General features: G+C 39.6%; 2 pseudogenes; one reads left to right on the top strand and one right to left on the bottom strand.

Moving 5' to 3' along the window:
- Positions 1-23509: 23509 nt before the first annotated feature.
- LOC149121443 (vomeronasal type-2 receptor 116-like) lies at positions 23510-29294 on the bottom strand (annotated as a pseudogene).
- Positions 29295-35188: 5894 nt separating this feature from the next.
- Positions 35189-61395, top strand: LOC138847793 (vomeronasal type-2 receptor 116-like; annotated as a pseudogene).
- Positions 61396-72089: the final 10694 nt, after the last annotated feature.

Below are 72089 nucleotides of genomic sequence, written 5' to 3'. Positions count from 1 at the left end.
ACTAGAACAAAAAATGCTAAAATAGATAAAGTATTACATTGTACATCAACCGTCAGGACAAGAGCTGATCAGGTCACTGTTTCTCATAGTGTCCATTTCACTTCAACAAGTTTCCCCTTTGGTGCTCAGTTGTCATCGATCAGGGAGAACATATGATATTTGTCCCTTTGGCACTGGCTTAACTCACTCAGCATGATGTTTTCCAAATTCTTCCTTCTTGTTCCAAGTGACTGGGTTTCATTTTTTTGATGGCTGTATAGTATTCTATAGAGTACATGTCCCATAATTTCTTTATCCAGTCTGCTGTTGATGGGCATTTGGGTTGGTTCCAGGTCTTGGCTATTGTTAATTGTGCTGCAATAAACATTAGGGTGCAGACCGCTTTTTTGTTTGCCAATTATATTCCTTTGGGTAAATTCCAAGGAGTGGGTTGGCTGTGTTGAATGGTAGGGTTATCTTCAGGTTTCTGAGGAATCTCCAGACTGACTTCCATAGTGGCTTAACCAATTTGCATTCCCACCAACAGTGGGTTAGTGTCCCTTTTTCTCCACATCCTCTCCAGCATCTATTGTTGGTAGATTTCTGAATGTGAGCCATTCTAACCTGGATGTTTCTAATGAACGTCTCAAGTTTTAAAGTGATCATAGGCAAGATTAAGTGTTAGAGTGGTCATGTAAATGGGATTAAGTGTTTATTACTACTAATAATAAAGTTAAAGAGGAATAAATGCTCCAACATGGGAAGAAGTCTGTACGGCGGACTCATAGAGTGGCGATGGCTTTGAGTAGAATTCAGTGACCTCAAGATCAGCCCTAAAGGCACTCTTGTCTGGCTGGAAAGCCCAGAAGAGCATTTCAGGCATGGAAAGCCAGGACACTTGTACAGAAGGTCTCTACGTGGAGAACCTCCCTGGGTGAGATCCCAGTGGAGAAGAGTGGCCATCGAAGGATGGACTTTTCTCCGGAGGGAGGAGAAAATTTCCATTTGCTTATGGCCTTGTCTGAATACTAATGGAGTTTGTGGAACTCAGAAGGCTTCCATGGCCTAGAAAGCTCATGTCAAGAGCTTCAGGTGATCAATGACCTCACACGTAAGAGTGTTAATTGTAAAATTAACAACAGGAGTCACTGTGTACTAATGTCCCATGTAGGATCTCTGTTCTCAAAGAGCTACAATAGTAACTTTAATGGAAAAACTTAATCCCAAAGATTTGCTTTGCTCTATTGTGTGATAGTACGCATCCTAAGTTGTAGTTATGTCTAAGTGTCAGACTCCATTGCCTGTGTTTTTAGATATTTATTTAAGGTTTAGTAAGTGCCTCAAATGTGAAATCTTGCATACATGTCTCTCTGTGAAATTCCTATCTAGTATGTTTTTACATAGGGTCAGATATTTAAAGGCAGCCCAGGAGATTTCTGAGAATGGCAAAGTTCTATGGACTTTGGATTCCAAGATTTGGATTCCAGGCTTTTGTGTATAGCTTTAAAGATGCCCTGACACAGTCTCCGTACTGAAAATGGTAGCTGCAAAAGTTGTTCCAGAGAACTAAGGAGCTTCTAAATAAAAGCTCCAGTATTGGGAATTGCTGATGACAGGATTCTATGGAACTTGGATTCCAGGATTGGATTCTGAACTTTTGTATGTAGCTTTAAAGAGACCCTGATGCACTCTGTGCTGAAAAGGGTAGCTACAAGAGTTATGGATTCCAAGATCTGGATTCTAAGCCTTGTGTTTGCTTAAAAGCCTCTGAAACAGACACTGTGCTGGACAAGGGAGCAGCAAAGGTGTTCCAAGGAATCAAGGAGTTTTTAACAAACACTCCAACATTAGAAATTCCTGAGCAAGCCATTCATAAGAAGATCCTCTTCAGATCAGTTTCAGCTTAAATAAAAGGGAGCTGACCAGGTGCTAGTGAACATGGCTACTTCTGTGAAATTAGGACTAAAATTCTACCTCTTAAGTCTTCACAGGTGAATGCAAAAGACATTCCTGACTTTTCCTATAAGCCAATCAGAAACCTTAGAACTCGACTTCTGGGAGTAACTGACTATGCAGGGACACAGACCTTGGGAATGATCAGGACTGCTCCAACCCACAAAGCAAATTTGTTAGACAGGATAGACAGAGACTTACAGACACTGCATATGCAGGACCTGCACTACACCCCTCATGAGCAGGAAGCAGTTACAGAAGAGATGATTCGATGGCCATCAACTCCCCTTAGGATTAAGGGGATGGAGTCTCTGAGGGGGGACTGAATTAGGCACGTGTGCTCTAGTAGGCCAGACCTATGAGATGAGACCCTGAAAAATCCAGATGCTGAATGGTTTACTGATGGCAGCAGCTATCTGAAGGAAGCAGTTAGAAAGGCAGATGATAGAAGCCCAAGCACTACCACACAATACTTTAGCCCAAAAGGCAGAGCTTATCGCATTGACTAGGGCTTTACAACTGAGAAAAGTTTAGCGAGTTAATATATATACAGATTACAAATATGCTTTCCTTGTGTTACATGCACACACAGCAATCTGGAAAGAGAGGGGCTTACTGACCAATGTTAAATATAAAAAACAGATACTGGCTCTACTTCAGGCAGTACTGGAGCCTTTAGAAGTGGCCGTCATCCACTGCAAGGGATATCAGAAGGGAGATAATTATATTAACCAGGGAAATGCATTATCAGATAGAGAAGCTACACACAAAAGTTTGAAAATGGCCCTTATACGTCAATCTGTGGAAGTAGCTAAGGAATCTCACTATATGGAGCCTGAGATTGAAGGGGCCCAACAGCGAGGTTATACTAAAAGCCATGTAAGGCCACCTCCCCTGTTGACTCCTGTGCAGAGAAGGGGAACATAAAAAGCTGAAGATTGGCAGGGTGATTTTACCAATATGCCCCCAACAAGCAATTATAGGAACCTTCTAGTCTATATTGTTACCTTTGCAGGATGGATAGAGGCCTTTTCGACCCGAACGGAGAAAGCACACGAGGTGCTTAGAGCCTTGTTGAAAGACATCGTGCCACGCTATGGACTCCCACGGTCACTACAGAGTGAAAATGGACCTTCATTTGTATCTAAAATAACCCATCAGAACCCAGAAGCTTCTGAGAATGGTGATGACCATGCAGGAGACATTGAGAATGCCAGTGACTGAAAGAGATCCAGCTCATGAAGTGAACGCATTAGAAGAGATAGGCAGAGACTTCCAGACTGAGAACAGGCAGGGTCTGCATCCCTAATCAGCAGGAAGTAGCTACAGAAGATGGTGACTGGATGCCCATCAATATCCCCTTAAGATTAAGGTCTGGAGTCTCTGAGGGGGGAATGAAGTAGGCAGGCATACAGGTTAAAATTTATCAGATTTGTGAACTGGAAGACCACGTCTTCACCACGCCCCTGTGTGGCCTCATTCCCCTACCTGGCCACACCTGGGTGCCCACCAGCCAATCAGGTTAATTAACCACTCCCCTTGGGAAGTGGGTTAAAAGCTGGGCCATGGTGTGGCCCAGCCTGCTCTTCTTCCCTGGCCTCTTGCCAGAACAGGGCTTGCTGTAGCCTTGCACCTCCAGGGCTCATGGCCTTTGGACTGTGTGCTCTAGGCTTCCTAGCCTAAATGCTCATCCACATGGCTGGTTCCTGGTGCTTGGTATGAACCCCTATTCACTTCTCTCCCCTAAATAAAGCTCTCACTCTCCTATGCATCTTTCTCACTAAATAAAAACTTAAAATGTACCATGCTGCTTCGTTTATCTGTGCCTGTATTTAGAATTCTTCTTCAAATATTAGGCAAGAACCCTCCTGGGCTTGTTAATATTGGGGATTTAGTAATAAGCCTGTGGTGAAATCGTAGGCACCCCAAATTCCAGTAGCACATGTGGCACCCCAAATAGCATTTCTAGGGAACTTTAAGGGGCCCCATTTCAGGGTAAAATTTAGGGGGTCTTGTCCAATTTCAACTGGCCATGCCCCGATCTACCAGGTGAGACATCAGAGTACACCCCAACAATCTCCATGTTACAGTAAGTTTTCAAGATGATTCTGAGGCAAGATTTATTTGAAGACATTGATTTAGGAAAAACCCAGGATATTAACATACACAAAGAGTTCAGGCATTGTCTAAATAATTTCTCTTCAAGAGTCCTTCAAAAAATATAACATACAAACTACCTAAAAGGAAAACTAAATATCTCAATTTATTGGGATTAAGATCATACCATACTTGATCGACTGGATTGTCAGAACAAGGAGAGCAAACAAATTAACTTTCTCATCAAATGCTGGAGTCTCAGTGAGGTAAGACTTTCTATTCCAAAAAAAAAAAAAAATTCTACAATGTATTGTTCAAGTAAGATACAAATTTCCAGCCCAAGGGAGAAAAGGTACATTAGAATTATTTTACATTTCGGGATTACTAGGTTTCACCAAAATGGTGGGGAAGAAGCCAGGAGGATGCTCCCTCCTTATGATTCTCCAGGGAACCACCCCCACTACTGCCATATCATATCACTGCCAGATGTAGGTGCTCATCCTCTGACCTCCACAAACACTACTGAATGTGAAGGCAGAGAGTGCATCCACCAGCACTCCTACTGTTTCAATGTACCCTCCTGGCTAATTCTGATGCCAGGTAAGATCTGAAAGCAATGTTTAACAAAATATTAAGGTGATGAAGGCAATCAGTATAAAAACATCAGACAGTCATTGTCAAAATATTTTATGTGCCACTCACAAAATGCAAAATACAAACCACCATAGGCTGCAAATGAAATTTTAGTGCCAGCAAGATTAAAATGATCAAATTATACACAGATAAATTGGATAAGCAGAAAAAAGACAAAGGGAAAAGTGAATTAATTTCTCATCTAATGTTGGGGAGTGAATGAACAAGATTTGCTATTCTGAATTTTGTATATATACAAAATTAGAAATTCTCTAACATAGAGTACAAATAAGTGGAACTTTCCCAACTTAGTGGTTAAAAGTTAAGAAAAATTGTTAGGTAGGAAGTCAGATATGAGCTTATGTGTGTGTGACATAAAGGCCTAAAGAGAAGATGTCTATGTCCAGCATACGCATCTGCATCTCAAAGTCATCCCAAAGCCCAGTGTTCATATCCTGCCCTGGCCCCTCCTACCGGACAACCTGCCAGGTGGAGCTCCCCCACTTCTGCCTGATAACCTTCCAGGTGCAGCCCAGTATCTGCACTTCAAATGCCCTCCCTGCCCTTCCTCTAGGGGGCCTGGCCCCAGCCAGACTTCCCCCTGTCTGATAACTTCAGGGAAAAAACTCAGAAGTTTTTCTATTCACACCCCAAAAGATCTTTGTTCCAAGAGGAGCAGAGGTGGGGAAGCAAGACCCATCTCCTTAACTGGGCCCCCCCCCCACCCCGGCCTCAACTGGACTGCGCACTCAGCCCTCTGCCTCTCTGCTGAGCTGCCAGCCTGGCCTGGTCAGGGGTAATCTCTCTCTCCACTCAACCATGTAACCTCGCTCCTTCCTCCCTCCCCCATCAGAGTGACTGCTCTCTCAGGTCCTGTCTGGAGAGGTGCCCATCCATTCTTATCGATGTCCCTTCCCTAATAAACTTTGCTACTTTTTTTACTTTCCACTACTCTGTCTCATGCCTGAATTCTTTCTTGCATGAAGACATGAACCCTGCATTCTCTGGTAACAAAATGAGTTTACTTCATTGGGAAACTGGATCTGACCAAACCATGAAGCCACGCTGACACTGGCCCATAGAAACTCCATGAGGATTCATCAAGAACTTTTCACAACTTTTCAAAGGGCCAAGGGCTCTCTCTGGGGCTGTCCCTGGGGGCAGCAGAACTGTGAGGTGCTGAGAGGGGGTGGTGAGAAGAATGCAGCACTCTCCCAAGAGCCTGGGGCTGTGCTGATACATCAGAAGGCTCCATATCTCAAGCATCCCACACTCTGGACTGGGAGAGGCAAGGTCAAGGGCACTTCCAACCACTGAGGGCTCCTGTGCAGGATGAAGCTCTGGCCTCTGCTGTTACCTGAGGAACCCCACCTGAGACTGTGGAGCATAGGCTCCTGACTTGGATGAAGTCTCAAGCTAGGGGCTAGTAGTGGTCCACACGAGGGCCTCTGCAAACTCCCAGTGATGCTGGTGGGGTGGCAATCCCAGAGTTGCATGATAAAAACCCCTAGAGGCTGCACTGTGGTGCAGTAGCTTAAGCCTGCACCTGCGGCACTGGCATCATCTGTCAGCACTGATTCATGTCCAACTTATCCTGTTCTGATTCAGCTCCCTGCTATATCACCTTGGTAAGCAGTGCAGAATGGCCAAGTGCTTGGGACCCTACACTCAAGTGGGAGACATGGAAGAAGCTCCTGGCTCCTGGCTTTGGATCAGCACAACTCAAGTCTTATTGGCCATTTAGGAAGGAAACCAGTGGGTGCAAGATCTCTCTCTCTCTCTCTCTCTCTGCCTCTCAAATATGTAAATAAATAAAATCTAATAAAAAATTAATGAAGATCCACAGGGGTCTCCTTGGTGGAATTTAGCAAAGTTCTGTGGAAAAATTCAAATCCACTGGGGCCAGTGCTGTGGCACAGCAGGTTAGTGCCCTGGCCTGAACCATTGGCATCCCATATGGGTGCTGGTTCAAGGCCCGGTTGCTCCACTTTGAATCCAGTCCTCTGCTATTGCCTCAGAAAGCAGTGAAAGACAGCCCAAGTCCTTTGACCCCTGCACCCATGTGGCTGACCCAGAAGAAGCTCCTGACTTCAGATCAGTGCAGCTCCAGCCATTGTAGCCAATTGAGGAGTGAACAATTGGATGGAAGACCTCTCTTTCTCTCTCTCTTTCTCTCTTAGTCTCTCCTCTCTCTATGTAACTCTGACATTCAAATATATAAATAAATCTTAAAAAAATTAAATCCATCATCAGCCATGGGTGCACTCTTAGGATCTGAGGGTGTCCCTGATCCCCTGAAGGAACTGACACTTGTGCAGAGGAGTAAGGAAGACTCCCTAACCCCCACCATTGTTGGACTGCAAAGACAACATGAATGTGGTTCTGCAGTACCAATGTTTGTCTGATTTCAATGTAAGGGGTTCCATCAGATCCCAGAAGATCCAAGAAAAACACATTTGTGTACAGCATACACTGAAATAATGTTCTACTTATTGCTGCTGAAGAATATGATTGTGCATGATTTATCTACTTTTCGTTATATCTAATTTTGGATTTAATTTCCCATGTCTCCATTTTGTACAATAAAGGCATAAATGATGTTTCCACAGGGAAAATAAACACCTATGTGTACCTTCTTAAAATATGAGCAGTCCTACTTTAAAACAGAAAAAGGAAACAAGCCAAGTCAGAATAGAAAAGATTCTTCAAAGAATGAATACACGTATGTGCAACTCAATTATTACTAATAAATCAAAGTATCAATAAGATTCTATTCGCAGATACCAACTAAGCCATCTGTTAAGATCACCAATATGAAGGGAATAATATTGTCATAACTGGCTAGTATCCATCATTGCAATTCTGGAGTGTTCTCTGGACATATGCCTACAAAACTGCATCGCATGAATTGCTTAGTTGCAACAATTATATGGTCCATTATAGTGGATAATCAGAATACATTGGCTTTAATCACAATGCAAAGAACGATGCCCTAATATTTATCTTCCATCAAAGATCTATGTACTGTCTTCCTGATAACTGGATTATTTAAAGTAGAAGCCAGTTAGAAACTCAGGAACCTTCAAAAATTGGTTTGAGAGTAAAATTACGCTAGACCTAAAAGATGTATTTAGGCCTGAATTAATCATAAAGGTAGTTACAGGGAAGAAAAATACCATATTTTACTATGGAATGCAAACCTAACAGAGGAGAAAGCAGAATAACCACACTTTTCAAATAACTATATATTTAGGTAGTTGTCTAAACAAAAAATTGTTAATCTTATATACTGAAACATTTTCTTTCTTGGCCTTTTATTTTTCATTTACCTTTTTTTAACTTTTATTTAATGAATATAAATTTCCAAAGTACAGCTTATGGATTACAATGGCTTCCCCCCCATAACGTCCCTCCCATCCACAACCCTCCCCTTTCCCACTCCCTCTCCCCTTCCATTCACATCAAGATTCATTTTCGTTTCTCTTTGTATACAGAAGATCAGTTTAGCATACATTAAGTAAAGATTTCAACAGTTTGCTCCCACACAGAAACATAAAGTGAAAAATACTGTTTGATTACTAGTTATAGCATTAAATCTCATGTACAACACACTAAGGACAAAGATCCTACATGAGGAGTAAGTGCACAGTGACTCCTGTTGTTGACTTAACAAATTGACACTCTTGTTTGTGGCATCAGTAATCACCCTAGGCTCTTGTCATGAGCTGCCAAGGCTTTGTAAGCCCCCTGAGTTCACTGACTCTGATCATATTTAAACAAGGCCATGGTCAAAGTGGAAGTTCTCTCCTCCCTTCAGAGAAAGGTACCTCCTTCTTTGATGACCCATTCTTTCCACTGGAATCTCACTCACGAAGATCTTTCATTTAGTTTTTTTTTTTTTCCTCAGAGGGTCTTGGCTTTCCATGCCTGAAATACTCTCATGGGCTTTTCTGCTGGATCCACATGCCTTAAGGGCTGATTCTGAGGCCAGAGTGCTGTTTAGGACATCTGCCATTCTATGGGTCTGCTGTGTATCTCACTTCCCATGTTGGATCATTCTCTCCCTTTTTGATTCTATCAGCTAGTATTTGCAGACACTAGTCTTGTTTATGTGATCCCTTTGGTTCTTAGTCCTATCATTATGATCAACTGTGAACAGAAATTGATCACTGGGACTAGTGAGATGGCATTGGTACATGCCACCATGATAGGATTGAATTGGAATCCCCTGGTATGTTTCTAACTCTACCGTTTGAGGTAAGTCAGCTTGAGCATGTCCCAAATTGCACATCTCTTCCCTCTCTTATTTCCACTCTTATATTTAACAGTGATCACTTTTCAGTTAAGTTTCAGCACTTAAGAAGAATTGTGTATTGATTACAGTATTCAACCAAAAGTATTAAGTAGAACAAACAAAACAAAATACTAAGAGGGATAACATATTATGTTGTTCATCAACAGTCAGGGTGAGGGCTGATCAAGTCACCGTTTCTCATAGTGTTCATTTCACTTTAACAGGTTTCCTTTTTGGTGCTCAGTTAGTTGTCACCTATCAAGGAGAACAAGTGGTATTTGTCCATTTGGGATTGGCTTATTTCACTCAGCATAATGTTTTCCAAATTCCTAACAGGGATCACTTTTCAGTTAAAATTTAAACACCTAAGAATAATTGTGTGTTTATTACAGAGTTCAACCAATGGTACTAGAACAAAAAAAAAATACTTAAATGGATAAAGTATTACATTGTACATCAACCATCAGGACAAGTGCTGATCAAGTCACTGTTTCTCATAGTGTCCATTTAATTTGCCTTTTTTTTAAAAAAAATACATTCTTATTAGTTCTAAATCAAGCACCAAGTAGAAAAGTTGATCAGCACATGTATTAGAGCTCAAGTAATCACAACGATATTCATTTCAGCACATGGTTTGGGAGACAGTGTTTTTCCAAGCTGATTAAAGTGGAGAATGGAGGACAGGAACAATAGAAAATCTCTCTTTTCTTCTTCCTCTATTTTCTCTCTTTTCTTCTATGAGGAGATACAGTCTCACTCCAACATTCTGAGACAGGCCAAAAAGAAATGTCATGATGAGGCCACAAATAAATTATCAAGAATTTCTATGTGAGGTAAGGGATGGACAGGCCAGGTACACAGGAAGCATTTCCTGAATCTTCAAGAAGTAACTAACAGGACAACCAAAGGAAATATAAGGAAAGCAAAGGACACTTACCCCTGGCATAGGAATATGGGATTATTGATGCTTCTGTTGTGGAGGTAGCTATAAAAGGTGGGAAGAGCATCAATCACCATATCTGCACCCTTATGAAGGCTGCTTGCATCTCAAGAAAGCAGAATGTATCATCCAGCTGACATCAAGCAAGGGAACCTGCATTAGGGGAAAGAGAATAAGCAAAGGAGGCATTTTAGAAATTTGTACAAAATCCTAGAGCTCAATTGTGGTGGAACCTTCAGAGTCAGGCAGGTACATACGCATATTGTGTTTCTCTTCATGCATGTATGCACATGTGTGTGTGTTTCTACAGGACTGGAGAGGGCATTTTTTATAGCTCATGATGAATGACTCAAATGTAGAACTTCAGTCTTATAGGGAAATATATAATTGCATAGAAGTATATAGAATCTGGGATCATACATTTCTGTCTAAATTGAATTTTACCAACACCCCCCTAAAAGTTGATAATATTTATCTGTTTGAGAATTTTTATAATTTCTATTGAAGTCCAATAACTTCTAGGTTACTGTAAAGTAGTTTCCAAAAACAAAAACATGTGGTAGAGTTCGATGTGTACAGGTAACACACATAAGAACTTACACTCAGTCTGCATCAAGAACACTGTCTCCAACAGACTCTATCCTGGACTATTTTCTCATGCTCAATACACTTCAAATCAAATGTAGAAATCACTCTAAGCACATTGTAAGATTAATGTCTTAGCAAGTAAAAAACAAATAGAAAATCTCCAACACAGAGGTGATCTAGCATGTCAGCACTCACTGTGTCAATTATCAGTAGCTCCAAATTAGTTATGCTGGTATGTAAAGTCTGCAATGGAACATTTCTGTTAACTGTTATGCATTATGTCCCAACCAAGAAGCCCCACATCATCCATCTTCCAGCCATACTGAATCTTATGTAGCGCCTCTGAATAGAACAGAGCATGAACTTTACAGGTTTTGCCACATATGGTAATCTACCAAAAATCTGTTTCTATCATTATCCATCAAACCCAGTACTAATACTGTTGATTACTGGGGAGAGTCCAAGATGACTGAATAGGAAAGGGCTTTCTGTTCTAGGCTAGGGGTAGACAGTCAAAGTAAAAGTGGAAGAAGTAAATTCTGATGGGACAGTTAGAAAGAAAACCACAGTGGGAATTCTATGGAAGAAAGAAGAATGCTGTGCATCAGTGTCAAAGGTGCGGATGTGCATTATGATCAATGACACAAGACACAATACCATCAGCCAAGATTCGAAGAAAGTAACAGCTTCGGGAGGGAGGAGAGATCAGACAATAGTAGCCTGGGCCACTGGTTATATAACTGGAGGGAGAGTTTTCAAGAGTCAAACAACTGATACAAAATGGGAGAATATGGTGTCAGGTCGTAGATTTTTATAATTTGACACCATCAAATTATTAGAGAGCATTGCAAAAACCCTGCAAGATATAGGTACCGGCAATGACTTCTTGGAAAACACCCCAGAAGCACAGGCAGTCAAAGCCAAAATTAACATTTGGGATTGCATCAAATTGAGAAGTTTCTGTACTGCAAAAGAAACAATCAGGAAAGTGAAGAGGCAACCAACAGAATGGGAAAATATATTTGCAAACTATGAAACTGATAAAGGGTTGATAACCAGAATCTACAAAGATATCAAGAAACTCCACAAGATCAAAACAAACAACCCACTTAAGAGATGGGCCAAGGACCTCAATAGACATTTTTCAAAACAAAAATCCAAATGGCCAACAGACACATGAAAAAATGTTCAATTAGCAATTAGGGAAATGTAAATCAAAACCACAATGAGGTTTCACCTCACCCTGGTTAGAATGGCTCACATTCAGAAATCTACCAAAAACAGATGCTTGTGAGGATGTGGAGGAAAAGGGACACTAACCCACTGTTGGTGGGAATGCAAACTGGTCAAGCCACTATGGAAGTCAGTCTGGAGATTCCTCAGAAACCTGAATATAACCCTACCATTCAACACAGCCAACCCACTCCTTGGAATTTACCCAAAGGAAATGAAATTGACAAACAAAAATGCTGTCTGCACATTGATGTTTATTGCAGCTCAATTCACAATAGCTAAGACCTGGAACCAACCCAAATGCCCATCAACAGTAGACTGGATAAAGAAATTATGGGACATGTACTCTATAGAATACTATACAGCAGTCAAAAAAAATGAAACCCAGTCATTTCCAACAAGATGGAGGAATTTGGAAAACAACATGCTGAGTGAATTAAGCCAGTCCCAAAGGGAGAAATATCATATGTTCTCTCTGATCGATGACAACTAACTGAGCACCAAAGGGGAAACTTGTTGAAGTGAAATGGACACTATGAGAAACAGTGACCTGATCAGCTCTTGTCCTGACGGTTGATGTGCAATGTAATACTTTATCCATTATAGTATTTTTTTTTGTTCTAGTACCATTGGTTGAACTCTGTAATAAACACACAATTATTCTTAGGTGTTTAAATTTTAACTGAAAAGTGATCCCTGTTAGGAATTTGGAAAACATTATGCTGAGTGAAATAAGCCAATCCCAAAAGGACAAATACCACTTGTTCTCCTTGATAGGTGACAACTAACTGAGCACCAAAAAGGAAACCTGTTAAAGTGAAATGAACACTATGAGAAACGGTGACTTGATCAGCCCTCACCCTGACTGTTGATGAACAACATAATATGTTATCCCTCTTAGTATTTTGTTTTGTTTGTTCTACTTAATACTTTTGGTTGAATACTGTAATCAATACACAATTCTTCTTAAGTGCTGAAACTTAACTGAAAAGTGATCACTGTTAAATATAAGAGTGGGAATAAGAGAGGGAAGAGATGTGCAATTTGGGACATGCTCAAGCTGACTTACCTCAAACGGTAGAGTTAGAAACATACCAGTGGATTCCAATTCAATCCCATCAAGGCGGCATGTACCAATGCCATCTCACTAGTCCCAGTGACCGATTTCTGTTCACAATTGATCATAATGATAGGACTAAGAACCAAAGGGATCACATAAACAAGACTAGTGTCTGCAAATACTAGCTGATAGAATCAAAAAGGGAGAGAATGATCCAACATGGGAAGTGAGATACACAGCAGACCCATAGAATGGCAGATGTCCTAAACAGCACTCTGGCCTCAGAATCAGCCCTTAAGGCATGCGGATCTGGCTGAAGAGCCCATGAGAGTATTTCAGGCATGGAAAACCAAGAAAATCTGGGGAAAAAAAACCTATATGAAAGATCTCCGCGAGTGAGATCCCAGTGGAAAGAATGGGTCATCAAAGAAGGAGGTACCTTTCTCTGAAGGGAGGAGAGAACTTCCACTTTGACCATGGCCTTGTTTAAATATGATCAGAGTCATTGAACTCAGGCTTACAAAGCCTTGGCAGCTCATGACAAGAGCCTAGGGTGATTACTGATGCCACAAACAAGAGTGTCAATTTGTTAAGTCAACAACAGGAGTCACTGTGCACTTACTTTTCATGTAGGATCTTTGTCCTTAGTCTGCTGTACATTGAGATTTAATGCTATAACTAGTACTCAAACAGTATTTTTCACTTTATGTTTCTGTGTGGGAGCAAACTGTTGAAATCTTTACTTAATGTATGTTAAACTGATCTTCTCTATATAAAGAGAATCAAAAATGAATCTTGATCTGAATGGAAGGGGAGAGGGAGTGGGCAAGGGAAGGTATCAGTTGGGAGGGACGTTATGGGTCGGAAGCCATTGTAATCCATAAGCTGTACTTTGGAAATTTATATTCATTAAATAAAAGTTAAAAAAAAAAAAAAAACTTCAAGGGTACATATCATGCAATAGAAACAGTTACCAGCCAGACAGAAAATGCTACCTCTGTCCCATTGCTCATAGTTGCATTTCTAAATTTGTAGAAGCGTCTCATGTGTGGTGTGGGCCACAGCACACAGCATTGTCTAAACTGTAAACCCCATCATTCTTGGTCATGTCAAAATCATGCCAAAGCACTCATTCCAAGGAGGCATCAGTGAACAATATTGTGAAGTGTTACAGGATACCCTTAGAAACTGAACAATGAAAAACATCAACCAGAATCTAGTGAGGTATATGTCTTCTGGATATTTGGAAGGGTTAGCTATATGGGAATGAGTGGAGAAGGACATGGAATGGAACCAGCAGGAAATGGAATGAGTGGAGAAGGAAATGTGTCTCACTGTTGTCAAAATCCCACTGGGAGAAGGGGACCCAGATTTTTCATGTCATTAAATGTTCTTATGTTTGAAAGCTCAAGACTAACAGACATTTGCTGTCAAAGCAAAGAATTACTACATTTGCTGATGATGCCCTGATCAGTATATGATATGGCTAGGCTGTTGCATAATGTGTCTTCTCAGTCACTGGGATCAATCCCTCAAAGGCTACATAGATACCATTCTTGTCTATCTCTAACTTTCATATCTGACATAAATCAAATACCTTTCAGGTGATCAGAGATGGCCAGTGCCACCCAGAATCAGAGGAAATGAAACATCTGGCAGACCATGCAAGGGTCAGAGGTGTTCTCTTCAATGTCGTCTGAAAGTGAGAATGAAAAGTGAATGGTCACAGAGGACAGGCTCAAAATGCCCAAAGGTTAGTTACAAGGCGAGAAAAAATAGCATGAAACGTAAGATGATAGCCTTAATGTACAATCTCAACACTAAAAGGTATAAACCATGCTTGACTGGTGGAAGACTAGAATATTCCATTTTCCTAATAATCTACCAAGGTTTTATAGCTTTCTAAATCACAACACTTCTGAAACAGAGGTCCAGGAACTCCCTTTCTCCTTTTCCATTTCCTCCTCTCTATTTCAAACACCAAATATATGGCTACTCCAATCTCTGACTACTTCCTCTTTAGATTGTACCTTTGGAAAAAGAAAATCTACATTTTTCACCTATTTGTGCCCCTGAGAAGGTCACCCAAGTGAATGTGGGTTTTCTCTCCCTTTTCTTACCCAATCTCATCTGTGGGAATTTGGAGAGATCTAGGAGTGTCCTAATCTGAGCAGAAATCCTTGTCCTGGAGAGGAGTGCTAAAGTAGAGGCCTCACTCTCCTTAAGCTGTAATGTGGAATGTCTTGTCCATCCCTGAAGCCAGTTGAAGGGACTCTTCCTTGTCCTTAGTTCACTGCACATGGCATGATACAGATCAAATCCCAGAGTCACCTTGGGCAAAAGACAGGGGTTCCAGCTGATATCCTCAATGGTAAATACAAGAGCCAGAACATACTGTTAATTCTAGGATGCAAACCTCCACAAAGGGCACAGGGATACTTAGGGAAAAGACTTCAACCATGATTATTTTTTTATCAACTCCAATCCTATAACCGCTATAGAATGAATGTTTTGTGCAAATATGCAGAGGTTGAAATACTGCTCTGTATCATGATCATATTTGATGAGTTCTTTGGGGGGAATAATATTATTTATGAATTACCTACCCATTTTCTTGGATGTTTTGAATATGAGAATATGGAGAGAGGTCATTGCATCTCTCTAGCTGGTGAAGACAGTGAGAAGAGGAAAGGAAAAATGTCTTTTCTTGAGGCAGGAATGTGTTTTTAACAGACAACAACTTCATGCATGTTGTTCCTGGTCTTCCCAGCCTCAGCAATTCAAAAAATAAATTTCTGTAGTTAAGTCACAAAGTCATGGTATGTTGTTATATGGAAACTCTAGGTGACTGACACAGCAATCAACTTTTGATGAACACTAGTTAATTTCATTTTTTTTCAACAGACAGCTCTCCTAATTCCTTAGATTTTGTATTTGTAGCAAATTCCATAACATGTTTTGGAATGTTCTATCTAAACTCCATGCACCACGAGGGAGAGAAACTGTTTTTAAAGGAAAGCATAATGAATTAAACACAAATCACTCTTCGTGAATTACTGTACATGTTCCATTCATGGCCGAAAAAATGGTTATCTATATTAGCACATCATTAAATGATTCCCTGAACAGCATCAACATGAATATGATTTTGCACAAGGTCATGGGATTGAAGAATAACTCACCTGAGGGCTATGTGGCTAGCAGAAGCAGGATATTTAAGTGTGGAGAATGGGGGAGCACAAGGCTTGGCATTTATAACTGTTAACCTCTGCCTTATCAAACCTTTGGCATCAACTCCTATCCCAAATCAGGAAACTAACTCCAATTCAGAGCCTGAATGAAGGAGAATCATGAAAATGCAGAACATTTAGAAGTTGTAAGAATCACTTATTGGAAGACTTCAAGTACTTTAGATCAAAAGGCACACCACCTAGTAAAGCTGCCATCTATTTTATATGGAAATTTGAAAAGTATTTTCATATAAATAATTAGTATTGGTAGCAGTTCTAACTCCAAATTGGTCTTATTCTCTGAATCTTAACTCAAGCCTTGCATGCAGATAGATGTGCAGGCCAAGAAAAAACCTCATGCATTTCTACAGGCAGTGACACAAAACTTCCTCAAGGTTAGAACACAGGTGCCCTTTGTATTTCAAGTGTCCTGCATATTCAGTCATGATGAACAAACTACCTCAAGTTGACAGCTAGTTCATGCTTGCTGTGTTTCTGACAGGAAGAGGCATCTATCAAGTTTTGGGCACAGGAATTTATGTGTTTCCAATGAATCAAATTGTAATCTTGACTTTTCAACTATCCTTATTTTAAGATTTATTTTATTTATTTGAAAGAGTTACAGAGAGAAAGGTAGAAAGAGAGAGAGGTCTTCCATCCACTAGTTCACTACCCACGTGGCTGCAATAGCAGGAATACACCGATCCAAAGCCAGCAGCCAGAAGTTTCTTCCAGGTCTCCCAGATGGGTGCAGGAGCCTAAGGACTTGGGCCATCTTCTAGTGCTTTCCCAGGCCATAGCAGAGAGCTGGACTGGAAAAGGAGCAGCCTGGCACTTCAGGCCAGGGATGCCAGCACTTCAAGCCAGGGCTTTAACCCACTGCTCCACAGTGCTGGCCCTCAAGTGCCTTTTCATTATCTATGCTGATTTCTGGGTGAGGTATGTTGAAAATTCTCCTTCTAAGCAAAAATGTAATCTCTGATCTATGTTCTTTCTCTTCCCTTTGTCATACTTCCAGTTATCCTCTAATTCCACGTCCTCTTCATCATCACCTCCTCCTCTTTTCTAGAAGAAAGCTATATTTGATCTCTGCAAACAGGCTTTTGCTGACAGATTGCAAGTGGATTATAATATATATATATATATATAATATATATTATATTCCATCCTTTAGTTCTTCAAACAGGCAACCAGTAGTAAGAAGATAAGCTACACTGGGAAATCTAATAGTTGGGGGTTTAATGTCTAATGCAGTTATTTTAAATTTAATATTGTTTTATTCTGCTGTAATCAACAATGGTCCATTTTTCTTTCATGTTTCTAATGAGGCTGCTTTATAAGGTCCTTCTTGTGTGATTTTTTTTTTTTACCTTTGAAGTACCTGTATTCTTATCATGATATTTTCTTCCATTTAAGAATCATGTCAGTTTCTCCTGGTCATGAGATGGTTCCATATTGAGTGATTTCATGTGCTTCTGCATACTCAGCATTTATCTTGCATTGCCACAGGAATTTGCCTCAGTTTGATGGAGAGCACCACACAAATATTTTCCTATTAGGATGGCTCTTGGCTTTGTCTGTTGTTGGTTCATGCAAAAATGTTCAAGTGTTTGCCATCCACTTCCTTTCTTCCTAGGGTTTTCTCCTCAAGCAAATTCAGCAAAGTAATGCAAATTATACTGTTTGAAAGATCTTGATGTTTTGTGGTAGAAACTTTCATGTTTTCTTTAGAAGAAAGAGAAGGGAATTTCAAATAAATGAACTTACTTCTGCATTAAAATAGGAAGAAGGGAAATCCAAAAACACAGGAAGCACAATTGGTCAGAGGCTTGGACTCACCACATGTGGAGTTGAATGCCACTGACCATCTCCAAATCTACCATAAGTCATCACAGAGTGCATCCCAATGGTCTCCCTGCTTCAGTAAGTTCTCAAGGTGATTCTGAGGGTTGCAGGAAGAAGGAAAGCAAACAAAATTAACTTCCTTTTCAAATGCTAGAGTCTCCATGAGGTAAGACTTCCTATTCCAGAATAAAAAAAAAATTCCATAATATACTGTTCAAGTAAGAAGCAAATTTCCAGCCCAAGGGGGACAAAGTGCATTAGAATCATTTTACATTACAGGATTGCTAGGATTCACAAAAATGGTGGGGAAGAAGTCAGACAGAATCTTCCTCCTCACAATTCCCAACGAGAATCCCCACAGTCACCTACCCAGCTCTGCTCAAGTCTAACAACCTATGAGAGAACCTAAAAGGACCACCAATCTGCAGAGCAGTGAGGAGCCAACAGAATCACTGGCATGAACACATGTTGCTCCTTTGCATTTTGGCCCTTCTGGGCTGCACACAAAGCCCCTTATCTTCAGTGTATGGTGCTAAGAAGAAAAGTGGGGTGTGGCCTTTTCTCATTCCCCATGCCTCATGAACCATATTCCTGTACAGAACATGGTTCCTGACTCTGTTCTCTCTTGAGAAACCTGTGCTCACAGTACTGAGGTTCCTGACTTGGCCTGAAGATCATTGTGGAGGCATTCATTATGCTGATGTGTGGATCTCTGCGATGTCACTCCAGAGGAGCTGACCTCAGGTTCCACAAGAAAGATCCTTTTAACCACCTTGAACCCACTCAGGTGCATTCACTGCAGTACTGCAGGCAAGACCAAATCCATCCTCTTCTTCTGACACCCTCTAGTGCCTGAGGGTGGTACTGACCCTGACTGCTAATACAAACTGATAGAATTAAAAAGGAGAGAACAATCCAATATGGGAAGCGGGATACACAGCAGACTCATAGAATGACAGATGTCCTAAACTGAGCTCTGGCCTCACAATCAGCCCTTAAGGCATTTGGATCTGGATAAAAAGCACATGAGAGTATTTCTGGCATGGAAAGCCAAGACACTATGGCAAAAAAAAAATGACCTAAATGAAAAATCTCTGTGAGTGAGATCCCAGCAGAAAGAACACGCCATCATAGAAGGAGGTACCTTTCTCTGAAGGGAGGAGAGAACTTCCACTTTGACTATGGCCTTGTTTAAATAAGATAGGAGTTGACAAACTCAAGAGGCTTCCATAGCCTTGGCAGCTCATGACAAGAGTCTCAAGTGATTACTGACATCATTAATAAGGGTGTCAGTTGTTAAATCAACAACAGAAGTCGCTGTGCACTTACTCCCCATGCAGGATCTCTGTCATTATTGTGCTGAACTATGTGATTTAACAGTATAACTAGTACTCAAACAGTACTTTATACTGTGTGTTTCTGTGTGGGTTCAAAGAGTTGAAATCTTTACTTAGGATATACTAAATTGATCTTCTATCTATAAAGATAATTGAAAATGAATCTTAATGTATTGGGTGAGGGAGTGGGAGATGGGATGGCTAGGGGGTGGGAGGGAGGCTATGGGGGAAAAAGCCACTATAATCTAAAAGTTGTACTTTATATTTATTAAATAAAAGTTAAAAAAAGAAAAATGAAATAAAGGGAGACCTGGGCATTAAGAGCAGTCGACAGCTGCAACTCAAGACTGGGTGAACTGAAACATCAATGTATAATGGAAAGCATCTCCATGGGAACACCAGAGGCCTTGCAGAAATAAATATGTGTGTGTACAGGAAGCCTGAAAGACTATTTTGGTAGGAGTTGCCTCTAAGCAATGATTTGCCGTTGGTTTTCCTTTCTCCTTTATACATACTTAGATTTATTTGTCTTAAGGATATTATTGAACTATAAATGAGAACAAGCAAATTTTGCATTCAATGTAAAAAATCAATGACAATGCACTTCTTTTTAATTAAATAAAGAAGCCTATTATAGAACAGACAGCTTATGAAAGGCAAGTCAGCACAGAATATACTATTCAGATAATACCTAAACATATGATCTAGCTATGAATGATAGAAATTTTAATCAGAGATAGCAATGACACATTAACTCAGGACTTAGTTTTTGCATGCAAAAATATAGAATTTTAGTTCCAGTGATCATGCCTTTACACACACACGTACATACACAATTGTTTTAAAATACAAGGACTCAGATACCAACTGACTTGGATTTTAGAAGACACACTTGCTAATGGCTAATCCTATACAACTGAGTGTGACTCAGGAAGTGTTGCTATGTTCTGAGACAACCATATATAGTTATGATATCTCCAACCCATGTGCTTCTCAGATTGTTGGAGCTGAAGACACTGCTGGAGGGTTTGGGGAGAAATAAGTAATTCTATAAAGAACCAACTACTGTGTTTGAGAGGATGGGGACATTTAATTTAAGATGTCTCAATTAGGGAAAAGGCTCTCAAAAGGATGTTGGAATCAGTCTGATCTGGTACTTTTTCACTTATCTTTTAAGAATAATGGAAACTGGAGCTGCGCTGTGGTGTAGTATGTTAAGTTTCCACTTGCAGTGCTGGTGTTCTACATGTTGGTGGCTGGAGTCCCAGCTGCTCCACATCTGATCCACATCCCTGTAAGAGTGAAAGAAACTCAACAACAACAAGCTAAACATCCAGGGAGAAATGGGAAATGACTTCAACATGATTTTTCAAAAAAAACAGAAACTGAAATGGCCAAAGGAACTTGAAATAATGCTCAGGATCACTAGCCATCAGGGAAATGAAATTGAAACCAGAATGAGGTTTCACCTTACCCATAAGAATGGCTCCCAGAGAGAAATCAACAAACAACCTATGCTGGGGAGGATTTTGGGGAAAAGGTACCCTAATCCACAGGTGATGGGAATGTAAATGGATGCAGTCATTGTGGAAGATATTATCGACCATAAGGGCTGAATATAGATCTTCCATATGATCCAGCAAACTGACTCCTAGGAATTTACACAAACAAAATGAAATCAGCATGAAAAAACATCATTGGTACCCCCATGTTCATTGCAGCTCAATTCAAAATAGCTAAGATATGGAATCAACCCAGATATCCACCAACTGATGACTGGACAAAAAAACCATGGTATGTATACTCTAAGAATATTAATCAGCAGAAAAAAAAAAGAAATCCTGTCTTTTGCAACAACATTGATGAAACTGGAAAACATGATACTTAGAGAAAACAGCCAGTATCAAAAATGACACATACCATATATGTTCTCTTATCTTTCATAACAAGTGCCTAAAATGTAATGTATTGGAGTGAAATTGATAATTTGTGATCCCTTGTTTTTTTTTATAGCCTTTGTATCCATTATTGTGGAATTGTGTTGGTTTATTCATAGCATTTATAGGACACTTTACATATGGTAGGTTTAATCAAATGAGTATAAAGTAAACTAGAAGTCGGCACTGCAGCTCAATAGGCTAATCCTCCACCTGTGGCTCCAGCACCCCAGGTTCTAGTCCCGGTTGGGGCGCTGGATTCAGTCCCAGTTGCTCCTGTTCCAGTCCAGCTCTCTGCTGTGGCCAGGGAGTGCAGTGGAGGATGGCCTAAGTCCTTGGGTCCTGCACTCACATGGGAGACCAGGAGAAGCACCTGGCTCCTGGCTTCGGATCAGTGTGGTATGCCGGCCCCAGCACGCCGGCCCCAGTGTGCCAGCTGCAGCGGCCATTAATTGGTGAATCAACGGCAAAGGAAGAGCTTTCTCTCTGTCTCTCTCTCTCACTGTCCATTCTGTGGGAATAGGAGAGGGAGGAGGAAGAAGTGTGAGATTTTGGACAGGAGGGAGTGTTAGGTGGGAAACATCACTATGGTCCTACATTTGTATATATGTAATTCATGAGATATGTATACCTCAACTAAAATTTGAAATATAAACATATTGAGTAACTTGCAAACAATAAAATATATTTTTTAAAATGCAGAAGTAACAACAAAATATAAGTAATTCATGAACAATGGGAATAGGACATGATGGATATTTCTGCACAGATACATATATGACCAGAGGGCATTACAAAGGATGCTAATCTGAAATAAGCATGGACAAACCATTCTACACCAGTAGGAGCCTGCACCTCACATCCACCCCATGGCTACAAAAAATTTCAAAACTTTTCAAATGATGGAGATGACATAGGGAATTTGGAACCTTCAAACCATGATAGTGAGAAAGTTACAACACATTTGATATGTCACCTCCTTAGCAAATCCGACATAAAATTAATTATGGCCAAAACATTTCACACCTAATAGTACATTCAAAAATTAGAAAATACACAAAATGCTCTTGTACATCAGAGTTTGTCTCCACAACACGCAAGTCAGTGTATGGTTAACTGGAAAAAAAAATTCAATGACTAACTACAAGGAATTATCAGTTCATCATGAAAAAATGTAGACATTTGCAATAATGTAGATGGCCATTGAATACACCATGCAAAACTAAAGGTCACCTAAATCCAAGGAGTCTGATCATTATTTTGTAGAAAACAATCAGGACCATAAAATCCATGGAAACAGATACAGATTGGTGGTTGTGTGAATGGCAAGGGAAGGGACTGAGAGTAAAACCATTAGCTGATAAGAAATTTGATTTGTAGTGATTAAAATATTTTAAAATATGACATAGAGGATGGTCACACAACAGAGCGAAATGTCCAAATGACATTACTTCAGTTTAAAGCTGTTACTTTGTTGAATTATTTTCTGCTCGGTATGTAAAAAATGCTTTTTCATGTTTGGTATTGGCAAAAGTATATCTAAAGCCAAAATAAATAATAAACAGGAATAAACAGATGGAAAAGAAGCTTGAAGAAACACATCCACATATGAAAACCTGGTGTGTGATGATCATATCCTTTCAAGTCTATATGAAAGGATATATAATTAAGGAGTTTCTGGACAATTCATTATACAGATTAAAATGATTTCACATGTATAATGGTTGCACTGAAAATATTCAAACTCTCTTATAAAGCTGACTTTAATGTAGACAGTAATAAACAAAAACAGCAAATGAACATGTAACTTATTTTATTAAATATGAATATTACAATGCCAACCAGCTGACAATAAAAAAAACAGAAATGAAAAGTTTCAAGGAGAGCCTTTATCTGAGATGGGATTGTGTTTGTGATCATAAAACCCAGCCTAAGAAATTTGTACACAGTATTATTTTGAAGAAGAGAGGAGGACTGGCAGCAGTGAGGGGTGTAGTGGATATAACTACACCCGTAATCCCGACATCCCATGCGGGTACCTGTTCATATCCTGGCTGCTCCACTTGCAATTCAGCTCCCTGTTAATAATCCAGAAAAAACAGTGGAAAATGTCATCCCTGACACTCACATGCACACCTGAATTAATCTTGCTTTGGCATGAACCAGTGTTGGGCCACTGCAGGTATCTTTACAGTCTATCACCAGATGGAAGGTTGTTAAAACTCTCCCTTTCTTTTCTGTGAATTGGTCCCTCAACAAAAACATTTTAAGGAAAATATGAATTGTTCATAAGGGGGTATATTCTGCAACTTATTTTTTAACAACAGAGTGCAAGATCAGTTTTATAAATTTTAGTTTCTAACCATTGAAAACTAAAAAAGCCTTAAGAGCTACTCTTCAGAATATCTGTTTCCTTGGGAACTATTCTATCCATTAATCCTTTCAAAGCATTCTTCTCAGGTCTTAGGAGAATAATGTAGCACTTGGGGACAAAGATGCAGCCCAGGAGCCCTGCACTGGAGCACAAGATGGAGAAGACCTCCACAGCCACCATGACCTTCCCCTTGGTGCTGTGGTAGACAGGCAGGAAGGTCACCCAGACACTGCAGAACACCAGCATGCTGAACGTCAAGAACTTGGCTTCATTGAACTTGTCAGGCAGATTCCTGGCTAGGAAAGCCACAGTAAAGCTCCCCAGAGCCAAGGAACACAGGTAGCCAAGGACACAGTAGAAGGCAGTGACTGAGCCCTTGTTGCACACCAGGATGATGTGGCCATGCTCAGAGTGAGCATCTGTGTCAATAAAGGGAGGAGAAGTCCCAAGCCAGATGGCACAGAGAGCCAGTTGGATCAGGGAGCAGATGGGAATAATGGATTTAGGTAGCCCTGATATCAGCCAGTGTCTCATCCTTCTCCCTGGGGCAGTGACCTTGAAGGCCAGAAGCACAGTGATAGTTTTGGCCAGGACTGTGCAAACAGCCACAGTGAACACCATCCAAATGTGGTCTGCTGGAGGACACAGGTGGTTGTGTTGGGATGTCCAATAAACAGTAAGGAGCAGAGGAAGCAGAAGATGAGGGTGAAGAGCAGGATGTAGCTGAGACTATGATTGTTGGCCTTGACAATGGGAGTGTCTTGGTGCTTCAAAAAGACACCAATAACCGCAGCGGTGAGGACAGAGAAGCACAGAGCTGTGCAGACGAGGGTCATCCCCAGGGGCTCTTCAAAAGACAGAAAAGTCACCTTTTTGTGGAAGCACTGGTCTCACTCTTTGTTGGCATACTGATGATCTGGACACTTCACACACTGGTCTATATCTGGTGAGAAATGTACAATAACATCATCCCAAGTTCAGTTATTTCTGATTCACAAGGACCTTCTAAATAGCTGAGTAGATTTAAGCAATATCTCCTTATTGTTTTTGAAGAGAGGAAACATAAATCACTTGCAATTAATTATGCCCATCTTTCCCATATTAGCCAGATTGCTATTACTTCATCTCCCTATTTTATCTTACATACTGTTGGGTACATTGCCTTTTTCTCCTAATGAAGCCTTAAGGTTTGTGCTCTGAACATATTCATGATGCTTTAAGCAATACCTTAATCTGTGTCATTTGTAACATCATGAATTCATTGTCCATGGTTTCTTTAGATTGGAAAGTGATGATCCAGAGGAATCCATGTGTCTTGAGGGCTAATCTGCCTTTCTACATGGCACATTCCTGATGCATTCTCGCTTTGAACAAGAGCAAGCACCCTCCCTCAACCATTACTTTAATGATGCAATTCATTTCCTATATTCATGTCCTAATAACAACCCACAGTTCACAAAATTTGTAATGAAAGATATATTTATTGTTTGATTGATTTAATTTGTTTGGATTGCCATGTTACAGATTGAGGAAGAATGACATGGAGAAAGTGGGAACTCTTCCATCTGCTAGTTCACAGCCTACATGGCCACAATAGCCAGAGATGAGCTGATCTATGGCCAGGAGCCAGCGGCTTCTTCCTGATCTCCCAATTGGGTAAAGGGGCTCAAGCTCTTGGCTTCTTCTCCACTGGTTTTCCAGGCCATCAGCAGAGAGGTAGATCAGAAATGGAGCAATGGCCAGAGTTGTGACACAGTAGGTTAATCCACTTTCTGTGGCCTCAGCATAAACAATGGGTGCCAATTCTAGTAACTGCTGCTCCTCTTCCAATCTAGCTCTCAGCTATGGCCTGGGAAAACAGTGGAAAAGGACCCAAGCACTTGGGCCCTTGCACCTGCATGGGAGACCTGAAAGAGCTCTTGGCTCCTGGCTTTGGATTTCAGAGCTCCAGGCATTGTGGCCATCTGGGGAGTGAACCAGCATATAGAGACCCCACTCTCTCTTTCTCTGCTTCTCTTTAACCCTGGCTTTCAAATAAACTAAGAAATCTTTTAAGAAAATAATATGCACAGAGCAGTGCCTCCTGGGTAATTTCTAGCACAAGTTGTAGTAAACATTCTTACCTCAACTTTGTTTCCAACCTTCATTCAAAATTTTCATAATTCTTAAGCAATCTGAAAATAACCTTTAGGGTTTAAAAGTGTTCTTTTTTGCATTCCATGGGTTATTTTAGCTCCTTGTTTACAAATCACAGATCTCTGTTGATTTATTTTTATGCAGTAATGCTAATTACTATCACTAGTATTTCATGGACTAATAAACTGAATTATATTGTGTGCACCAATTTAAGCATAATGGAGCCTCTTTAAAAAACACTGACAAGAACCAAATCAACAAGTCAGAGATGAAAAAGGCAATGTAACGAGAGACACCACTGAGAAAAAAAGTCATCAAGAATTACTACAAAGAACTGTATGCCCACAAATCAGGAATCCTAGAAGAAATGGATAGATTCCTGGATGCATAAAACCTACCTAAATTGAATCATGAGGAAATAGAACACCTAAACAGACAAATAACCAAGACAAAGATGGAATCAGTAATAAAGACACTCCCAAAAAAGAAAATCCCATGTCCCGGTGGCTTCACTGATGAATTCTTCCAGGCATTTAAAGAAGAACAAATCCCAATTCTTTTCAAACTATTCAAAACAATCAAAAAGTAGGGAATCCTTCCAGAACCCTTTTATGAAGGCTACTTTACATTAAGTTCCAATTCATAAAAAGACATGACAGAGAAAGAGAACTATATACTTCTGGAAACTATTATGGATGAAAAGGATTAATTACTACCTAAAGGTAGGAAGAATTTTCTCATTAGTCACATACCACTTCTTTTTGTTATTTTTTCAAAGATGAAGATTTATGGGACAGGTGTTAACTTCACCATGAAACAGGCACTGACTTACCTGTTTGGTTGGAAATCTCATTCTCTGAACAAGGTGTGCACAACAACAGGTAGGCTTTACCTTCAAATGGGTTTTCCTGAATCCAGGGCTACAACTCTCACTGCAGACTGAGCGTGGCATCTGAGAAAAATCAGATGAATATGGGTCACAGTTGGGACTGTTACCTAAGCTCAAAGTAGGGTATTTAGTCCTGGAAAATTTATGCACTTAAATTGTAAGTACCTGTTTCTAATACACTGATTGCATGCCATATTGACTCTGTGCCATGAAATAGACTCAAACAAGTGGATGAACAAATGTGTTTATTATCCTTCCTCAGACACCATGAACAAAAGAAACATACATAGTTGGGAAGGGGAGTGGATTAATGTCTGTAAAGGTCTTTTTATGAAACCATGTGACACAAAACGCCAAACCAATTGTGGGTAACAATGTGTAGTGTGAACTTTAAGTTAGGAACAACTTACCTCTGTAATTCCTGTGGCCCACTCTATTACATCCTCAGAGAGAGACAACAGTTGCTCATGTGGAGAAAACTGTCCTATTTTCACCTTACATCCAATACCTTTTGGAAAGTTCCACAAGTTGAGAATATCATACTCAGCATCCAATTTTCTCTTTTGATTCAAGTTCACTATGTCACCAGCAGGATTGGCAAATTGGAGGTGCTTGAGAAACAGGTGCAGCTAAAAGAAATGTGTCATCCTCTCATGAGACTGCCTAAGAATTTGTACAACAAACTCAAGTTAGAGAAAGCATCTTTGTAATCACAACTACACATAGGAGCATTATTGTAGCAACGCAATGAAGCCAAAAAAGGAAACCTGATAGAGAACTATATCACAGTAACTTGGATTTCAGTCATTTTCATTGAAAAACAAGGACAACCAAAAATCACTAGGTGTGAGATTCAAACAAAAGCTACACACACTCTATTATTTTCTCCATGTACATATGGCAACAAACAGCAAAATGAAGTTACCCACATACAAATGTGTGAAAATTACATGAGATCATGATCTCCAGGATCCAGAAACTACTGAGCACTATCTGACACTGAAAGAGGAATTCTCCTACTGCTGAGTTTGAAAACAGAGACAACATCTACATATTTCCCATATAAACATTAAATGGAGAGACTCTTGCATTCTTTTTAACACACATACTGATCCTTATTCACAATTACATCCCAGTAGTCAATGGAACCTTGTTGCTGATGGCAAACTAAATGAAGGGGGAAGATTTATATCTTAGAAACTGAAACAACTGCATGATTTCTGGTGTTTTGGAGAAAGGATCACAAGCTACTTGGTTTGAACACCTACAGAAGTTCTTAAGTGGATCACTCCAGGAGTACATGTCATGCAATAGAAACCAAATTACCTGCCAGGAAGAAAATGCCACCTTTGCCCCATTGTTTCCTGGCTGCATTTCTAACTCTTGTAGAAGCATCTCATGTACGCTGAGGGCCACAGCATACACAGCATTGTATATGTTGTAACTCCCATCACTCATAGTCATATCAAAATGATTCAGAGGCAATGATTCCAAGGAGGCATTCAGTGGACACTTCTGCAAGGTGTTGCAGGATACCCCAGAAACTGAGCAATCAAAAGCCAATGACCAGAATGTAGAGAGGTAAAAATCTGGGTATTTGGAAGGGTTAGCTGTCCGAAGAAATTTTTGGAAACCAAAAATCTCCCTATGGTGGTGTGAAAAAATGAGAGTCCCATGGAATGAGTGGAGCAGGAAATGTCCCTCAGAACTGGCAAAATCCCATTGTGAGGTGGTGACCCAGACTTTCCATGTCATTATATGTTCCCATGTTGGAAAGCTGATGCCTATGAGGGAATCAGTGTCACAGAAAAGAATCACCACATTTGCTGAAGATTTTATGATCTGATTGTGATACGGCCAGTGGACTGAAGAATGTGACTTCTCAGTGGCTGGGATCAGTTCCACAAAGTCTACACAGATGCCATTCTTCTGCATCTCAACTTTCAAATTGGACATAAACTGAATACCTTTTGGGAGGTCTGATATGGCCAAACCCACCCAGGTCCAGCTGAAATGAAGCATCAGGGAGACCATGCCACGGGCCAGGGAAGTGTCTTTGGGGGCCATCTGATAGAGGGAAGGAAACTGACCACTGTCACTCAGAGGAGGTTCAAAAGTCCCAAGAGTCAGCTAAGGGAAAATGCAAGAAATCTGTGTAAGGTTATTGCTATAGTGTACAATCTTATTCCTGAAGAAATTAAGGAAACGATGGAAGTGTCAGAAGATTTTAGAATATTTCATTTTTCTTTTCTCCCACTACATGAGATCTTCCTAGTTCATGAGTCATTAGCTTCACAAGTTGACATAACCACTTCTCATTTTAACTCATCCACACCTCTGCTTCAGAATAAATGTCACTAATCCACCAATCCTTTGCATGCCTTCTCTTTAGATCACCCCCTGTGGCAAATATATAAGGTCACTGTTGCTTAAATTTTTGGGTCGAATAAGGGACCTAAATTGATGTTCTTTTTCCTTCTCTTTCCCTTGCACACTCACCTGTGGAATTTTGTAGAGTTCTAGCAGTGTCCCCATTTGGATAGCAATGCTTCTTCCTGATATTACAGCTACAGACTTGCTCTGTTTCCTACACGTGTAATTAGGAATGTCCTTTTCCAGTCCCGCAATCCAGATGAAAAGATTCTACATCACCATCATGTCACTGTGCATGATATTATAGAGATCAAATCCCAATGTCATATTGGGTAAAAGATGTGGATTCTTGTTGATCTCCTCAGTAGTGAAAACCAAGGCCAGAACATACTGGTAGTTTTTAGACTGAAATCTGTATGAAATGCACAAGGATCTTTAAGGGAAAAGCCTCCAATCCAGATTATCAACAATTCTACTGTAATTACTGTAATGGATGGCCATGGCCAAAAATTCATATGTTCTAATCCTTCTCTGTACATTTGCTAAGGAGAGAGTGTGAAGACTGCCATATTTGCAGGACACATGTCCACCTCAGAACCAAACTGCTACTCCCTAGATCTTGGTCTCCCAGATTAAATTATTCTGAAATATAAGATCTGCTGTTACACCATAATCTTGGGCATGTTTTCACATGGCTGACCATGCATTTGGATTTAAATCATCTCTGGCAACACCTACCTCTTTTACGTTTTTTATTTGATATGTAACCTAAATAATAAATAGGCTCTGGAATGATTTCTCTAAAGTTCATTGACACCTAGGAAGAACATTGCAGTTGTCAAAGAAAGCATGATAAGGAAAAGCACATCATCATGAGTATTGCTACTATAAATGTTTCCTATAATCACAAACTGCAATGATTCTTCATCTTATCAAATCATTAAACACTTCTTAAAACAGGAGTCATATGACCGTAAGGCTGCAGGTTGTAATGGGCAAAGAGAGTAACTCAACTGAAGGCTATGTGATCAGCAATAGGGATGCTGTCAGAGCACTGAATCGCAGATGGAAATCTGGAATTAATCCTGAAAAATCACTTCCCCATCAAATTTAGCCATCAACCACCATCTCAAGCCAGGAAAATGAAATCAGATTCAGAGCTTGAAAGATGGAAAGCAGTGAAAAAGTAGGGGCACTTTAGAGAAGCCTGAAACACTCAGTAGGTGGACTTGAAACACTGGGCTGTGAGACCTGTGACACTTTACAACTAAGACAGTTATGGATTTATTTAGAACACTAAGCATATGTTAAAGTAAATCATGACCAGTGGTATCAGCGTTTACTTCAAACAGACCTTCTTCACTCAGTTTTTCCTACAGAATTCAACATAAATAGCCTTCCATTCAATGAGCATGATGCATTTCTCCTTTCTGGGATCTGACATGTCACAAAAAATATAAATGTGGAGCCCTTTGTATTTATTTCAGATGTCCTTTGTGTTGAGTCTTGATGAATAGACTAGGTCACGTACAATGCTTGCTAAGGGTCATTCTGTGCTCCAGAGGAAGTGACAGTTTTTTATTTCTTGGTTCATGGTGAAACGTAATATGCATCTATGTATATTATACACATATTCTCTCTATTTATATATAGGTGTTCTATAATCATGTATACAGTTGCTTTATATATATATTGTTTGATATATACAGTTCCTACAAATATGTGTTATCAAATATTTCATTCGTACTTTGTATGTAGAATGAGGAAAAATGAAAGACCTTGCTAAATGAATCAAATAATGTTCAGTTTTGTATTTCATGTATCTCTGCTCCTCTCCTCATTCTTCTACACTTCCATCAATTCCCCATCCTCTCATTTTGTTCACCAGCTCCTGCCAGCACCAAAATATCTAGAACACTCTTTGACACACTGGGCTTTTTGAGAGTTTCCCTTTTGGTCTGTTTAGTGCTCTGTTTCTTGTCTCTAAGAACAGTTTATCAGTAGTTATTTTATGTTGTAAATTTTATGAATCTAACATTGCAGGGTATAGTGTCTATTGATAATTAAGTGTTGATTTTTTTCCCAAGTATCACCAATACAGGTACTTTCTACTGGGTTTGCTAAGATTTAATTTTGATCTCCCATTTGCATGGCATACATCTTGGAGGAACCTGGGCTCTATTCATAGCATCTTTTCCTGGTACTGGAAATTCACTACCTCCTGGTCTCTATCATTTCAGAGAACATTTAAATGGTGTGCTGTATGCAAAATCATGGAGAATACTGCTGCTAATAATGGATAAATATTTATAAATGAGATACCATGTGCACATATAATATTAGGTGAATTTATAAATATCAATGTGAAGTGAATAATATCATTATAACAAGCTAGTATCCATTAGATATTTTCAGGAGAGATCTTTGGACAAATGCCTAAAATACTTAATTAGTTGTATCACGCTGTCCTAAAAGACAGTATATTGTGTTGGAATGAAATTTGAATATATATATATGTATATATATAATGACATATTTATATTTAGCTACAAAAAGAAAGTATCTGAAAGAGGAGCAGGAGCAGATAAAACCCCATCTGAAAGGTATTTTGCTGAGAAAATGATGGAATCATGGACACATCATCAATGTTGTCAATTACAACCATTAAAATTTTTATGGGTATATTCATTGTTAAAATTTAATTATTATTTTATTTGTGCAAAGGTGTTGCCCTGATATTTCTTTTATCTAATAAAAAACTTACTTTCTTGAATTTCTTTTCTCCTTTATGACTGTAGAAGAAATGAGGTGTTCTTATGATCCCAAATCTAGCACATATTAGAAAACATTGTGAGCACATGTGGAAGAGCTCATCTAACTCAGATTTGTTCATTTCAATGCATGGGTTCTCTAACAATCTGCTACTGAGGCACAATAGGCCCCTGAGCTGATGAACATGGATAGGGAATGACAAAAAGATAGCAACCAGACTCTCCCTCCTCCTATGAGGTAACATTTCCTGAACCATTAAAGATGCCAGGCAAGAAGAAATGTCTTTCTCTTGACCCCACACTAACTATCAGCAATTTTTAGGACGGACAGAGGATGCACAGGGCAGGAACACAGAATGCATTTATCAATCATTAGCAGACCAAATAACAAGGAGATGTTATGCAAATCAAGGGAAATGATTATGACAAAGAGAACTTACCCTCTGAATGTTACATTATTTTTTGAATTATTCATGATTCTATCAATGAAGTATCTGTAAATGGGGAAAAAGGCAGCAATCTCAACATCTCCATCCTTGTAAAAACTCTGTTTCATGTGGTAAAAGCAGTAGCGATCATCACGACATGTCAAAAGGCAATACAGCTGCAGAAAGAACAACAGAAAAATCAAAGGAAACATCTTTGAAGTCTGTGAAAAACCCTAGGACACAATTGCAGTGGAACATGCAGGGTTATGCAGGTGCATATATATAGCATGCATGTGTGTGTGTGTGTGTGTGTCTGGGTGTGTGTGATTGCTTGAAACAAGCCACTTTAATACTGCTCCATCTGACCTCTTTCCACCAGCTGTCCACTGGTGGACATGGGGGAACCAGAAACCCTTCCTGCCCTGAGGCTCTGAAGCTCAGGCCTTCTGTCCTGGTGGAAAACACAAGAAGAAAAACATGTTTGTGAATCATCCTCTTCACCCAGGTGCCAGGAGTTCCTCCAAGTCCATGGATACAAAGACTCAAGGGCATAACACCTGTTAATTATATTTGGTCCAAGGGCTTTGTCAATAAACCACTCCATGAACTTTTGGCAATTATGTACTGGGACTGCATCAGAGGGCATGAAGGGAGGCATCAAGTGAGGTTCTCAGTTGGGTTTCAGACCAGAAATCTCTAGTGTCAAAGAATTCAAAGACCTAAATAGCAATAGGCAACCACACATTTTCTTGATGCCACACAGACCCCAAACCAATCCTGTTTATAGAGATACCCACTAGGACATGTGATTTTCAATCACTGTGGGACCAGTAATCACCCTGAATTCAGAAGTTCCCATTCAGGATGTCAAATCACTTCATCTTTATTTGTAAAGCATGAAACCCTTCCACGGTGCTGTTAACCATGGTAATCCCATGCTGATCTGTTTTTGCACTTACAACCTTGGTTGATGCACTCATGAGAACTCAGGACTTTTTGAGTACTTCTCACTTTTTGCTATAAATCTGAAAATACCAGCCAGAATGTAGACTTCAGAATATTCATGGACAATGTGTGTTATGAACCAAACATGCACGAATTTCATCAATATATATCCATTATTTTTTTTGCTTAACTATTTCCCTCATATTCATCACTTTTTATCTTCTGCATTCATTTTTTTTGAATGGCAGAGTAAGACAGTGAAAGAAAGTGACAGAGAGAAAGGACTTCCTTCCATTGGTTCACTCCACAAATGGCCGTTATGGTCAGTGTGCTGTGTGGATCCGAAGCTAGGAGCCAGGTGTTTCCCCCTGGTCTCCCATGTGGGTGCAGGCACCCAAGCACGTGGGCCATCCTCCACTGCCTTCCCAGGCCACAGCAGAGAGTTGGACTGGAAGAGGAGCAACCCTGACAGAACCGGTGCCCCAACCGGGACTAGAGCCCGGAGTGCCAGGGCCTCAGGTGGAGGCTTAGCCTAGTGACTCACAGCACAGGCCTATCTTCTGCATTCTTAATGCTGAATTTGATATTTTTATAGCTTGGGATGAATGCCTCAAATGCAGAATTTCAGTCTTACACAGAAATATATACGCTAATTGCATAAAAGTATAAAAATCTGAGATTATACATTTCTGTCTAACTTTAACTTTAGCAACACTACCTTAAAAGTTAATAATATTTTTCTATTTTAGACTTTTTGTAATTTCTTTTGAAGTCTAATAACATTTAGCTCACTATACAACAATTTCCAAAAATGAAAGCAAGTGGACATTTGAGTTGGTAAGTACAGAGTTCTCTGTGTGTATAGGGAACACCCACATGAACTTACACTCAGTCTGCATCAGGAACACTGTCTCCAATGAACTTTATCCTGAACTATCTTCTCAGGCTCAACACACTTCAAATCAAAAGTAGAAATCACTATAAGCCCACTGCAAGAATAATGTCATAGCAAGCAGAAAAAGAAATAAAGCAAATCCACAACACAGAAGTGCTCTAGCACATAGCACTCACTGTGTCAATTCTCAGTAGCTCCAAATTAGTTATGCTGGTATGTAAAGCCTACAATGGTGCATTTTTGTTAACTGTTCTTCATTATGTCCCACCCAAGAATCCCCACATCATGCATTTTCCAGCCATACTTCATCTGATGCAACTCCTCTGAATATAACAATATATAGTACCTTGCTAATTTTGCCACATATGGTAATCTACCAAGAATCTGTTTCTACCATTTTGTAGGGAAATTAGATAAGTGGTTCAATTCAAAGATGACACCCAAAGGAAGTAAGGTGGGTGGAACCCAAAGTTGTTTACCACCAAAGCTAATTGGCCACACAACATCAGGAGAAGTGACAACTGATGATGAGTATACAGACATATGGCTAGTCCTGTAAAAATCACCCCATAAAATGACCTTTAAGTGATTGGTTAGTTCTTATGCCCTGCCCCAATGACTCATCAGTTTTGTGCTTTAAAAGGGTTTGTTATGTGCACAATAAAGGAGTTCTTGCTTGACTTGGCTCTCCGCTGCATCTGATTGTCTCTGGGATCATAAGGCTGGGAAACGGGCAAGTGGTGCACTTACCTTTCCTTGTTCCCAGTTCATCCTTGTTTGGGTGGACTAAGACCCTGCACCATTATTCATCTTACCTAGGATTAACACTGTTGATTACTGGGGGAGTCCAAGATGGCTGAGAGGGAAGGGAATACTCTTCTAGTTTAGGAGTATAAAAAGTAAAAGTGGAAGAAATACATTCTCAGGGGAGAGTTAGAGAGAAAAGTGCAGTTGGAATTCTATGGAAGGAAGAAGAATGTTGTGGATCAGTGTGGAAGGTGCAGATGTGCAGTACAATCAAGGACACACATAATCCCAGGAGCCCAGAGCCAGAGAAAGCAACAGCTTGGGGAAGGTGGGGAGATCAGACTGCATTCAGTGGCCTGGGCCATGTTTACATAACTGGAGGGAGAGCTTTCAAGAGTCAAACACCTGATAGAAATTGGGAGAATAGAGCCACACATTCTTTCAGAAACATGTTTACAACTTATATTTTAAAAAGCAGAAGGAACAATAATAATATCATCAACAATGGGTATAGCAATTGAACATTCTGCAGAGATAAATGAGCAAAAGGCCTTATCAAAGGTGCTAATCATCAGTAAACTTAGAGTGACCACCTCACATCTGTTCCATTGGCTATAACAGTTTTTGTTCTCAAGGATTTCATTTTGAAAGGCAAAGGGAGAGGGTGAATGTGAGTGAGACAGAGAGAAAAACAGAGAAAATGAGAGAGAGAGAGAGAGAGAGAGAGAGAGAGAGAGAGTTTTCCATCCCCCAGGTCACTCTCCAAATGGCCACAATGGCTGGAGCTGAGCCAGTTCAAAGTGGGGAGCCAGAGCTTCTTCTGGATTTCCCAGCCAGTTACAGGGGACCAAGCACTTCAGCCAGGTTCCACTGCTTTCTAAGATCATGGTAGAGCTGGATCAGAAATGGAGCAGCCAGTACTGGAACTGGTACATATGGGAAGCTGGCACTAGAGGCAGTGGCTTTACCAGTTATGCCACAGCGTCAGCCACAATAATAGTTTTTGCAAGAAATTTGTATGCCTCAAACAAAAAAGATAAATAACAGAAAAAAGAAAAAAAAGTAAAAAAGTAAAAATTTTTTAAAGTTCAAGGATACCTCTCATGAAATGGAAACCTGCCAGGCTGAAAATGCCACCTTTGCCCCAGTGCTCATTGGCTGCAGGTCTAACTCTTATAGAAGCATCTCAGGTATGGTGTGGGCAGAAACATACACAGCATTGTCTATTCTGTAGACCCCATCACTCATGGTCATGTAAAAATCATGCTGAAGCATCCATTCCAAGGAGGCATTCAGTGGACAGTAATGCAAGATACTGCAGGTTGCCCCCAAAAACTGAACAATGAAAAGACATCAGCCAGAATCTAGTGAGGTAAGCATATGCAGGATATCTGGAAGGGTTAGCTATCAAGTTTTCAAAACCAGTGAATGAGTGGAGCGGGAAATGTATCTCACTGGTTGTAAAATCCTACTGGGAGATGGGGACCCAGATTTTCCATGTCATTAAGTGTTCTTATGTTTGAAAGCTCATATCTATTAGAGATTTGTTGGCAAAGAAAAGAATAACCATGTTTGCTGACGATGATCTGAACAGTATTTGATATGGCCAGGCCATTGCTTAATGAGTTTTCTCAGTGACTGAGATCAACCCCACACCACTTCACAGATGCTATTCCTGTTTATCTATAACTCTCAAACCTGACATAAATTGAATACCTTTCAGGTGATCAGAAATGTTCAGTCCCACATGGGCTGGGCTGAAATGAAGCATCTAGGTGACAGTGCAAGGGTCTGAGATGTGTTCTTCAATGCCATCTGCAAGAGAGAATGAAACATGACCATGGTCACACAGGCTCAAAAGAGCAAAAGGTCAGCTACAGGGGGAGAAAAAATAGCACTCAACATAAGAGGACAGCCATAAAATACAATCTCAACCCTGAAATTTGTCAACAATGATTGAAAGTGGTGGAAGACTAGAATATTCTAATTTCCTGACAATCTACGATGGTTTGAGAGCTTTGTAGATCACAACTCTTCTGACACAGTCACCCAGGAAAGTCCCTTTCTCCTTTTCCATTTCCTCTTCTCTACTTCAAACACCACAAATATGGCTACTCCAATCTCTGAGTACTTCCTCTTTAAATCATACCTATGAACAAAGAAAATCTCCATTTTTCAGCTTTTATGCACCTGAGAAGTTCACCCAAATGAATGTGGGTTTTCACAGTTTTCCTCTCTTGGAAGCCCCCCTCCATGCCACTCTGGCTGGAGGTCCTTGTTTCTAATAAATACTTTTAAATTTCTTTGCTGTCCGCTTGGAAATTCTTCTTCCACGTGAGGCAAAAAACCAAGGTAGCAATAATTTTTGTGCCACCATTTCCCATAATATTTTTGGTGCCATTACTTGGAGAGCAACTCCAATGTGACTCAGATTGCAACTCTTATGTGATGTGCATCCAAACTTGGATAATCTCACTGGACTGGTGAGCATGCAGAATACAGTCACTTTTTTCATAGTGTCTCTTTCATAGTCACTCTCACTTTCCCTAAAACACTGGGTCCCTGTCAGCCATTTAAAAGTGATTAGTGTGGCTGCAGTTAAGACTCAGGGGTGAGTGCTGGCTAACTAAGGCTAGATCAATCCTCTGGAACTGGAATTCTATCCTTTCAGCCTCCCTCTCTCTTGTGTGGATCAGCCCTTTGTGTGGGACTGGAAGAAGGCCTAGAGATGACTGATGGATTCTGGCTGGGGCTACACGCCAGTGTTTTCAGAAGGTCTCCTGGCTGGGTACCAGGCTCTGAATGCCAGAATAGTGTTGGGCCAAGAAATGCTGTTTCCAGTGGGGAGGCAATCTCCTGCCATTTTGGACTCCTCACAAGCTAGAAAACCAGACACTCCACTCTTCTTGCTTTTTGTCTCAGCTCTGGGAATGTTGGTCTGGCCCAACACATTTTCTTTTCATGGGGATTTGCCCAACACATGACACTGGGAGAAAAGTTTGAAGTAACCTTGAAATTCAGGCCAGGGACACTCTCTGGTGTTTTTCAAGGACTCCCTGACTGGACACCAGATCACAATTGCCCATTCAGATGTTGGCTGAAAATTGCATTCTGTTCTTCCTTCCTGGAGATTATCCATCAGTGAGACTGGGCACATTCTGAAGTGAGGCCATGGGCTCCCAGCTCCATGCCTCTATGAGTCTTTCTTTTACCCCAGATCTCAACAGATTTCTGTCTCTCTCTCTCTCTCTCTCTCTCTCTCTCTCTGCTTCTCTAAATGCTTTCTATACCTCTTCAAGTCTCCACAATTTCTAGAAACTCGATTTCTTAGTCTCATTAATAGCTAATTCCTAAATAATTAGTTTGTTAGACCTGGGTTAAGGTCCATCTCATTTGCAGTCAGTCTGTCTCACAATCTAGACTCCCATTAGATACAGTCCTCATGTGGCATAGACAAGTCACAGCATGTCTCTAGTATCCCCCATCTTCCTTTTGCATTCTCTCTTTAGAGTCCCCACTGTCAAATACCTCAGAGTTTTACTGGAGAGAATTATATTCCTACACCTTGCTTCTTTGTGACTTAACCCATGTAGTCACCAATGTAGGTGGTAGCACTCTAGCATACAAACACCTCTGCTAAGGCTTTCACCATGAAAGCTCATTGACAAAATCAAGGCTAATAGATTAGACTCAAGGAGAGGCATAGAACTATTATTGTTCCTTATGTATAAGAATAAAGCTGCAGTATATATTTGACAAGGCAGAGGCCCAGTCTAGCACACACGCCAGGAAGGGAATTGATCACTCCATGTGTGTGTGTTTGACAAATATATATCCTAGGCTACAGGTGTGGAAGGCTGAGTGAGAATGGGTGACACATGCTAATCCCACCCTCACCTTTCTCCCTTCCCTGTGGGCTTCAGTGCACATCTAGATGACACAGTCAGTGGGAGTTTTGAGATAGCTCAAACTCAGGAGACCTAGGACCTGAAGTACACTTCTATTTCTATGCCTGTTCCAGCCAGGAGGCAAACTATGTACTTTTATTTCTTTGGCCTGTGAGATAATCGAAAAATGCCTCATCATTTCTATACCACTACTGGGTTTGTTTAACAAATATGTTTTCATAAACTGTTCATGAAAAATAGTTAAATACTACTTAAAGTGACATAGGCTGAAATTTGATATCTTACCTTATTTAAAAATGTTATCTTAATTTAGAGTCTTAACAGGTTATTTTTAAAATGTAAATCCATAGGGAGATTACTGATGCCATAAACAGGAGTGTCAATTTGTAAAGTCAACAACAGGAGTCACTGTGCACTTACTCCTCATGTGGGATCTCTGTCCTTAGTGTGCTGTGCATTGAGACTTAATGCTATAACTAGTACTCAAACAGTATATTTCACTTTGTGTTTCTATGGGGGTGCAAACTGTTGAAATCTTTACTTAATGCATACTAAACTGACCTTCTGTAAAAAAAAAAAAGAAATTATCAATTCCCAACTTGACTCTCACTGGGATTAAACATGACAATAGGTCTGATCTGATTTCATCATCATTTAAAAAAATCATCTATTATTTTTCACTTTATGTTTCTGTGTGGGAGCAAACTGTTGAAATCCTTACTTAAGGTATACTAAGCTGATCTTCTGTATATTAAGATAATCGAAAATGAATCTTGGTGTGAATGGAAGGGGAGAGGGAGTGGGAAAGGGGAGGATTGTGGGTGGGAGGGACGGTATCTGGGAGAAGCCATTGTAATCCATAAGTCGTACTTTGGAAATTTATATTCATTAAAAAAAAGTTAAAAAAATGTAAATCCAGGAAACTGGAGATGGAAACATCACAAATATAGAAATGTGTGCTTGGTAAGAAAGGTTAAGAAGGAACGAGCTTTGTTATGAGAACAAGAGAATGTATCCATCAGTATGTAAGTACTTAGGGAGGTGTAGTAATAACTGCGGCTAACATGAGGAAGTTGGGAATGAATAACAGCCAATAATTTCCTAGGTGTCATTTATATGCTGTCTTCAACATCAAATCAGAATATTCCTAAAATAGCACAGTTGGGTATTCCAGAAGAACCTTGTGAATCAGAAATAACTGAATTTGGGATGATGTTATTGTACTTTTCTCACTACATATGGACCAGTGTATGAAGTGTCCAGATCATCAGATGCCACCACGGAGTGAGACCAGTGCTTCTACAAATAAAGTGACTTTTCTGTTTTTTGAAGACACCCTTGAGATGACCCTCATCTGCACAGCTCTGTGCTTCTCTGTCCTCACTGCTGTGGTTTTTGGGGTCTTTGTGAAGCACCGAGACACTCCCATAGTCAAGGTCAACAATCATTGTCTCAGCTACAACCTGCTCATCGCCCTCATCTTCTGCTTCCTCTTCTCCTTAGTGTTAATTGGTCATCCCAAAACAACAACCTGTGTCCTCCTGCAGACCACGTTTGGAGTAATGTTTACCATAGCTGTTTCCACCGTCGTGGCCATAAATATCACTGCGGTTCTAGCTTTCAAGGTCACTGCCCCAGGGAGAAGGATGAGACACTGGCTGATATCAGAGGTACCTAACTCCATTATTCCCATCTGCTCCCTGATCTAACTGGCTCTCTGTGCCATCTGGCTTGGGACTTCTCCTCCCTTTATTGACACAGATGCATGCTTAGAGCATGGCCACATCATTCTGGTGTGCAAGAAGGGCTCAGTGAGTGCTTTCTTTTTTTTAACTTTTATTTAATGAATATAAATTTCCAAAGTACAGCTTATGGATTATAATGAATTCCCCCCCATAATGTCCCTCCCACCCTCAACCCTCCTCTCTCCCACTCCCTCTCCCCTTCCATTAACATCAAGATTCATTTTCGATTCTCTTTATCTATAGAAGATCAGTTTAGCATACATTAAGTAAAGATTTCAACAGTTTGCTCCCACACAGAAACATAAAGTGAAAAATAATAGATGATTTTTTTAAATGATGATGAAATCAGATCAGACCTATTGTCATGTTTAATCCCAGTGAGAGTCAAGTTAGGAATTGATAATTTCTTTTTTTTTTTACAGAAGATCAGTTTAGTATACATTAAGTAGAGATTTCAACAGTTTGCACCCCCATAGAAACACAAAGTGAAATATACTGTTTGAGTACTAGTTATAGCATTAAGTCTCAATGTACAGCACACTGACAGAGATCCTACATGAGGAGTAAGTGCACAGTGACTCCTGTTGTTGACTTTACAAATTGACACTCTTGTTTATGGCCTCAGTAATCCCCCCTTGCTCCAGTCATGAGTTTCCAAGTCTATGGAAGCCACTTGAGTTCTCCGACTCTTATCTTGTTTAGACAAGGTCATAGTCAAAGTGGAGGTTCTTTCCTCCCTTCAGAGAAAGGTACCTCCTTCTTTGAAGACCAGTGCTTTCTACTGTGTCCTGGGCTTCCTGGGTTCCTTAGCCCTGGTGAGCTTCACTGTGGCTTTCCTAGCCAGGAATCTGCCTGACAAGTTCAGTGAAGCCAAGTTCCTGATGTTCAGCATGCTGGTGTTCTGCAGTATCTGGGTGACCTTCCTGCCTGTCTACCACAGCACCAAGGGGAAGGTCATGGTGGCCGTGGAGGTCTTCTCCATCTTGGCCTCTGGTGCAGGGCTCCTGGGCTGCATCTTTGCCCCTAAGTGCTACATTATTCTCCTAAGACCTGAGAAGAATGTTTTGAAAGGATAAGGGATAGGATAGTTTCCAAGGAAACAGATGTTCTCATTTGTAGGTCTTAAGGCAATCACAGTTTTCAATGGTTAGAAACTAAGATTGAAAAACTGATTTTGCACAACCACCAATCTGTTTATGTTTCTATGGTTTTCATTGTCCTGGGTGTTTTGTATAAATTAAATATTGGACTCTGTGGATTTAGATGACCTTTCATTTTTGCATGGTGTTTTCAAGGGGCATCCACATTATTGCAAGTATCTGCATTTTTCATAACAAACTGATAAATCCTTGCTGTAATTTTTTGAGTTTTGTGTCTCCAATTAACTATAGACTGATTTGTGTGCTATTTCCAACTTTGGCTGTTTGGATACAAACACTGATATGGAAGAGATTTTTGCATATTTTCTAATTTTTGAGTGTACTCTCAGGTGTGGAATGTTTTGGTTATAAATTAATTTTGTGTTGAAGTTGCTAAGGAGATGACAACTGCCTTCCATACCATATGTGCTGTTACTTTCTATCACATTTGAAGATTTCAAATTCCCTACATTATCTACATCACTTGAAAAATTTCTCAATTTATTGTACCCATGTAGTGGATGTAAGGTGGAGGCTCCTTCTGGTGTAGAATGGTTTCTCCATACTTATTGCTGATTAGGATCCTTTGTAATGCCCTCTGGTCATATATTTAACTGTGCAGAAATGTCCATCATATTCTATTCCCATTGGTCATGAATTACTTGTATTTTGTTGTAACTTCTGCCTTTAAATTTTTTTTATTGTTGGTAAGTTACTCAATGTGTTTATATTACAAATTTTAGTTCAGGTATAAAAGTTTCATGAATTTCATATATACAGATTAGGAATGTAGTGATACTTCCCACCTAATCCTCCCTCCTGTCAACATTGTTATGCTTCTTCCCCTCCCTCTCCTATTCCCATTCTTTATTTTTACAAAGAACCCTTTTCTACTTTACTTTGTACCCATGAGATTAACCCTACCATATGTAAAGTGTTCTACACTGGTAGGAAGAAACCAACAGTATTCCTCAAAAATAGAGACAAAGGCTATAAACAAACATGGAATCTCCAATTGTCAATTTCACTCCAATACATTACTTTTTAGGCACTTGTTATGACAGATAGGAGAACACATACAGTACATGTCTTTTCTGATACTGGCTTATTTCTCTAAGTATCATGGTTTCCAGCTGTATCAATGTTATTGCAAAAGACAGTATTCCTTTTTTCTTTTTACTGCTGATCAATATTCTTAGAGTATAAACCATGGTTTCTTTATCCAGTCATCAGTTGATGGGTATCTGGGTTGATTCCATACTTAGCTATTTTGAATTGATCTTCAATGAACATGGGGGTACAGATGACCCCTTTTCATGCTGATTTCCTTTTGTTCGGGTAAATTCCTAGGAGTCAGCTGACTGGGTCATATGGAAGATATGTTTTCTTTCACAGACATTTCCATACTGTATTCCAAGTGCTGCATCATTTGACATTCCCACCAACTGTGGATTAGGGTACCTTTCTCCCTAGTGCTCTCCAGCAGAGGTTATAAAGTGTGTGCACTCAAGGTGGAAACTTAACATACTGCACCACTGCCCAGCTCCAGTTTCCATTATTCTCAAAGGTAAGTGGTGAAGCACTAGATCATGCAGATTCCAACTACCTTTTGAGAGCCTTTTCCCTAACTGAGGCATCTTTAATTAAATGTCCCCATCATCTCCAGCAGAGTCATCAGTTCCTCATACAATTACTTCTTTCTCCCCAAACCCTCCAACAGTGTCTTCAGCAGCTATAGCCTGAGAAGCACTTGGGTGGGAGGTATCATAACTTTATGTGGCTGTCTCAGAACATAGCAACACTTCCTGAGTCATACTCAGTTGCGTATGAATAGCCATTAGCATGTGTGTCTTCAAATATCCAAGTCAATTGGTATCTGAGTCCTTGAGTTTCAAAACAATTTTGTTGTGTATGTATGTGTGTTTGTAAAGGCAAGATTACTGGAACTGAAATTCTATATTTTTGCATGCAAAAACAAAGTCCTGAGTTAATGTGCCAATAATATATCTGATTATAATTTCTATCATTCAAAGTTAGATCATATGTTTATACATTATCTGAATAGTATATTCTATGCTGACTTACTTTTCATGAGTTGTCTGTTTTATGATAGGCTTATTTCATTAAAAAGGAAACACATTGGCATTCATTTTTAAATTCAATGTGAAATTGGCCAGTTATCCTTTTTTATTTAATAGTAGCCTTAAGGCAAGTGAATCTAAGTATTTATAAAGAGAAAAGGAAACCTACTACAATCCCATTGCTCCTATCTAAATAGTCTTTTTTTTTGCATTTTTTTTAAACTTTTATTTAATGAATATAGATTTCCAAAGTATAGCTTATGAATTACATTGGCTCCCCCCACCATGACTTCCCTCCCACCCGCAACCCTCCCCTTTCCTGCTCTCTCTCCCCTTCCATTCATATCAAGATTCATTTTCAATTTTCTATATATAAAGATCAGTTTAGTATACATTAAGTAAAGCTTTCAACAGTTTGCACCCACATAGAAATGCAAAGTGAAATATACTGCTTGAGTACTCGTTATAGCATTAAATCTCAATGTAGAGCACATTAAGGACAGAGACCCTACATGAGGAGTTTGCACCCCCATAGAAACACAAAGTGAAATATATTGTTTGAGTACTCGTTATAGCATTAAATCTCAATGCACAGCACATTAAGGACAGAGATCCTACATGAGGAGTAAGTGCACAGTGACTCTTGTTGTTGACTTTACCAATTGACACTCCTGTTTATGGCATCAGTAATCTCCCTATGCTCCAGTCATGAGTTTCCAAGGCTATGAAAGCCTTTCGAGTTCACCGACTCTTATCTTATCTAAATAGTCTTTCAGACTTCCTGTACACACACGTGTTTATTTCTGCATGGCCATCTGATGTTCCCATGGAGATCCTTTCCATTATATTTGGATGTTTCAGTTGACCCAGTCTTGATTTGGAGCTGTCTGCTGCTCTTATGCCCATGTCTCCCTTCCTTTCAGTCAGGGTCAATACCGCCCTCAGGCACTAGAGGGTGCCTGAGGCAGAGCATGGATTTGACCTTGCCTGCAAGACTGCAGTAAATGCACCTGAAGGGTTACGGGATGGATTTAAGGGCTCCTTCTTGTGGAACCTCTCAGGTCAGCTCTTCAAGAGCGACACCTGAAGTTTGCAAAGATCCACACATCTGCCATAATGAATGCCCCCAAATTGATCTTCAGCCAAAGTCTGGTGCCTCAGCACTGTGCACACTGTTTTCTCATCAGAAGCCAGAGGCAGGAATCCTGTGGTGAGTGGGAGACTCTGCCCAATTCTACTTCCTTGTGTTTTTATATATCCCTTCTTCATTTAACACAAATCAAGGTCTTTCAAAGAGTATGATTTGGATTATTTCCCTAAATTTTCTAGATGAGAAAACCCCAGGAAGAAAGATATGGATTGCAAACAGTTGAATGCTTTTGCAGACAAAACAACAGACAAAGGCTAAGAGCCATCCTAAAAGGAAAAGATTTATGTGTATTTCACTATGCATCTGGGGCAACTTAATGTGGAAATCCCAGATAAACTCTGAGACATGAGATGGAAATGAAATCACTCAACATGGGATTATCCTGTGACCAGGAGAAACTCTCATGGTTCTTAAGTGGAGGAAAAGATTGTGATAAGGACACAGGCAACTCACAAGTGAAAAATCATGCAAGAAGCACCTTATAAAGCAACCTCATTAGACACGTGAAGGAAAAATAAACATTGTTGATGACAGCAGAATAAAAGAATATTAAATTTAAAATAACTGCTTTAGCCACTAAACCCCCAACTGTTAGATTTCCCAGTGTCAGAATCTCTTCTTACCACTGATGACCTGTTCGAAGAGATAAAGGATGGAATGATATATCGTATCCACTTGCAAACTCTCAGCAAAAGCCTGTTTGGCAGAGATCATATACAGATTTCCAGAGAAGAGGAGGAGGAGATGAAGAGGACAGAGCAATTAGAGGAAAACTGGAAGAATGACCAAGAAGAGAAAGACTAAATACAGATCAGAAAATATATTTTTGCTTAGAATGGAATTTTCCACTTATCTCACCCAGAAAGCAACATAGATAATAAAGAGATACTTGAAAAGTCAAGTTTACAATTTGTCATGTTGGAAACATATAAAATCCTATGCCCAACAATTGAAAGATACCTCTTCTGGTCAGAACATACGAGCATGTATAAGCCGTCAACATGAAACAGACTGTTCATCATGACTGAATACTCAGGACACTTGAAACACAAAGGGCACCTGTGTTCTAACCTTGGGGAAGTTTTGTGTCAGTGCCTGTAGAAATACACGATGTTTTTCTTGACCTGCAAGTCAATCTGCATGCAAGTCTTGAGTTAAGATTCAGAGAATAAGACCTATTTGCAGTTAGAACTGCTACCAATAGTCATTATTTATATGAACATACTTTTCAGATTTCCATAGAAAACTAGATGGCAGCCATTCAGCTTCACTAGGTGCAGTGCCTTTTGATCTACAGTACTTGAAGTCCCCCCAGTGATTCTGGCATCTTCTAAATGTTCTGCATTTAAGATTCTCCTTCATTCAGGCGTTGAATTTGAATTAGTTTCCTGATTTGGGGTGGGAGCTAATGCCCAGTTTTGAAAAGGAGGAGGCTTAACAGTTATAAATGCCAAGCCTTGTACTCCACCATTCTCCACACTTAGATATCCTGCCTCTGCTAGCCACATAGCCCTCAGGTGAGTTATTCTTTCCCAAGACCTTGCACAATGCCATGTTCATGATGATGCTGTTAGAGGAGTCATTTAATGATGTGCTAATATAAATAACCATTTTTGTTCCATGATGGAACATGTGCAAAATTCAGCAAGATTGATTTGTATTTAGTTCATTTTGCTTTCCTTTGAAAATCAGTTTCTCTTCCTTGTGGTACATGTAATTTAGACAGAACATTCCAGAGCCTGTTCTGGCATTTGCTACAAATACAAAATCCAAGGACTTGGGAGAGCCATCTGTTGACATAAATGAGAGTAACTAGTGTTCATCCCAATTGACTCGTTGTGTTAGTCATCTCGTTTCCATTTAACAACATACCATGACTTTGTGACTTAACAAAAGGAATTTATTTTTCAGAATTGCTGAGGCTGGTAAGACCAGGATCAATATACATGAGGTTGGTGTTGGTGTTTGTCTAAGACATGTTTCCTGCCTCCAGTAAAGAGAGTTTTCCTTTCCTCTTCTCACAGTCTTCACCTGTTAGAGAGATGTAACAAACTCTCTCTGCAGTCTCATATTGAAAATTGCAAGAAAGAACTAGGTAAGCCATAAAAAATTGCTATTTCCACCCAAAGACCTCATCAACTATGATCATGCTACAGAGCAGTCTTTCAACCTCCACATATTTGCACAAAACATTCATTCTCTAGTAGTTCTAGGTTTGGAGTTTATAATAATCATGGTTGGAGACATTTACCAAAGATCCCTAAGGATCCATGTGCCCTTCGTGGCCAGGGAAAGCAGTGGAAGATGGCCCAAGTTTTTGGTCCTTTGCAGCTATTTGGGAGACCTGAAGAAGCCCCTGCCTCCTGTCTTTGGATCAGCTCAGCTCCAGCTGTTGTGATCATTTGGAGAGTGAACCATGGGATGGAAGATACTCTCTCTCTCTCTCTCTCTCTCTCTCTCTCTCTTTCTGACTGTATCACTCACATTCACTCTCTCAATCTTCCATTCAAACAAAATCTTCAAAAACAAAAATTATTGTAGCCAATCGAGCAGATGTGAGGTGATATCTCAGTGTGATTTTGAATAGTATTACAAGTTTACTAATGTTTAGCACCCTTGGTAAGGTCTTTGGCTCTTCTATTTGTGCAGCAATGTATGTTCAATTCCTCTATGCAGTTTCGATGATATTTGTACTGTCCCTTCTGTTTTTTTAATTTGTATGTTGGAAACATGTATCTGGAAGGATATGTAGCCATATTCTCCAATTTTCTCTCAGGTGGTTGACTCTTGAAATCTCTCCCTCCAATTACATAACCAGTGGCTCAGGCACTGCAGTCTGATCTCCCCTCCCTCTCCAACACTGTTGCTTTCTCTGGCTCTTGGCTGCTGGGATTTTCTGTGGTGTCCTTGAACATATTGCATGTCTGCAACTTCCACACTGATCCACAGCATTCTTCTTCCTTCCATAGAATTCCCACTATGGTTTTCTCTCTAACTCTCCCATGAGAATGTGTTTCTTCCACTTTTACTTTTATATCTCCTCCTAGATTATAACAGTATGTCCTTCTCATTCAGCCATCTTGGTCTCTCTTCAGTAATCAGCAGTATTATTCCTAGGTTAGATGGATGATGGTAGAAACAGATTCCTGATGGATTACCAGAAATGGCAACCCTAGCAAAGTGTCATGTTCTGTTGTATTCAGAGGAGCTGCATCAGATTAAGCATGGCTAGAAGATGGATGATGTGGGGATTTTTGTCTGGGACATAATTCAAAATGGTTAAAAATGCCATATTGTAGACTTTGCATACCAGCATAGCTAATTTGGAGTTACTGAGAATTGATCCAGTGAGTGCTGACATGCCAGCTCACCTCTGCATTGTGGATTTTGTCAGTTTCCCTTACTGCTTGCTATGACATTAATGCTACAATGTACTTATAGCAATTTCTACTTTTGATTTGAAGTGTATTGAGCCTGAGAAGATAGTCCAGGATATTCCATTGGAGACAGTGTTCTCGATGTGGAATGAGTGAAAGTTCATGTGTGTGTGTGTTCCCTGTACACACAGAGAACTCTGTACCTACCCACTCAAATGTCCACATATTTTTGTTTTTGGAAATTGCTTTGTAGTAACCTACATGATATTGGACTTCAATATAAATTATTAGAAGTCTCAAATAGAAAAAAATATTATCAACTTTTATGATGTTGCTAAAGTTCAATTTGACATAAATGTATGATCTCAGATTCCATATAAGTTTATGCAATTAGAATATATATTTCCCTGAAATAAGTCTGGAGTTCTAAAATTGAAGCATTCATCACAATCTATAAAATGTCAAATGCAGCATTAAGGATATAGAAGATGAAAATGTTAAATATGAAGGAAACATTTAAGCAAAAATATTGAATATATCTGGATGCCAATTTTTTAAAATTCATCCATAACTGTTTCATAACACACATTTTCCATGGATTTCCTGAAGCCTCCTCATTGCATGGAGTTCATCCTCTCCATTCCCAATCTCTTTTCAGTGAATCAAGTGCATTCAGATTGACTCTATTTTTATTTCCTACACATTAGAGAGAACAGTGGATGCTTGTTCTCTGATTTAGATTTATTTCTCTTGTATCACTGAATAGAAAACAAGCTTCATCAATGTATCAGTAATAAGTTTAACTCGTCAAGAAATTATATTTTCATTTTTAGGCAAGTCACTGAATTCTGTTCGGTATTTTGTTCCTATACTGCATCTCACTTTGCATGTACCCCTAATCAAAATCTCCCTAATGGCATCAGAGCAGTGGCTAAGCAATGAAAAATGTGTTTGCCTTAAAATATTAGGCACCACATTTACAGTAATTTGAGTTTAGAAAACTTTTGAGTAGAAAAATAGAGTTCTCATATATGCCCTCTCTACCCCCCTTATTAGATTTACTCCATTGGCAATACCTCACACAGGTATACAAGCACAAATGATTAGTCAGTGTTGATCCTCATTATTGCCTATAGGACATGGTATCCATTTTGTTCACTCTTGTGTTGTGCAGTCTGTGGTTTGGCAAAGGATTAATAGTACCTAGCTGCACTGATGGTGTCCTACATAAGCATCCTGAAAGTCACTTGCATTCAAGAAGTGTAGCTGACTGCAGGCATCATCCTGCCCTTGGTGCTTGTGGTGGTGGGAATAAAGAGGTGACTTCCAGCTGGTATTCTCTGCCTAGAGTTAAAAGCTATAAATAAGTACTCAAATAATCCCAGGTTCTCATGAGAGTATCAAGCAAGGTTGTAGGTGCAAAAACAGATCATCATGGGATTACCTTGGTTAACAGCAACATGGAAGTTTTTTATGTTTTACAACTAAAGATGAAGTGATTAGAAATGCAGAATGGACATATCTGAATTCAGGCTGATTACTGGTTGCACAGTGATTGAAAACCACATGTCCTAGTGGGTATCTCTGTAAACAGGATTGGTTTGGGGTCTATGTGCTATCAAAGTGATTTGTGGCTTCCCAGAACACTGCTTGAGGGAGGCTGCCCTGTTGCACTTTGAGTCATTGTAGTGTGTGACACTGGAGATTTCTGGTCTGAAAGCTTACTGAAAGCCTCACCTGATGCCTCCCTTCATGCCCTCTGATGCAATCCCGGTACATAATTGCCAAAAGTTCATGGAGTGGTTTATTGACAAAGCCCTTGGACCAAATATAACTAAGAGGTGTTATGCCCTTGAGTCTTGTATCCATGGACTTGGAGGAAATCCTGGCACCTGGGTGAAGAGGATGATTCACAAACATGTTTTTCTTCTTGTGTTTTCCACCAGGACAGAAGACCTGAACTGCAGAGCCTCAGGGCAGAAAAGTATCAGATTCCCCCATGGATGAGTGGACAGCTGGTGGAAAGAGGTCAGATGGAGCAGTATTAAAGTGGCTTGTTTCAAGCAATCACACATACACACACACACACACACACACACACACACACACTGTGTATCCACCTGCATGACCCTGCATGTTCCACTGCTCTTGTATCATAGGGTTTTTCACAGATGTTTCCTTTGATTTTTCTGTTGCTCTTTCTGCAGCTGTTTCCCCTTGAGACTTGTCAGGATAGTACCGACTGCTATTCCAAGATGGAACAGAGATTTTACAAGGATGGAGATATTGAGATTGCTGCTTTTTTGCACATTTACACATATGAGGTTCCCATAATCATGAAGAGCTTCAGCAAATATCGCAAATTCAGATGGTAAGTTCTCCTTGCCATAATCATTTTCCATTTATTTACTTATTAGCTACTTGTTATTGGGTCTGCAAATGGATAGGCAAATATGTTCTGTATCCCTGCCCTGTCCATCTTCTGTCCCTCCTAAAAACTGCTGGTAATTGATTTGGGGCATGAAGCAGACATTTCTTTCTGCATGGCACCATGGATGGTTCAGGAAATGTTATCTCATCAGAGAGGGAACCAGAATCTGGTCGGTATCCTCCTATCCTTCCCTGTCTGTTTTCATCAGCTCAGGGGCCTATTGTGCCTCAGTAGCAGATTCTTACAGATTCCATGCACTGAAATGAATGAACTGAGTTACATGAGCTCTTCCACATGTGCTCACACTCTTTTCTGCTACGTACTAGATTTGGGGCCATGAGAACACTTCATTTCTTCTACAGTTGTAAAGGAGAAAAGATTCAAAAAGTTTTTTTCTATATAAAAGTAATCTCAGGGCAACAGCTTTGCACAAAAATAATAATTATATTTTACTGATGAATATACCCATAAGAATTTCAATGGTTGTAATCTAATACATTTACAGTGTTTCTCTGATTCTGCCTCTTCTGGGCAAAATAGATTTCTTAAGGGGGATTATTCTGTTTCTGCCCCTCTTAAAGATACTTTGTTTGTAGCTAAATATAAATGTTTCATATACATGTATAGCATATATAAATTTCATGCCTACAGAATATAGTATCTTGTAGGAGAGTGGAATTGTTTGCTTCAAACCTGTTTATGAATGTGCCAATTTTCTAATTGGTTTCTACTGTAAGGCTACAGGAAGTAGGTTGCAGCTGCATAGAACTTTGATAGAAGGTAGGTATTAGGACATAGATCATTTCAGTATCATTAAAGCCAATGGATTTGAGAAGTATAGTTGGTGCCACCAAGGTGATGCAACTGATGAAGTATTTTAGGCATTTATCCAAAGATCTCTGCAGAAAATATCTAATGGATACTAGCTTGGTAGAACAATATTACTCACTTCACATTGATTTTTATAAATTCACCTAATTTGATATGTGCACATGGCATCCAATTCATGAAATATTTATTCATTAGTAGTAGTATTCTCCATGGTTATGTATGCAGCACATCATTTAAGTGTACCCTTAATGACGGAGACCAGGAGATAGTGAATTTCCAGTAGTAGGAAAAGAGGCTATGAATAGAGCTCAAGATCCTCCAAGATGTATGCCATGCAAACTGGAGATCATAATCAAATCTTAATAAACCCAGGGAAAATATCTGTGTTGATGATTCTTGGAAAAATAAGAAATACTGAACTGTCAATAGATTTAGGTGCTATACCTTCCAATGTTAGATTCACCAACTTTAGAATATACAACAGTTACTGATAAACTGTTTTTAGAGATAAAGAACACAGCATAAAAGAGATAAACTCTTACAAATTCCAGTGTGTCCAAGAGCCGTCTAGGCATTTTGGTACAAGGCAGCAGCTGGAGAAAGAAATGAGAGGATGTGGAACAATGGAAGTGTCATAGTAATGAGCAGAGAAACAGATATATGAAATACAAAACTGAATTTTATTTGATTCATAGTAATGATTTTCAAATTTCCTCATTCTACAAAGTATGAATGACGTATTTGGATAACAAATATGTATAGAAACTATATATACATAAAACACTATATATATATATAGCTACTGTATGCATGGTTATAGTATACCTATACATAAATATATAGAGAGAATATGTATATAATATGCATACATATATACATACTATGTTACAGCAAGAACCAAGAACTGAAAAACTGCCACTTCCTCTGGAGCACACAGTGACCCTTAACAAGCAGTGTGCATGACCTAGTCTATTCATGAGGAATTAACACACAGGACATCAGAAATAAATACAAGGGGCTCCTCATTTGCATTCTTAGTGAAATGTCAGATCCTAGAAAGTAGAAATGCATCATTTTCTTTGCATGGAAGGCTATTTATATTCAATATTGTAGGAAAAGTTGAGTGAAGAAGGCCTGTTTGGAGTAAATACTGATATCACTCATAATGAAAAGTAGAAATTCATCGTTTCCTTCACATGGAAGGCTATTTATATTCAATATTGTAAGAAAACTTGAGTGAAGAAGGCCTGTTTGGAGTAAATACTGATACCACTCATAGTGATTTACTTTAACATATGTTTAGTGTTCTAAATGCATGACTGGCTTAATTGAAAACCATCAGGTGCCTCATAGCCCAGTGATTCATGTTCACCCAGGGAGTGTTTCCAGCTTCTCTAAAGTGCTCCTCCCTTTTCACTATTTCCCTTCTTTCAAGCTCTGAATTCAATTTTATTTTCTTGGCTTGTGATGCTGGTTGATGGGTAAGTTTAATGGGGAAGAGATTTTTCAGGATCAATTACAGTCTCCCATCTACCATTATCAGTGCTCTGACATCATCCTTCTTTTCAATCACATAGCCTTCAAGTGAGTTACTCTCTTCCCATTACAACTTGCAGCCTTATGATTGTATGACTGCTATTTCAAGAAGCACTTAATGATGTGGTAAGATGAAGAATCATTGTAGTTTGTGGATGTAGGAAACATTTAGAAGCAGTATTAAAGATGATGTGACTTTCCTTGTCATGCTTACTTTGAGAACTGGAGTGTACTTCTAGGTGTGCATGAAATTTAGAGAGGGCATTCCAGAACCTGTTGTAGTATTTACTTTATGTATCAAATGCAAACACTTAGAAGAGGTAGCTGTTGCCAACAATGATTAAAATTGGTGAGGTATGCATCCAAAAATAAGATCATGTTCTTTGGCTGCATGGACAACCATCTGATAACATGTCCAAGACATTATGATGTAAAAGCAGATCTTATTTTTCAGAATCATTTAGGCTTGGAAACCAGTAAAAGTTGGTAGCAGCTTTGGTTCTGGTGAGGACATGTGTCCTACAAATACAACAGTTCACACTCTGTACTCAGCAAATCTACATGTACGGATTAGAACATATGAATGTTTAGCCATGACCAATCCATCTGTCAGAGTAATCACAGAATTGATGATAATTTGGATTGGAGGCTTTTCCCTTAAAGATCCTTGTGCATTTCATGCAGGTTTCAGTCCAAAAACTACCAGTATGCTCTGGCCTTGGTTTTCGCTATTGAGGAGATCAACAAAAACCCCCATCTTTTACCCAACATGACCTTGGGATTTGGTCTCTATAATGTCATGCACAGTCATATGACTGTGATGGAGAACCCCTTCATCTGGCTTGCAGGACTGAAAAAGCACGTTCCTAATTACACATGTAGGAAACAGAGCAAGTCTGTTGCTGTAATTTCAGAAAGCAGCACTGCTGTCCAAATGGGTACCCTGCTGGAACTCTACAAAATTCCACAGGTGAGTGTGTAAATGAAATATCCTAAAAACTAACACTTCCAATATCTGCTTAACTTTTTCAGGAATAATATTTTACACTACAACAATAACCTTACACAGATTTCTTGCCTTTTCTCTTAGCTGACTCTTGGGCCTTTTGAACCTCTTCTGAGTGACAGTGGTCAGTTCCCTTCCCTCTATCAGATGGCACCCAAAGACACTTCTCTGGCCCATGGCATGGTCTCCTTGATGCTCCATTTTGGGTGGACCTGGGTGGGTTTGGCCATATCAGACCTCCCTAAAGGTATTAAGTTTTTACTGATTTGAAAGTAGAGTTGCAGAAGAATGGCATCTGTGTAGACTTTGTGGAATTGATCCCAGCCACTGCAGAGTCACAAATTTCATACCAAAATAGTGCTCAAATTCAGATCCTAAAATCATCAGCAAATGTGGTGATTCTTTTCTGTGTCACAGAGTCACTCATAGGCACCAGCTTTCATTCATGGAGGGAGTTAATGATGTGGAAAGTCTGGGTCACCACCTCACAATGGGATTTTGCCAGTTCTGAGAAACCTTTCCTGCTCCACTCATTCCATGGGACCCTCATTTTTTTCAGACCACCATAGTGAGATCTCTGGTTTCAAAAACTTTCTTTGGACAGCTAATCCTTCCAAGTACCCAGAAGACTCTATCCTCTCAAGATTCTGGTCACTGGCTTTTAATTGCTCAGTTACTGGGACATCCTGTAAAACTTTGCAGAACTGTCCACTGAATGCCTCCTTGGAATCATTGCCTCCACATCGTTTTGATATGACCATGAGTGATGGGAGTTACAACATATACAATGCTGTGTATGCTGTGGCCCACAGCGTACATGAGATGCTTCTACAAGAGGTAGAAATGCAGCAAGTGAACAATGGGACAAAGGTGGCATTTTCTCCCTGGCAGGTAACTTGGTTTCCATTGTTGATATGTACTCCTGAAGTGATCCCCTTAAGAGCTTCTGCAGGTGTTCAATCCAAGTAGCTTGGGAACCTTTCTCCAAAACACAAGATAAAAATGAGCCTCTGCCTGTAATTTGTCATTAGCAAAAGGGCTCCAAGGAAAAGTGGGAAGGTAATTTGGATAAGTATCAATGCTGTGACTTAAAAATATTCTCCAATTCTATCAATTTAATATTGACATGTGAAATACCTAGACTGTGTTATTCCATTTTCAACTTCAGAGGTACGGTAATTATTTTCAGGTCCAAATGTTGCTGAGGATGTTCATCTACAATGAACATAAGGGATCTCATATAATTTGCACAGTTCTTTATTCTAGTAACTCTATTACAGATAGTTGTGCTAGGTACACTGAGAAAATGAGTGTCGGTAGCTTGGACTGCACTGTTGGAAATGGTCTGAATCTCACAGCTAGATATTTTTGACTCCCCTTGTTTTTGTAGAAAAATGAGTGAAATCATACTTACCTTGATGTAGTTCTCATCAGTTTTATTTTTTTTTTACTTCAATTCATTGAGTGGCCTTAAACAGGTTCTATTGTTTATTTGTGATTATAGACAAAGAGAGACTTTCTCTAACCTGGGTTTGGTGAGTTATCACTTGGGCAGTCTTCATGAGAATATGATGCATTTTTTCAGTTGCTCCCATTTCTGAAGAATCTCCAGTTTACCAATCCAGCTGGTGACCTAGTGAATTTGAATCACAAGAGAAATTTGGAAGCTGAATACGACATTCTCAACTTTTGGAATTTTCCATATGGTTTTGGACGTAAGGTTAAAGTAGGACGGTTTTCCCCATATGTTTCACAGAGTGAACAGTTGTCTCTCTCTGAGAATTTGATAGAGTGGGCCACAGGAATTACAGAGGTAAGTTGGACTGATCATAAGGTTCATATGACACATTGTTACACCCCAACTGCTAAGGGAGTATGTGCAGGATGGCTTATTCAAAAGACACTTAGAGACATTAAACCACTCCACTTCCAATCCAAATACTTTCTTATGTTTTTAGTGTCTGAGGATGGACAGTACACACACATTTCCCACCACGTCTTTTGAATCTATTTAAGAAAATCAAATTGAATGTTGTCATTGTGTCAGAAACAGGTGTTTACAGTTTAAGTGAATAAGTTTGTAGGACTTGAAAACCCTCTACTTGGAACTTAAGTAATAGTCTGAACTATGACCAACACTCATCTGATTTTTCTCAGACTCCATGCTCGGTATGCAGTGTGAGTTGCAGCCCTGGATTCAGGAAAACCCCTCTTGAGGGAAAGCCTGCCTGTTGTTTTGATTGCATACCTTGTCCTGAGAATGAGATTTCCAATCAGACAGGTAAGTCAGTGCCTGCCTCTTGGAGAAGTTACCACCTGTTTCTTAAATTGTCAACTTATCCATGCAAAGAAAAAGAGGAGGAATATGACTGCTGAGAACAGTCTTCCCCCCTTCAGGTAGAAATTAATCCCTATAATCAATAATAATCCACAGAAGGGTAAAACTTTCCACAATACACTCTCTGTATTATTTTTGAAAGCATATAAAAGACTGAATGTCTCTGAAATGCTGACCATGTTGGAGTTCAGGATGATATGCATATGGTAAAAAATGAATAGAGATCAAGATTGGGTAATATTCACCCCATAAAACAGTGTGGCATTTCTATGATTTATTCCATGAATCAGAGCTATGCTATCACATGTATCATAAAGATTTTCCAGTTTTTGCTTGTGTTGTATGAGTAGTTATTTGTACCATATATTTAGTATCACTCTAATTTTTTGAAACTTATTATTGATATTGAAGGGTTCTGGCAACAGAGTATAGTCCATGGAAGTAGTGTGATGTATGTGCTCATTCAGTGTAGGAAAACTCATATCTGAGTTCTTTGTGCTTGTATAAGTAAAAATGCTGTCACCAAATTCAAGTGTAGCATGCTTGGAGTGAGAAAGTGCAACTCTAAACAAACTGTGTGTTATATGAAAAACTATCTTAGAAATCATACAGCATATCATCCTGAGGATAATACACATCGAATATCATAAATGGGGCTAAACTAGCCTTTGACAAAAGTCATTGCTGCTCAAAATATAAATCTTCAAGAACCTTCTTATGCTTACATGTGTACACACATTTATAAAATTCATATCAAAAGAACACAAGCTAACATATACAGTAATAAGTATGCATAGTGGACCTGGCACTGTGGCACAGTGGGTTTAAGCCCTGGCCTGAAGCACGAGCATCCCATATGGGTGCCTGTTCTAGTTCCAGCTGCTCCTCTTCTGATCAAGCTCTCTGCTGTGGCCTGGGATAGCAGTAGAAGATGGCCCATGTCTTTGGGTCAATGCACACACATGAGAGACTCTGAAGAATCTCCTGTCTTCAGGTCAGCACAGCTCTTGCTGCTGCAGCCATCTGGGGAGTGAACCAGCAGATGGAAGACCTCACTCTGTCTCTAACTCTCTCTGTAACTCTGTCTTTAAAAAATAAGTATGCATACCAAGGTAGGTCAATGACTGCAAATTCAGCACAAGCCCTTGAAGGTAAAATGTGGACATTATAAGGAAACTGAAGTAAGTAAACATTGGAAAAATTTAAAGTTTGTGATCATAAGCAAGAAAGATTTATGGATATCAGCACGATGGAACAGTGTGAACAATAAGATTACTGTGTGTTTGTGTGTGTGTATGTGTGTCTATACACAAAGAGAACTCTATATGTCTATTTAAATATAAAATACTAATATTAGAGCTTATTAATAATTTAATTCTGATACATTGAAAAATATAGAATAAATTCAGATATTTCCAGATAGAAATATTATGAAATATGTTGAGCAATATTTGAAAAATCCAAATATCCTCACAGTTATTAAAATAATTCCCAATACTTGAATTGTGATAAACAATTTTCAGATGAACTCCTTTCTCAACTCCTATAGAGAAAAGGAAAATATAAAATTCGGTTTCTTCTATGGGAACGTCTCAAGTTGATGGATAAAATGCTGCCAGATATTTCAGCAGAATGAAATTGTAAGACACTGTTTTTGAAATAAATTCATACATTTGAAATCTCAAACAATGTAAATCCAACAGTATTTTTTAAATAGGCTACATCTTGCCCAAAGAGTTTCATAAACTCTAATTCAGTTTATAGTACATAAAAAATGTAAAAATAATTAGCATAACTGAAGAAAAATAGGTAATAAAATCTAAGTGATCTATGAATTGTAAACAAAGAACAAAACCACTCAAACATGACAAAAAGTAGGATTAGCTTTCAATCCTAAAGTGAATTTTAGAATGCTAAAAAACATGGAACTTACAGCTGAAGATTGGATACAAAGTTGATGAAAGAATGCAACTTATACAGAAAATTACCCAGGAGGTTCGGCTCCATGCATATTGTCAAAAAAGAATGACATTCAACTTACTGAAAAGGAAGATATAAAAGTGGCATCATTTAAAGTGATATTGGGATGGTGTATTGAAATCAGTGAATCGGTAATTGAATTAAGTAGTGCTGGTATACCAAATTGGACAAAGCAGTTACTTTTCCTTACCAATTCTGGAAAACAAAGCTACAAAAGATGGCACATGTAATGTCTAAAAAGTATGAACTATCCAAAAGAAAGACTAACTAAATATTGAAAGAAACCTGCAAGTTGAGACATCAGTCTTCAATGGAACAATATATTGAACATAAGAGGATACAGACAGGGCTGGAGATAAAATTCATGTTTAAGGATAAAAAGACAGGAAAGTGGAAATATGCAAGTAAGTTTCAAACTGATCTACAGACTGACTTTGATTACAGGCAGCATCCTAGTGTGTTCTTTGATGAAAACGTTCAAGGGTGGCAAGTAATCCAGCTGGTATCAAGTGTACAGCTCTTTTGTGTTTCTCTAGAACCTGACCATTTGCCTTGTAATGCGGTTTGTCAATCAGTGCTTTCCCCTATCATGACATAATCCAGATTTTACCTTAAACAGATATGTTTTAGTGAGATTGCTAGGTGATTTCTGTGCAACCCAAATTCACAAAGTATATCTCCCAGTCCATGATATTAAGAATGGGAACCTAGGGCCGGTGCAGTGGTATAGTAGGTTAAGCCTCTGGCTGGGATGGTAGCATCCCTGTTGGTCAGCAGTTTCAGTCCCAGCTGCTTCACTTCTAATGCAGCTCTCTCCTGATGCTTGGGAAAGCAGCTGAAGATGGCCCAAGTTTCAGAGCTCACACCAATACAGGAAGCCCAGAAGACGCTCCCAGTTGCTGGCTTCAAAACATACAAGGTCCAGCTATTAATGTCTTTTGGGTGTAAGATCTCTCCCCTCCTCTTTTTACCTCTTTCTCTTTCTCCCTGTCTCTTTCTACCTGTCCCCCTCTCCTTCTTTCTCTCTCTCTCTCCATTCTGCTTCTCCTCCTCTTTCTGAAACTGACTTTCATGTAAATTATAAATAAATGAGTACTCATTAAAACAAAGACTGCAACCATTGGGTGGTTGAATAGGCCATGAGAGTACAGAGGAAATAACACCATTAAAAGAAGGGCTCATTTCAGGCATGGAAAGCCATGACTCTGCAGCAAAAAATAGACTACATGGAGGATCTCTTGAGACCTCTGTTGAAAGGAAAGGTCATCAAAAAGGGATGTACTCTTCTCTGAAGAGAGGAGAGAGCAACCACTTTGCATATGGCCCTGTCCAAATACTGATGGAGCCTCTGGTCACAAAAGGCTTTCATAGCCTTGGCAGGTCATGGCAAGAGCCTCGGGTGATCACTGACATCATGCATACATAAACATGTTAATTGTTAAAGTAACAACAGAGGTCACTGTTTACTTAGTCCCCATGTAGGACCTCTGTCCCTAATGAGTTGTACTATGAGAATCAACTGCAAAATTTGTCCCCAAACTGTGCCCTATATGTGGTCTGTGTGTGTGGATACAAACTGTTGAAATCTATGCTTAACATGGAGTTGGTCCTCTGTATTTAAAATCAAACTAAAAATGAACCATAATGAAGAAGGAGATGGTAGAGGAAGAGGAAGAAGGAGGTGTGATGGGAGTTGGGGTGGGAGGGTGGGTATAGGGAAAAGAACCCCTATATTCCTAAAGGTGAATGTATGAAAAATGCAATCATTAAATAAAAACTTAAAAACTGAGGGCTGCTGCTTGCTCTTGTCAAAATGAGCATGCATCAGAATGTGCCCTGTATGAGGGCAGAGTAGCCCTCACCACACATGCAAACCTCTGGCACCTTGATCATCAGTTCCCAATCCAAAGTAATAATGAAGAATGAATTTGTCTTGTTAAAATAACACAGGCTAAGGTATGTTTTTAAAGCACCATGAATAGGTTCAAAGAGTAGCCCTTAGGGCTTGGTTAGGAGAAAAAGAGAATGTACTCATCATTATGAAAGGTACTTAGAAAGACAAAGTGTTAACTCTGGCTAACATGAGGAAGATGGACATAAATAATTGCCAGTAATTTTATGTCATTTTTATATTCTGTTTTTCACATTAAATAAGGACTATTTGCCTAAACTAGCTATGTTGGGTATTCTAGAATGTACTTGTGAATCAGGAATAACTGAACTTGGGATGATGTTATTGTACATTTCTCACCAGATATGGACCAATGTGTGAACTGTCCAGATCTTCAGTATGCCAACACAGAGCGAGACCAGTGCTTCTACAAAAAAGTGACTTTTTTGTCTTTTGAAGAGCCCCTGGGGATGACCCTGGTCTGCACAGCTCTGTGCTTCTCTGTCCTCACCGCTGTGGTTCTTGGGGTCTTTGTGAAGCACTGAGACACTCCCATAGTCAAGGCCAACAATCGTTGTCTCAGCTACATCCTGCTCATTGCCCTCATCTTCTGCTTCCTCTGCTCCTTATTGTTCATTGGTCGTCCCAACACAACCACCTGTGTCCTCCAGCAGACCACATTTGGAGTGGTGTTCACCGTGGCTGTTTCCACCATCCTGGCCAAAACTATCACTGTGCTTCTGGCCTTCAAGTTCACTGCCCCAGGGGGAAGGATGAGACACTGACTGCTATCAGGGGTACCTAACTCCATTATTCCCATCTGCTCCCTGATCCAACTGGTTCTCTGTGCCATCTGGCTTGGGACTTCTCCTCCCTTTATTGACACAGATGCCTACTCTGAGCATGGCCACATCATCCTGGTGTGCAACAAGGGCTCAGTCATTGCCTTCTACTGTGTCCTGGGCTTCCTGGGTTCCTTGGCCTTGGCAAGCTTCACTGTGGCTTTCCTAGCCAGGAATCTGCCTGACAAGTTCAATGAAGCCAAGTTCCTGACATTCAGCATGCTGGTGTTCTGCAGTGTCTGGGTGACCTTCCTGCCTGTCTACCACAACACCAAGGGGAAGGTCATGGTGGCTGTGGAGGTCTTCTCCATCTTGTCCTCTGGTGCAGGTCTCCTAGGCTGCATCTTTGTCCCCAAGTGCTACATTATTCTCCTAAGACCTGAGAAGAATGCTTTGAAAGGATTAAGAGACAGAATAGTTTCCAAGGAAACAAATGTTCTCAGGTTTAGCTCTTAATGCTCTCACAGTTTTCAGTTGTTAGAGACTAAGATTTACAAAACCAATTTTGCATTGTGATGTTATAAAATAACTTGCAGAATGTAACCTTCTTATGAACAGTTTATGCTTCCCTTAAAATGTTTTTGTTCTGATGCACCAATTCACAGAAAAGAAAGGGAGAGTTTTAGCAACCTTCCATCTGGTGATAGATACTGAATATATCTGCTGTGGCCCAGTGCTGGTTCATCCAAAGCAAGATCATTTCAGTTGTCCATTGGAGTGTCAGCATATTAGGCCATCTTCTACTGCTTTTTCTGGATCATTAACAGGGAGCTGGATTCCAAGTGGAACAGCCAGGATTTGAACTGTCACCCACATGTGATGTCATAGTTACAAGTGGTGGTTATATCCACTACACCCTCATGCTGATCGCAATCCTCCTTTCTTCAAAAATAATACTGTGTATAAATTTCTTAGCCTGTGTTTCATGTTCACAAACACAAACTAATCTCAGATCAAGGCTCTCCTTGAAGCTTTTTATTTCGGTGTTTTCATTGTCACCTGGTGGACATTGCATTATTCATATTTTAATAAAATGAGTTACATGTTTGCTGTTTTTTAAGATTTATTCATTTATTTGAAAGAGTTTACATAGACAGAGGAGAGGCAGAAGGAGAGAGGTCTCCCATCTATTCAGTTCACTTCCCTGTTAGCCACATTGGACAGAGCTGCACTGATCTGAAGCCAGGAGCCAGGGGTTCCTGGTGCAGGGTCCTAGAGACTTGGGCCATTTTCTGCTGCTTTGCCAGGCCATAGCAGAGAGCTGGATGAGAAATGGAGCACCAGGTCTCGAACCGGCCCCCATATGGCATGCTGGATCTTCAGGCCACGGTGCTAACCTGCAGTGTCACAGTGTCTGCCCCTGTTTGCTGTTTTTATTCATTCATTAGTGTGTTTATTCATTCATTATTCATTTACTATTAAAGTTGGCTTTATAATATATTTGGAGTATTTCAGTGGAAATATTAGACATGTTAAATCATTTTAATGTGTATAATGCATTTTCCTGGAACTCCTTAATTTTATACCATTTCGTATGCATTTGAAATGATGTGATAATCATACACTAAGTTTTCATTATACATAGAAGTGATTATGCAGACTTCTTTTCCATCTGCTCATTTCTGTTCATTATTGATTTGGCTTTAGATTTACTTTTGCCAATACCAGAAAAAAGAAAGTGATTTTACATCTCGACCTGAAAATAATTCAAAAGAAAGTAACAATTTTAAACTGATCTAATGACATTTGGACCTTTCACTCTATTGTGCAACTGTTATCTCTGTCATATTTTAAAATATTTTCATCACTTCAAATCAGGTTCCTTATCCATTAATGGTCACTCTCAGTTACTTGTCTTGCCAGTTACACAACCAGCAATCTGTTCCTGTTTCTGTGGATTTAATGGTCCTGAGTGTTTCATATAAATGAAATATTGGACTCAGTGGATTTAGGTAACCTTTCATTTTGCATGGTGTTTTCAAGGGGCCTCCACATTATTGCAGGTATTTACATTTTTTATGACAAAATGATAATTACTTGTAGGAATTCATTATTACAAAAGACACGATTTCTTTTTTTACTGCTAATTAATATTCTTAGGGTATATATACCATGGTTTCTTTATCCCCTCATCAGTTGATGGATATCCGGGTTGATTCCATACTTAGCTATATTGAATGGAGGTGCAATGAACATGGGGGTACAGATGACCCTTTTCATGCTGATTTCATTTTGTTTGGGTTAATTCCTAGGAGACAGTTGGCTGGGTCATATGGCAGATCTCTTTTCAGCTCTCAGAGATTTCCATACTGTCTTCCACAATGAATGCATCCGTTGACATTCCTACCACCTGTGGATTAGGGTACCTTTTCACACAAATCTTCTCCAGCATAGGTTGGTTGTTGATTTCTGTATGAAAGCCATTCTGACGGGTGAGGTGAAACCTGATTGTGGTTTTGATTTCATTTCCCTGATGGCTAGTGGTTCTGAACATTTTTTTCAAGAGCTTTTGGCCATTTCAGTTTCTTCTTTTTTAAAAATGAGTGTTGAAGTAGTTTTCCATTTCTTAACTGGATGTTTAGTTTGTTGCTGTTTTGCTTCTATTGCTTTGCTTTTACAGGGAACTGGATCAGATGTGAAGCAGCCAGGATTCAAGCCATTGACATATGGGATGCCAGCACTGCTTGTAGAAGCTTACTATACTACACCACAGCCCACCTCCAGTTTCCATTATTTTTTATTTTTATTTTATTTTATACGGTTTTTATTTAATGAATACAAATTTTCATATATACAGCTTTTAGGGTTATAGTGTTTCTCGTGCCCTTTCCCACCCTCCCACCTGTACTCTTGGTCCCTTTCCCATTCGTTTTCTATTACGATTCTTTGCACCCAGACAGACACACACAATATGAAGCACAGTTTGAAGACAAGTTTTCCCTTTAATTTTTGTATTACAACACATTAAGGACAGAGGCATGGGGAGCAAGTGCACAGTGACTCCTGTTGTTGATTTAACAACTGACACTCTTAGCTATGACATCAGTGATCACCTGAGGCTCTAAACATGAGCTTCCAAGGTTATGGAAGCCTTTTGAATTCACAAACTCCGTCAGTTTTTTATTCAGGGGCATATGTGAAGTGGAAGTTCTGTCCTCCCTTCAGGATACAGTACATCCTTCTTTGATCGCTCTTTCTTTCCACTGGGGTCTCACTCACAGAGATCCTTCATGAAGAACCATTTTTACCACTATGTCTTGACTTTCCATGCCTGAAATTCTCTCATCATGTTTTCAGTCAGCCCTCAGGGGCTGATTCTGAGGTCAGAGTGCTGTTTAGGGTGTTTGTCATTCTATGTGTCTGCTGTGTGGACTGCTTCCCATGTTGGAACTTTCTCTTCTTTGTAATTCTGTCTATTGTTGTTATCAGGCACTTGGTCTTTTTTTAACTTTTATTTAATGAATATGAATTTCCAAAGTACAGCTTATGGATTACAATGGCTTCCCCCCCATATCTTCCCTCCCACCCACAACCCTCCCCTTTCCCTCTCCCTCTCCCCTAGAATTTACATCAAGATTCATTTTCAATTCTCTTTATATACAGAAGTTCAGTTTAGCATATATTAAATGAAGATTTCAACAGTTTGCACCCACATAGAAACACCAAGGGAAAAATATTGTTAGGCTACTGTTATAGCATTAAATCACAATGTACAGCACATTAAGGACAGAGATCCTACATGAGGAGTAAGTCCCAAAGGGACAAATATCATATGTTCTCCCTGATTGGTGACAACTAACTGAGCACCAAAAATGAAACCTGTTAAAGTGAAATGAACACTATGAGAAACGGTGACTTGATCAGCCCTTGCCCTAACTGTTGATGAACAACTTAATACATTAACCCTCTTAGGTTTTTTTTTTTGTTTGTTTGTTCTACTTAATACTTTTGGTTGAATACTGTAATCAATACACAGTTATCCTTAAGCGTTGAAACTTAACTGAAAAGTGATCACTGTTAAATATAAGAGTGGGAATAAGAGAGGGAAGAGATGTGCAATTCGGGACATGCTCAAGCTGACTTACCTCAAACGGTAGAGTCAGGCACTTGGTCTTATTTATGTGATCCCTTTGTCTGATGTCCCTATGTATATGACCAATCCATATTTAATATGATCACTTTTACACATAAGATGGGAACAGTGCTACCCAGCTAAAAGGGATTTGGAGTCCATGGAACATTTTTAGCTTCACCATTAGGGGTAGGTCTGTGTGAATGTGTGCTGATCTGTACAGCTCCTCCCTCTTTCATTCCCATTCTTATTTTTAACTGGAATCTATTTTCAATTGATAATACATTTATGATTAATTCTAGGTTAAGTAAGGAGTTTAGCAAATGGCATTAAGTAGGGAAGAAAAAAAGAATGAAGTAATAGATAAAGTGAAATAATAAAGTGCTCCTCGACAGTCAAGCCAAGGGCTGTTCAAGTAATCGCTTCTCATAGTGTCTATTTCACTTCTACAGGTTTCCTTTTGGGTGCTCTGTTAGCTGTCACAGATCAGGGAGAAGATATGATATTTGTCCCTTTGGGACTGGCTTGTTTCACTAAGTATGATATTTTCCAGATTCATCCATTTAGTTGTAAATGAACAAATTTCATTCTTTTAAACTGCTGATAGTTTTCCATATAGTACATATCCCATAGATTCTTTCTGTTTTTTTTTTTTTTTTGGGGGGGGTGACAGGCAGAGTGGACAGTGAGAGAGACAGAGAGAAAGGTCTTCGTTTTCCATTGCTTCACCCCCCCCCAGTGGCCACTGCAGCTGGAGTGGTGTGGCCGGTGCTCCGTGCTGTTCTGAAGTCAGGAGCCAGGTGCTTCTCCTTGTCTCCCATGCGGGTGCAGGGCCCAAGCACTTAGGCCATCCTCCACTGTACTCTGGGGTCACAGCAGATAACTGTACTGGAAGAGAAGCAACCAGGACAGAATCCAATGCCCTGAGTGGGACTAGTACCCAGGTTGTTGGCACCGCAGGTGGAGGATTAGCCTAGTGAGCTGTGTCTCTGGCTCCGTAGTTTCTTTATCTGGTCTTTGGTTAATGGGCATTAGGTTGATTCCATATCTTGGCTACTGTGAATTGAACTACAATAAACATACAGGTGCAGATGTCTCTTATTTGCTGATTTCATTTCCTTTGGGTACATTCCCAGGAGCGGGATGGATGGATCCTAGGGTAGGGCTATATTCAGATTTCTGAGGTATCTCAAAACTATATTCCATGGTGGCTTTACCAGTTTGCATTCCCAGCAGCAGTGAATTAGGGTACCTTATTCCCCACATCCTCACTGGCATTTGTTGTTTATTGATTTCAGTATGAGAGCCATTCTAATTGGAGTGGGGTGAAACCTCATTGTGGTTTTCATTTGCATCTCCCTGATGGCTAGTGATCCTGAGCATTTTTTCATGTGTCTGTAGGCCACTTGGATTTCATTTTTTGAGAAATGTCTACATGCTTTACCCACTTCTTGACTAGGTTGCTTGCTTGGCTATTGTTGAGTTGTTTGATCACTTTATATATCCTGCTTATTAATCCTTTATCACTTGTGTGGTTTGCAAATAATTTATCCCATTCTATTAGTTGCTTCTTTACTTTCCTGTTTGCCATACAGAAGCTTTGCAATTTGATGTAATCCCACTTGTTAATCTGGGTTTTTATTGCCTGTGCCTCTGGGGTCTTTTCAAGGAACACTGTGCCTAGGCTGATGTCTTGCAGGGTTTCCCCAATGCTCTCTAGTACATTGATGGTATTGGGTCATAGATTTAGGTCTATAATCCATTTTCAATGGATTTTTGTGTAAGGTGTAAAGTAGGGGCCTTGTTTCATATTTCTGCATGTGGAAATCCCTATCCTTGCTCTAGGGAGTGGTTTTAGCTACTTGAATGAATATAAGTTAGCTGTTATAGATTGTTGGATTGATTTCTGCATTTCTATTCTGTTCCATTGGTCTATGCATCTGTTTTTGTACCAATACCATGCTGTTTTGATTATAACTGCTTTGTAGTATGTCTTTAAATCTGGTATTGTGATGCCTCTGGCTGTATTTTTGTTGTATAAGATTGCTTTAGCTATCCTAGACCTCTTAGGTTTCCAAATGGATTTCAGCATCATCTTTTCTACATCTGAGAAGAATGTATTTGGTATTTTGAATGGTATTGCATTGAATCTGTAATTATTTTTGGAAGAATGGACATTTTGATGATGATGATTATTCTGATCTATGAACATGGAAGTTTTTTCCATTTTTTAATGTTGTCTTGTATTTCTTTTTGGAGAGTTTTGTAATTCTCATGATAGAAATCTTTTACCTCCTTGGTTAAATCTTTTCCAAGGTATTTACTTTTTTGTAGCTATTGTGAATGGGATTGATCTTAGAAATTCTTTCTCAGCCATGGCATTGTCTGTGTATACAAGGGCTGTAGTTTTTTGTGTATTGATTTTATATCCTGATGTTCTACCAAACTCTTTTGGGAGTTCCAGTAGTCTCCTTGTGGAGTCTTTCAGTTCCCCTATATATATAATCATGCCATCTGCAAATAAGGATATTTTGACTTCATCCTTACCAATCTGAATCTCTCTCATTTCTTTTTCTTGCCTGATGGCTCTGGCTAAACTTCCAGTACTATATTTATAGCAATGGAGACAGTGGACATCCTTTTCTGGTTCCATATCTCAATGAGAATGCTTCCAGTTTTTCCCCATTCAATAGGATGCTGGCCATGGGTTTGTCATAAATTGCCTTAATTATGTTGAGGACTGTTCCTTCTAGACTAAATTTGTGTAGAGTTTTCATCATGAAAGAGTGTTGTATTTTATCAAATGCTTTCTCTACTTCTATTGAGATAATTTTATTCTTTGATTTGTTAATGTGATGTATCACATAGATTGATTTGTGAATGTTGAACCATCCTTGCATACCGGGGACAAATCTCACTTGGTCTGGGTGAATGATCTTCCTGATTTGGTGTTGAAATTGACTGGCCAGGATTTTGTTGAGGGATTTTGCATCAGTGTTTATCAGGGAAATTGGTCTATAATTTTCTTTCTCTATTGCATCTTTTCCAGATACAGGGATTAAGGTGTTGCTGGCTTCATAGAAGGAATTTGGGAGGATTCCATGCCTTTCAATTGTTTTAAATAGCTTGAGAAGAATTGGCGCTAGTTCTTCTTTCAATATTTGGTAGAATTGTGCAGTGAATTCATCTGGTCCTGGGCTTTACTTTGTTGGGAGGGTCTTTATTACTGACTCAATTTCCATCTCAGTTATGGGTCTTTTTAGGTTTTCTGTCTTCAAAGGTCAGTTTAGGTAAGTTGTATGTGTCCAGGAACCTATTCATTTCTTCTAGCTTTCCCAGTTTGTTGGCATACAGCTCTTTGTACATACAGCTCTTTTTATCTCTCTTGTGTCTGTTGTTACATTTCCTTTTCATTTTTAATTTTGTTGATTTGGGTCTTCTCTCTCCTTTTCTTGGTTAGTTGGGCTAATGGTGTGCCAATTTCATTTATTTTTTTAAAAAAAACCAGCCAGTGCCATGGCACACTTGGCTAATCCTCTGCCTGCAGCACTGGCACCCTGGGTTCTAGTCCTGGTTGGGGCACCAGATTTGTTCCCTGTTGCTCCTGTTCCAGTCCAGCTCTCTGCTGTGGCCCAGGAAGGCAGTGGAGGATGGCCCAAGTGCTTGGGCCCTGCACCCACATGGGAGGCCAGGTGGAAACACCTGTCTCCTGGCTTTGGATCGGCACAGCACTGGGTATAGCAGCCGCTTAGGGGGTGAACCAATGGAAAATGAAGACCTTTCTCTCTGTCTTTCTCTCTCTCTGTCTAACTCTGCCTGTCAATAATAAATAAATAAATAAATAAATAAAACAAAATACAAGCTCTTTGTTTTGCTGATGTTTTGTATTTTTTTTTTTTGCTTTCAGTGTTGTTGATTTCTTGTCTAATTTTAATTATTTCTTTCCTTTTACTGGTCTTGGGTTTAGTTTGCTTTTTTTTCAAAGTCCTTCACGTGGATAGATAGTTCATTTATTTTTTTTTTTCATTTTCAATTATCTTTATATATAGAAGATTGATTTAGTATAAATTAAGTAAAGATTTCAACAGTTTGCACCCACACCAGAACACAAAGTGTAAAATAGAGTTTGAGTACTGGTTATAGTGTTAATTCACATTGTACAACACATTAAGGACAGATCCCACATGACGATTAAGTGCACAGTGACTCCTGTTGTTGACTTAACAAATTGACACTCTTGTTTATGGTGTCAGTAATAACCCTAGGCTCTTGTCATGAGTTGCGAAGGCTATGGAAGCCTCTTGAGTTTGCCGACTCTGATCTTATTTAAATGAGGTCATAGTAAATGTGGAAGTTCTCTCCACCCTTCAGAGAAATGTACCTCCTTCTTTGATGGCCCATTCTTTCCACTGGGATCTCACTCACCGAGATCTTTCATTTAGGTCATTTTTTTTTATTTGCAAGAGTGTCTTGGCTTTCCATGCCTAAAATACTTTCATGGGCTCTTCAGCCAGATCCGAATGCCTTAAGGGCTAATTCGGAGGCAAGAGTGCTGTTTTGGGCGTCTGCCATTCTATGAGTCTGCTGTGCATCCTGCTTCCCATGTTGTATCCTTCTCTCCTTTTTTATTCTATCAGATAGTATTAGCAGACACTAGTCTTTTTTATATGGTCTCTGACTCTTAGACCTATCATTATCTTCAATTGTGAACTGAAATTCATCACTTGGACTAGTGAGATTTCAATGGTACATGCCACCTAGATGGGATTGAATTGGAATCCCCTGGCAGGTTTCTAACTCTACCATTTGAGGCATGTCAGGTTGAGCATGTCCCAATAGATAGTTCATTTGTAGGGTACCTTTGTTGTTTCTTCATGTAGTCACCAATTGCTATATACTTTCCTCTTAACACTGCTTTTGCTGTATCCCATAAGTTTTGATATGTTGTATTGCCATCTTCATTTGCTTCCAGAATTTTTTTGATTTCTCTTTGGATTTCTTCTATGATCCACTGTTCATTAAGGAGCATGTTGTTCAGTCTCCATGAGTTTGCATATGTTCTAGAGATTCTTGAGTTGCCAAATTCCAGCTTCATTCCATTGTGGTTCGAGAAGATGCATGGTATGATTTCAATTCTTTTTAATTTGCTGAGACTAGCTTTATGGCGTAGTATGCAGTTCAATGCACTGCTGAGAAGAATGTGTATTCTGCAACTGTAGGATGAAAAGTTCTGTAGATATCTGCTAGGTCTATTTGGTCTATGGTGTTGATTAAATTTGATGTTTCTTTTTTTTTTTTTTTTTTTTGACAGGCAGAGTGGACAGTGAGAGAGAGAGACAGAGAGAGAAAGGTCTTCCTTTGCCATTGGTTCACCCTCCAATGGCCGCCGCTGCAGCCGGCGCACCGTGCTGATCCTGGCAGGAGCCAGGAGCCAGGTGCTTTTCCTGGTCTCCCATGGGGTGCAGGGCCCAAGCACCTGGGCCATCCTCCACTGCACTCCCTGGCCATAGCAGAGAGCTGGCCTGGAAGAGGGGCAACCGGGACAGAATCCGGCGCCCCAACCGGGACTAGAACCCGGTGTGCCGGCGCCGCAAGGTGGAGGATTAGCCTATTGAGCCACGGCGCCGGCTAAATTTGATGTTTCAGAACTGATTTTCTGTTTTGTTGATCTGTCCATTCTGGAGTAGGGTATTGAAGTCCCCCATTCCTATGGTATTTGAATCTATATCTCCCTTCAAATCTTTTAACATTTCTTTTTAGTAGTCAGGTTCCCTGTAGTTGGGTGCATATACATTTATAATGATCACACCTTCCTGTTGAATTGATCCTTTGATCATTATATAGTGTCCTTCTTTGTCTCTCTTGGTGGTCTTTGTGTTAAAGCATATCTTGTCTTATATTAGGATGGCCACTTCAACTCTTTCTGGTTTCTGTTGGCATAGAATATCTTTTTCAATCCTTTCACTTTCAGTCTGCAAGCATGTTTTTTGGTCAGATGTGTTTCTTGTAGGCAGCAAATAGATGAGTTTTCTTCTAAATCCATTCACCCAGTCTGTGTCTTTTAACTGAGGAGTTGAGACCATTTACATTCAGTAGTATTATTGTTATGTACCGACTTTGCCCTTCCATTTTTCTGTAAATTGTTCTGTTTATGCACTTTGGATTTCATTTGTTCTTTTGCTGGGTAATTATGTCCTTTTCCAGTGATGTTCCTGTTTCTGTGTTTGTGTGCAGCACATGTTTGAGCATGTTTCCTAGGGCTGGGCATGTACTAAAAAAGTTTGCTTCAATTTCTATTTGCTGTGAAAGATCCTTTTTCTCATGCATTCATAAATGAGAGTTTTTCAGGGTATGGTAATCTGGATCGACCGTGATTTATCTCTTAAGACTTGGAATATGTCTTGCCATTCTCTCCTTTCCTGTAGGGTTTGTGACGAGAAGACTGGGATGAGTTTATTTGGGTTCCCTCTGAATGTAATTTGGCATTTCTCTCGGGCACATTTTAAGATCTGAGATTTAATGCTATAACTAGTACTTAAACAGTATTTTTCACTTTATGTTTCTGTGTGGGAGCAAACTGTTGAAATCTTTACTTAATGTGTGATAAACTGATCTTCTGTATATAAAGAGAATCAAAAATGAATCTTGATGTGAATGGAACGGGAGAGGGAGTGGATAAGGGGAGGGTTGCGGGTGGGAGGGACGTTATGGGGGGGAAGCCATTGTAATCCATATTCTGTACGTTGGAAACTTATATTCATTAAATAAAAGTTACAAAAAAAGAAAATGGAATGAAAAGATAAGTTTACTTTGGTGCAAAAATTCTTGAAATGTATCCATACAAGGGTCTATAGAAACACTATGGAAAATTCATATTATGAAAAAACTATTTGTGGGTTGTACATTTTTGTAGCAAATTAAAATTAGCTTTTCATTCTATTTTCATGAAAATTCTGAAGTACCTACAAAAAAATGTGTTACTGAGGAGAGCTTCTTCTAGTTCTGATGTTCTTTCTCTTTGAGGATTTTTCTGACACTAGACCACTGTATTGTTATTTACTTTACTGAATTCTTCATA

The sequence above is a fragment of the Oryctolagus cuniculus genome, chromosome 16, assembly GCF_051225735.1.
Source record: "Oryctolagus cuniculus isolate XC-2025 breed Fujian yellow rabbit chromosome 16, ASM5122573v1, whole genome shotgun sequence".
Taxonomy (NCBI): domain Eukaryota; kingdom Metazoa; phylum Chordata; class Mammalia; order Lagomorpha; family Leporidae; genus Oryctolagus; species Oryctolagus cuniculus.
Note: the sequence above shows the minus strand (reverse complement) of the source record. Positions and strands in the feature narration are given on the sequence as shown.